The following is a 72089-nucleotide window of genomic DNA, read 5'->3' on the forward strand; positions in this document are numbered from 1 at the left end:
TTAAGTGGTAATTACCTTAAGAAAGGCATGGTGACATTGGTATAAGTTTAAGTTTCTAAGCCTCAAATAGAACTTGGCAAAGGACTCTCCAGACCACTATTCTTAGAAATTCCCTTACTAACCATCTTGGGGGGTCTAATATTTTCATGGGCCCTCAAGTATCGTGGGGGTTGCTTGGGTGGTAGTTATACTATATAAGGTAACTGTCTATACACACAGTGTGGGGTCAATACCACAGATGGAGGAAAGGATTTTGTTGAACATAGCTAGTGTCTATGTGTTGGGGTGGAGATGTGAGAGATACAGGGACTGTTGAGTAAGCTAAGGTAGTTTCAACTGCTAATAGCCATTCCCTTCACACCAGTTAAGTACTCACTTTAGTGAGTCTCTATTTTAAATTTCTGTTGAAATTTGAAAAATAAGACTTACACAATTGTAAGTTATATTGCACACAGTACAACTTTGTAAGATGGAATAGCTATGAGCCAAAAACTTATATTTACATGTCAAGGAAAGAGATGGTTTGAAAAAATGTACTACTTGCTATTCTATCAAAGGATATTAATAGGCAGTTTTCTTTCTTGCTTTTTTTTGGGGGGGGGCAGGGAAGGCAGTTAGAGTTAAGTGACTTGAACAGCTAGTAACGCAGCTAGTAAGTGTTAGGTGTCTGAGGGTGGATTTGAACTCAGGTTCTCCTGATTTCAGAGCTAGTACTTTATCCACTGTGCCATCTAGCTACCCCTAGCAGAAAGTCTTCAAAGGAAGAAATCCAAGCTAGTAAAAATCATATGAAAAATGCTCCAAACCATGAATAATTAGAAAAATGCAAATTAAAATTACTCTGAGGTTCTACCTCATAACCATAAAATTGACATAGATCTTTTTTAAAGGGAAAATGACAAATGTTGGAGAAGCTACAGGAAAACAGGCACATTAATGAACTGGTGGTAAAGATTAAATTTATTACAGTCCTTCTGATAAGCAATATTGAATTATGTCTCCAAAATAATTCAACTGTATATACCCTTTGATTCAGCCCCCAAAAACCTTAAAAAGAAAAAGAAATAACATGTACAAAAATTTTATGTTGACAAAAATATATAAACTAAGGAGTTATCCATCAGTTAGAGATATAATGGTATATGAATATAATAGAATACTATTGTGCTATAAGAAATGACAAAATGATTTCAGAGAAGCCTATGAAGATCTATCTAAACTGAACTAGAGTGAAGAAAGTAGACTAGAATCATTTATACAATAATAACAGTGTAAAAATAAATTTTAAAAATAAAATTACTCTGTGTAATGACTATCCACAACTCCAGAGGATGAATTTTTGGAGCATGCTCTCTACCTTCTAACCAAATGGTGATGGATTCAAGATGCAGAACGAGACAAACTGTTTTAGATATGGTCAGTATGGGAAATTGTTTCAGTTGACTATGGATATTACAAAGATTCTGTTTTTCTTTTTTAGACTCCTAACACATTCATTATACTTCATCAAGTTTCAGTTTTATAAAATGGTTACTGGGTTTCTTGTATTCTTCAAATTATCCTAAGAACCAGATTCTGTAGATATTCTAGGGTCAAATTTCGATAGAGAGTTGAAATTATCTAGTGTTCTAACTCCCTAGCATAGACCTTCATATTTAAGAACTGGTAACTAAAAGACAAGAGTACATTATATTTTGAATATTATTGCATAAATTGCATAAATATAAATATAATATTGCATAAATTGAATACATAGTCTATCTTTTGAATATATTGAATAGTATAATGCAAATGTCTGGTCCTGAAGAGGTCATTAATTGCTCAATGTCAGCTTGAAGGAAAGACTCAAGTGTCAAATCCCAGAGGTTTATTCTTGTCTTTATGCTTTACAATCAGAAGACATGGATTCACATTTTACCTCTAATGATTACTACCTATGTGACCCTGGGTAAATTATAATTTTTCTGGTTCTGTTTCCCCATTTGTAAAAATGAGTGTATTTAATTACATGATTTGGAAAAAAAATAGATTTCTTAAAAAGCAGAGATAGCTGATCAAATGTAAAGATGAAACAAAGCTGGGAGCAATGGCTAAAAAAAACAGATGACAATAGTTAGGAGGGGGAAAATATGCACACATATGTATAGTCATAATTAATCTAATAAAATAGTAGTAGTAGTAGTAGTAGTAGTAGTAGCTAATATTTATGTAATGCCTACTATACGCCATACTTTACAAATATTATCTTATTTGATTCTTACAACAATCCTAGGAGGTAGAGGTTACTACTATCTGCATTTTACAGTCAAGGGAACTGAAGCAATCAGAAGTTAAATGGCTTGCCTAAAGTGACAGTTAATTAGTATTTGAGGTCACATTTGAATTCAAGTGTTCCTGTATTCTATCCACTGTGCCTCTAATAAAATGTAATAGAGGTAATTATAAGGCTTACAACTAGATTAAAAAGTTAATTTCTAGGTATTAGGTATGGGGTCAGGGAAACTTAGCTAAATAATGGTTTATATGAAAAAGACCTGGGAGTTTTAAAAAAATGAAGGCATGTTCAACAATATGGCACTGGCAATAAAAATGTTCCTATAATTACCATTCACAGTACACAGAGTGATGGTTCTGTTGTTTTCTGCCCTGAGAAGATTATATGTGGACTATTCCCTACAATACGTGTTAGAGAAAATATAAAAAGTAAACAACATCCAGGAGAGAAACTAGATTTTTAAGTACCTTGAAACCATGCCATATAAGGGAAGAAAGGAAGTGAAGCTGTTTGGACTAGAGAAGACTTGAGGAATATGGCAACTGTCTTCAAGGATTTGAATGGCTATAAAACAAAAGATGGATTGGACTGAATTTGCTTGGCCCCAGAAGAAATAAGTGGATGAAAGTTACAGAGGCAGATTTAGGCTTGATAAGAACAAACATACAAAAAAAAATCTTCATTGTAATGAGCTGTCAGGAGATCATGAATTTTCTTTTACAAGAAGTCTCTAAATGGACATCAGAAATCAATTTAAAAGAGCTATTGTGGAAGGGATTCCTGGAGAGAACAATATTGTACTAAATTTCCTTTTTATGATTTGTGATTCCGTGTAACTGTATGATTCTGGACTCAGCACTGGTAATACAATTATTATCTGAGACTGGTACCATTTGACTAGGTCTTCTCAACCAAAAACAAACAAACAAAAAACCCCCAATAGATCACAGTATTTGTGGTAGATTGTCATTGTGCTGTTGTTCATCCTTCATTCTCTATATTCGTGCAATGACTTTACAAAAATCATATCTTGACTTGAGAATTGAATTTAAGTGAGACAGGATTGCACAAAGAGATCAACCTCATTCTCTCCTCCAAAGTTATCAAAGTCCAGTATCAAGACAAAAGTCAAGATAACTGGTGATAACCCATATTTTTAATAAGTTGATTCTTAGGGGAGGAAATGTAATCTGGTATACATCCACAGGTATATAAGATAAAGACTGCTTTATTGACTCACTAGAGCAAGGTTTTGCTTTTTGCAACAGTCCACTGTCTTTCAGTAACATCCAAAATCTGCTCAAAGAGTTCTAGAGAGTATATGTAATTATTTAGCAACACTCTACTCTATGGAAACACAGTACTGGAAATTTGGAAAGGACAGATTAGAATCAGTCAACAAAAGTTTTGAGCATCATGGTATAAAGTGATCATGAGTGGTAACATAGTATAGTGAATAGAGGTATAGACTTGGAAACAAAATATCTCTCTCTTAACATTCACTAGTGATGTAACTATGGATATGTCACATGACCTTTTTTAACCTCAATTTCCATACAAACAAAATGAAAATAGAACTTTTAGTACGTTCCTGATAGTAAAATTATAAAACTCAAATGAGAAGTATGGAAACCTCTTTACAAACATTAAAGCAAAATGTAAATGTCAGTAATTAATTAGAGGTTATTAAGAATTATTAACAAATTAAAAATGTGATACTTATGAATAATTTTGCAGTGATGAAAACAATGAGTTTATAATGAAACTTGTTAGAATTTGCTTATTGAGATATTTGAATCTTAAGCTGGACATTATTTCCCATCTCCCTCTTCTTTCAGTGAAGCCTCAACCACCCAAACTATGAAGTTCTTACAGATAAGACATAATGAACCTGTAATTCAATGTAATCAATGCCATTAATTTCAGTGATGAGTCCACCTTGAGAATAGTCACTTGTCTAGAGTAAAATATAATTTTCATAGGTGAGGAGGTGGAGAAGGAAAATTCTCCTAAAATTTTATCTCTGTGAATAAAGGAAAACTTATTAAAATATTTTTAAAAGAAGGGCTTTTTTTTGTTTATAATAGCCAACAGAAATCAATTAAAAAACTGTATTTGCTACAAGGTGGAATTTTACCAGAAACAAAAATAATTTAACTAAAAGGCTTTCTTATGTGTAAATCCAAACCCCAAAAGGAAAATTACTGCCTGGTGATAAAATTGGAAGTTTGGCCTGAAAATGGTTCCTGAATACAAGGCTAAATATTAACCTCAGCGGCAAATTCAACCTTAAAATAGCAATAAGAACAACAATACAATGCTATGAAAAGGACTTCCCTTCACATCTCCCTCAAAAACTCCTGCTTTCTTAAAACATAATCTCTCATCAAAACACTTAGTGAGTAGGAGCTCACTATTTTAATAAGGTATACAATTTCAGTTTTGAACAACTCTTATTTTTAGAAGGCCTTTACTTCTACTGAAATAAAATTTACATCCCTATAATTTCTACCTATTGGTCCTGGTTCCTTTACTATGAAAACTGTAATACAAACCTATGGGGCTAGAACTTTTTCTTCTGTTTTAATTTAATATTCCATGAACAAAAGTGCTTTCTAGGAGAGTCTCCAGCATATGGCATGGATTGTTTATGGAGACCTTCCAGAAAAGCATGAGTAAAAATTGCATAGGATAAGATGGCATAAATGGGTTAGAACATCCCAGTGGAAAGAATAGCTATACAGTAGACACATCCAAGTACTGAACACAAAAATAAGTACCCAAATTAAATGAGACAAAGATAATCTTTATAGGGTTTAGAAGGAGTATGTTGCATCCACAAATAAATATAATATAAAATATACATGATATCAAGAAGTGAGAGAAAATACAAAAGATTAATTTGGGTGGAGAGGGGGATTCTGATTAAGGTTTCATAAAGGAAATGACATTTGAGCTGAAATTCAAAGAATGGTTAAGAAATGGAAGGAAAAAGATATAATTTGCTATTAACAACAACAATAATAATAGCTTAATCAACAAATATTTATTAAGTACTTTGCTCTAGGTAGTATGCAAAAATGAAACACTTTCTGCCCTCAAGGAGTTTACATTCCATCAGAGATACTATACACACATAGAAATATATGAAATATATACAGACTAAGTACAAAATTATTGTATAGGAGGAAGGCACCAGTAGCTGAGAGAATTAGGAAAAGCATGTAGGAGATGGTCCTTTACCTTTACCTGAGAAATACCTGAGTATTCTAGGAGACAGAGGTGAAGAGGGAGTGCAATCCAGGAATAAGGTAAGGCATGTAGCTAAGTGGAGGACTGTATTGAATGTAAAAACAGCAAAGAAGTCAGTTTGGTTGGACCTTAGAGAACTGGGGGTGGGGGGGTGGGGAGTAATATGAAATAATTGAAATAGAAGTTAGGGCCAAGTTGTGAAAGGGTTTGACTGCCAAAAAGGTATTTAGAATAAAGAACTAGTGGAGTTGTTTGATCAGGGAAACGTTTACACGGTGTTTTGTGATTATATTATTTGATTTGATCCTGACAAGGACCCTGTGAACTGGCCTGTTTATCCATTTTAAATGAGAGAATACTGAAAATTAGAGAAGGTAAGTCACCCCATGTCACATGGTTTCTGAGGTAGGATTTGAACTTGGGCCATAATGAATAATACAAATCTGTAACTACTGTGAATGGAAAGGAAAGATGGAGTAAGACTGTAGATAGCAATGAATACTAAGGTTCACTTTATTCAGCAGATAATTAAGAGTTTATTAACAGGTTTTGAGCAAGATTGAGGTCAGGTCTTTGCATAGGGAAGATTAATTAGACAATAGAATGAATAAAGGAAAGGGGAGAGATTCGAGGCTGAAAATTGGTTAGAAGGCTATTGCAATCATCCAGGTAAATGACAGCAAAAGAGCCTGTTACTAGACAGTAAAAGTGGGAATAAAGGTGAGCATGCATGCAAGATGTATTGCAGTTGCATGTTACCTAAGAAATGTGGAAGTTGAAAGTGAGGAAAGAGTTAAAAAAGAATGCTGAGGCTTTAAATATTGGGAGAATGGTGATACAACCATCAGTAAAGTCAAAAGGAAAAAAGTTGAAGGAAAAAAAAAAACCTTTTCTTTGGGCATATTTGTTTAAGGTATTAATGCTACCTTCTCTTCCCATCACTTCCTCAAGCCCACTCAAGGTTAAACAAAATTATCTTGTTTAACCATCTGTGTATATTATGTTTTAATTCTCTGCTGCATGTCCACCCCTATTCCCAGAAAACTGGAAGCTCCTTCAGAACTGGAACTATTTTATTCTTTTGTGTCTATCTTCAGTGTTTAGTACCATGCTACCATAGGAGCTTGACGAAAATTGGTTTAATTTAATGGAATTGACTGTAGTTTAGAGGGTCAAGACTTCTTGAATTTGCCGAATTTAACAGTACAGTACTACTTTATATGACTCATTCCCCAAGGGAAGCAATGGAAGTTAAAGTCATCAAAGTCAAATCCCTATTGATATGTGTGATGGAAATGGGTGGTGATAATACTCCCTCCATCCTCTCTCCCCCTCCAAAAAGTCAACTTTGACTTACAGTCTAGTTCCATGGGAAAGTGCCAAGTCTTCTTGGAAATAGGGCCATGGTATTACCTCTTTAACCCAGATCCGATGAGAGTAGACATTACTAGTCCTCCACTCCCACCTCTTTATCAATTCTTTTCACACCCCATTTTTATTGCTCCATTTTTGCATTTATATGAAAAAATGACAAGTTATTAAAGACATTTCTATATTAGAACCAGGCCTTTTACTATCTTACTCCAGGCAGTCTAACAACTGCTGTTATCTGTAATATACAGTATTCAGTTTAACTGAGTTTCAGTGAGATTTCTTAATTCTATAATTGAAGCCATTAAAAAAAAAAACATTCTAATTTATATGAATGTCTTTATCCAGTGTTTATCAGATATTTATTTTTATGAATTTATGAAATGTTATCCTTGTTAATTTTGTCCTTTAAGGACTATCCAAATTCCTACTCCAGGGTCTTCTTATATCATAGATGTGATTGTGCTTTCTCAAAGGTCATACCAGTGAAGGTAAAAGATTTTCATAAGGGTCACAAATTTAAAATCTCTAAAGGGAAGACAGAAAATTATCAGAAGAAGCTGGCCTGTTACTCCACAATAAAACTACTCAGAAATCATCAACTATCAAACAAACCATATGACTAATTTTTCATCTCTAAAAATCTTTTCAGGATATGATCCAGCACATTCAATGATATCTCTAATAAAAGAGGGACAGGAATGCTTTTGCAGAAATCTCTGTAGCAGATGTCATTGTCATGTCATGGGACTAAAAGTTACAAAGTACAAGATTCTGCATTTGATTCCAAAAAAGTATTTGATTCAGTAAAACCAAAAAGAGACTTCAAGGATCCCCAAGATGTTTTCTGTTTAGATCTTTTCAGACCTGTCTACAGTCTTGCTATTGAGTATTTTAGCTTATCTTACTTTGAGCTTATCTTGATAAATACCATCCATGTCTAACATTTTCCGGTGACTAGGAGGAATAATGCCTCCTTTAAAGAGCTAGATTGTGACATTTCCAAAAGATCTTCTTTGGGGAAGAGTCTATCCCCTGGAATTCTAGGATCTTGTAACCAAGACTTTTTTCAAGGCAAGTAGCCAAGTATTTGTTCTCTTAACATCAGAGTAAGTGTTGACATTTATATCACTAAAATGATTCTCTAAAAATTCTAGTTCATCAGTGTTCTAAAGGTATCAGAGAAGTTAAGATGTGATTATGATTTTGGTTTGCCCCAAAGACATTATACTGGCACACAAATATTGCTTTCTGGTAGCCTCTAGGTATTTATAGAAGCTATGTTGTAGAGGTCCATCTCCAATGTCCAGAGGACCAAGAGTTCCCCAGAATAAGGAAATCCTTGTCATGAGGACTAAGTAATTCTAAAGCACTTGATTCAATACCTAACAAACAGAAAGTACTATGCAAATATTTACTATGATTATAATTTATGATTATCATTAAAGATGGATAAGGAAAGGAGGCTTTATTGGGGAACAAAAAAGAATAATTTCCCCCTGTTCCTCATCCCACTCAGTGTGTTGCACATAGAGCTCTTTTCACTCTTTGCTTCTCCATTTCTCCCAGATAGCACAGGGACCAAAACAGGAAGGTATAGGCATTGGGACAAAACAAACTAGATTAACATCTACAGCTTTTCAAACTATTCTTTAATACAGAGACTAGTTTTCCTAGGCTCTGTGAGAATTACTTAGTTAGCACTAGAGCCCTAAGTGAGACTTGAGAATAGGCAGACTTTCCCCACTCAAGTCATTATTTCTTTTTTCTCCCTTGCTCTCTCCAGGTATCAATCTCTTATACACTGACAGTCATTAATTCAAATTCCCCTCCCCAAATCTGCTCTCATTGCAAACTACATCAATAGTTAATCTTTCTAAACTCTTCCTCCTATCAATTAAAAAAATTATTATATGTAGTAGATTATAAACTCATTGAGACAGATACTACTTTTTTTTTTTTTTTTTTTCCTTTGCCTTCTTGGGAGCTAGCACAGTACTCGGCACAGAGTAATTAATACTTGAATTGAATTAATCTTAATTAGTTTTCCAACCTATTTTTAAAAATGATCTGCCTGTAAGATAAAAATAACTGATTAGCTTACATCCCTTGAAAGTTATTTTAAACTTCCAAAATAGAGCTTTTAAGCAGCCTTTTCTCTCTTCCCAGCCATTATGCTTACCCCTCTCTTCCTTTCCAACAAGGAAAGAAATAAATTACACCATAGATCTAGTTGCATATAGTCCCTTATATCACCATCTCCTACTAGGTGATGCTAGGAAGTGATACTTTATCCTTTGGGCTCAATAAAGCTATGAGCCGGCAATCCATTTTAAAATACCTATTATGCTTTCTGAAGTATAATTTGCTATGTGAGACAGGGAATGCTAGAGCTAGGAGGAACCTTTTTAACAATTCTACTGAGGTCTTCTTTTTACAAATAAAGAGATTGGGATGTGCAAGGAAAATGAATGCCTTGTCCAAAGTCACATGGCAAGTTACTAAAATCTAAGTTTGTTGAGGGAAAGTCCATTGTTCTTTTCGATTACATGGGGCCACTCATTGCCTACACACTTGGGCTCCAAGTCAACATTAATTCTTTACTCTAGTTCCCTACTTAATAACCATAAATAAATCTAAAATGTACTTTTTTTTTCTTCTCTTCCTTCTCACATCTTCCTGAACTGGTGACTATGAGCAAATATGCAAGGCCCCAAATAACAGGGTTGCATTGCCAGGCTAACCTCAGCCATTTACAAGCCAGGAGGGAATTGACAGCCTCCCTTTCACACATCTAGTATTTGTAAGGATCCCATGAAATGACTTCATATAGTCAATTATTTCTGGAATACATTGGCAGAATAAAGTCATAATTAAACAGTTACTCAATGGTAAATTCCATCAAACTAATGGAAACTATTTTTAAAAGAAGGGCTATTTTGCCCAACTGTGTGTTCTAGTTAATTTTATTTTCATGCTTTTTCATAAAAATATAAACTTCATGCCTATTACAATAAAAAATGTGCTTGGAGGGTAGGGCATATTTAGAACTTTAGGGAGTAGAGTAGAGCAAAAGAAGGATTTAAACAGGGAAGAGAATCCTAGCAGTTTGCTAGACCTTCTTAGCTAGGGTGGTTTCAATATTTGAAGCTCTTATGATTTCCCAGATTAGGTACACCCATATTCAAATATAAATAGAAAAACATTCTTGAAGCCAAAATATTATATATTCAACTCTACTATTTATGTGACATTTCACCACTATGTAGATTATCTGTGGCATTTTTATTCTCACATCAGCTTTCCCCAATTGGCCACCCAGCAAGATCTCCAAGTGGTCTGATCAGTGCACACCAGGGAGAAGGACAAACTTGTTCCAATATAGCAAAGATGACTCCAAAGATCATGATTCATTTCAAAAGGCAAACTCATGCAGTTACCTCCTTACAAAAGCACCCACTGAAAACCCTTTCTCTGCCCTTCCAGAGCTGCCAGAAGACTCTATTCTGAACTTATTCTCTCTGTATAATAGCCTCTTAAGCCTCCCCGAGGTTTTAAAATTTTTAAAAGACTATGCTTGTTAATCCAAATGAACCAATTATTGGTGGAATTTCAGGCAACATTAGCAAGGTAATGTCAAAAATATTCTGACAGTTTCCAGAACACATTTTTTGAGTTAAGATGGTACCCTTGACAGGGCTTTTTTTGCCTCCCAGATCAGCTCAGGCAAGTTGTTCTGCACTATTCTTTTCTTCCTTCATTGCCTAATGCCTCAGATTCTCAATTTCTATCTCTCTCTCTCAAATTTAATTATTTTCCTGTTAATCCCTTTATGTGAAATCACCTAGATTCATTAACAAGAAAACAAGTCCTATGGTATCTATGATACTTTGCATTAGATAATGAGTATAGCAATAGAAAAATGACAATCCCTGCCCTTAAGCAGCTGATTTTTACTGGAAGGTGTGAAGAATAAGACATATTCAAAGGCAAGTACACAATACATAGAATCAGGAACATATATACAGAGGAACATGTATACAGAGGAAAAGGCCAAAGTACTCCAGGAAGATATGAAGTAGAAAATTACTGAGGAAGTAAGGGGAACACTGAGGAAGATAACAGAAGATTATATACACAAAGGAAAGAGTAACTAAACTGAATTGTGAAAGGAAAGTATTCTGAAAGGCTGAGCAGACATAAAGAGGGAACACATTCCAGGTATGGATATTGGTTGGCATACATGCCCAGAAACATGAGATGACCTAGCTGAAATACAGGCTTTGGGAGAAGGGATGATGTGAAATAAGGCCACAAAGGTAAACAGAAGCTAGAATGGTCCTTAAATGCCAGCAGTAGGAATATCAACGCAACAAACAAGCACTGGATGAGTAGAGAAAAGAGAGATGAGATTGATGCATTTAGTGGCAGTGCAGAGAGTTGTGAATTCCCTCTGTGTGGTGTTCTCTTCTTTTTTATAATATATGATGGTTCTCTGTGGGAGCAGGTTTCTTGGGGAGGTTTTCTGGAGGCAGCCTTAGTTTCAGTTCAGAGTAATAATCACTTCAAATGCAGCCAGCTAATAAAATCCAAACATTTATTTTCTCCTTCCAAGTCTTGTCTCTTTCCTTGGGCCCAATTAGCATTCTTAGAGGCCTATTTCCTTCCTTGGTTCCAAGAGCTCTTGCAGCTTGTCCTTTGTCGCCTCCAGCTCCCTCTGAATCTTGGTTCTGAATCTTCACAACTGTCTCCTCCACTCACTCCCGCTTCTCAATCTCCCAGAGTGCTCTCTGGCCCTGAGAGCTTCTTGCTTATATGCTCTACCCTGAGTACACACCAATCATTATATCACTGGGAAACCATTATTTGTTGTAGGATTAAATCAATGCTAAACTAGATTTAACCATTGTCTCCTCAATTCCATTTAGTACCTTGTGTCAAGTTCTGTCCCATAACATCTCCTCGGAGGATCAGATCAATCATACTGAACCATGCTAAATTAGATAATTATTGTCTCTAGCAACTCTAATGAGTTAACAGTTTGTAAGGATTCCAACATCTCTGGTTGACGCAGGTCCAATGTAAAAGACTTCACGAACCTGAGAAGTCTGATTGGCAAAAGAGAAATTTATTGTTGGCTGAGAAGCCAGCTTTACTAGGAAGACAGACTTCTTAGTGGCAAGATCCTGTCAGAGAAATAGAGATTATCACTGAGAAGAGGGTCTCTTCACTGTGGGTAAGAGTCCTCATAGGCAGCTATGCCAAGAGGAGAGGTCCCTTGGCAAATCATAATCCTACCTCAGACTTCTTCAAGGATTTGGAATTTAAAATTGTCTTTTTATAAGAAATCTGAGACTGGGGTTTCTATTGAATGAGATTCCTTCAATGTTGTCACTGCCTCCAGGCCTAGATTTCCAGCTGAATGAGACTACTTAAATTCAAGCTAAGTAGGGAGCTATCATGGGCTAATCTTATTGAAACCAATTAACTGCCCTAAAGGGTGGGTCTCTGTCTGAGGAGAGTTTCAGAGTTCACTCCAAAAGTCAAAGAGGACAGTTTCAGAGTTCACCTCCATCAAGATGAATGCAAAACAAATCATTTTTTAAAAATTGAAATCTATATTCAGAGAAATGGGAATCTTGCCCAAGAACAACAAATAAAAAGGTGAATAGAAAGATTAACAGCAAAAATGAAAAAGAAAGCTATGTAATTGGGATGAAGATCAGTTCCAAAGAGAAGACTTTTACCTCCCTTCTTTGCTGAGGTGAGGGATTAGGTGAGGTGGAGGTGTGATAAATTGAATTTACTATCAGATTTGGTCCATGTGCTTAGTTTTGCTCAACTGCTTTTCCCTTCTTTTCCTTTGTCACAAGGGATAGTTTACAGGATAGGGAGGAGAGAGTTACCATGATGTACTCATGCAAATCATACATGCAAATGAATGTGATACAAAAACAAAAGATAAAAATATTAAATTGTATACATATTTCCATGATTATCATACTGCATAAGAAAAATCAGATCAAAAAGGAAAAAAAAGAGAAAGAAAACAAAAAGCAAACAACAATAAAAAAGGGAAAATACTATGTTGTGATCTACAATCAGTCTTCAAAGTCTTCTCTCTGTATGCAGATGGCTCTCTGTCACAAGTTTATTGGAAGTAGCCTGCATAACCTTGTTATTGAAAAGAGCCATGTCCATCACAATTGATCATCATATAATCTTCTTGTTGCCATGTATAATATTCTCTTGGTTCTTCTCACTCTACTTAGCATCAGTTCATGTAAATCTTTCTAAAATCATCCTCTTGATCATTTCTTATAAAACAATAATATTCCATAACATTCATATAACATAACTTATTCAGCCATTCTCCAATTCTTGGGCATCCACTGTTTTCAGTTTCTGGCCACTACAAACAGGGCTGCCACAAACATTTTTGCACATGTGGATCCCTTTCCCTCCTTTAAGATCTCTTTGGGATATAAGCCCAGTAGTAACACTGCTGGGTCAAAGGAAATGCACAGTTTCCAAATTACTCTCCAGAATGGTTCAATCAGTTCACAACTCCACCAACAATATATTAGTGGCCCAGTTTTCGCACATCCCCTCCAACATTATCTTTTCCTGTCATCTTAGTTAATCTGAGAGATGTGTAGTGGCACCTCAGAATTGTCTTTATTTTGCATTTCTTTGATCAATAGTGATAAAAAATTAAATTTTAAAAGTGGAAGAAAAACCAATGCCATTTCAACATTTCTAAGCTGAAGGGTAAAAAGAAAAAAGCTCCTTCTCTTTCTTTCACGTTTACCACAAACCTAATCTCTTCAATTTTTGATACAAGTCTTACTGACCATCTGCAGTGCCTATGTACTAAGGATCAATTCAATATGCAGCTCATCCAACTGCATGTTATTTTGAGGACAATGTACATTTTTATGCACTTAGGGTTTTTTCTAGGGATTAGGAGGAGTTATGAAAGGCAACATGCTTATATGTTATGGATTTGTAGTCAGGAAGGTCTGAGTTAAATCCTGGTTAAAATACTTAACAGCTGTGTGACCATAGGCAAATAACAATCCCTGAGCTAAATCTTAATTTCTTCATCTGCAAAATGAGATGATAGCACCTTTTAAAGCTTTGAGGATCACATTAAAAGCTATTTAAAGCACTTTGAGAACCTTAAAGTATTATGTAAATGTCAGCTAGAATTAGAAAAATATTGAGCTCAAAAAATCAATTGAGTCAGCACAATGTTACCCAAGATGAATCTCTAGAGAATCACACTATCTCCACCCCCCTCACATCTGACATGTGGATTCTGTTTCTACAGAATGTCTGTTTTATGCCTTACTTGATAAGTACACTCAGGATTACTGAACAAAGTTATTTTGCATTTACATATAACAATAATCTTTATTATTGAAAAATGGTAGGAATGGCATAGATAATACTGGAAATATGCATGATAATTTACATAGACATGCTGAGTTTATTTAATATCTTTATGTATATAGGTGGTATAAATGAATAGATCAGAAAAAGGAGTGGAACATGTATTAAAAGCAAGGGATAACACCTGGATAATCTGAGCATTAATTACGTGGTCTTCAAGGAAATCTTAAAAACAGAACAAACAAAAAATTCTACATGGAAGGCAGATGTTTGCTAGCTGGTGTAATGTCTCTTTGGAGAACTTATGGAAATATGGTCAATAATCTTACAGATTCCTAGTAACTGTCAGAGAAAGAAACTGAACTTGGTCTAGTCCAGAAGTCTAGTCTTAACCTTACCTTCCTTATTCTCAAATAACTTCATTATCTAACTTAATCAAGCTCTAGGCATCTGGCAAAAGCTCTTTAACTTAGCCCTTACCTATTTTTCTCTATTCCATATCCTATTCTATCACCTATTCCATCTTCCCTCCTGTTTCAAGAGATGTTCTTTTCCTTTCCAAATTTAGCTTCCATCCACTCCCCAAAAATATGTTCTTAATGTTTCCCTTCAGGACCTTGTTCTAGTCTCGAAGATAACTTTGTTTTCCTCCTTAGCATCTCCTCTTTCTACAAACTTAATCTGTTCTTATAAAACAAACCTCTCCACTTTTTGAACAACTATCAAATTCCTCATCTTTGTACTGACAAAAACGTGTCCTATCACTGCCTTGAATTCCTCAGCCTCAATTTACTCTATAATTCTATGCAGCCTGGCTTCTTCTGTTATTTTCTGGACTCTAATTTATCATTAGTGTCTTAACCTCTAAATCCCAGAGTCTTTTTCTCAGTCTTCATCCTTAATCCTTCTGTGGCATCTGACATGACAAACCACTCTTGAAATTCCTTGAAATAAACTTTCCTAAGTTTCCATGAGAGAACAATCTTTTTTTTTTTCTTCCTGTTAAGGTCTTTGACCATTCCTTTTTCTATTTCTTCTACCTCCTTTTTCCTTTCACAGAATCTCAGAATTGGAAGGGACCTTCGTGAAGATCTAATCCAACTCCAAAATTCCCATTTATTCCCAAAAATAGTCCATCCAACTTTTGGAGAGGTTCAATTGAAGGAAGTTTTTCCTTGCATAAAGCTGATCATCTGCTCCTTGGCAGTTTCATCTTGTTCCTAGTTCTGCTTTCTGGGGTCAAAATAATTTGTCTAATCTCTGTTCTACCTTATAGTCTTCCAAGTACTTTAAGAAAGCTATGTTGCCATCTCCACTACTACAACCACCACTAATCTTCTTTCTCCAGGTTAAATATGTCTAGTTACTTCACACAATCCTCATATGGCATGGACTTAATGCAACATCTTTGCTGTCAATTCTCTCAGGTTTATCCCTTGCCTTTAAAATGTGGTATCCAAGACTGAATTCAGTATTCTAGGTAGGGTCTGACCCAGAAAAAAAAAAAATATAGCAAGTCTACCACACCTCCTTATTCCTGAAAGCTATGCCTCCACAAAGTCCAAGGTTTTGATGGCTCTCTTAGATGCCATACCACTCTACCAATACCTCAGCATTTTTTCCCAGACAAACTTGTATTTATACCTTCTATATTTTGTAATTGTGACATCATTCTGAGTGCGAATATAAAACTTTACATTTATCCCTCTTAGCTTTCATCTTATTATATCCAATTCAACTTCCTAGGCAGGATTCTAATTATCTAGAGTTCTAGCTAGCCTTCTCATCTCTATCATTGGTAAATCTGATAAGCATGCTATCTCTCCTTTTATCCAACTCACTGATAATATTTCAGATACAATTGGAACACTCCTCTGGAGAGGCCTTTCCCAATTTAACATGCAGTCCAACCATTCAACTAATTTCCATGTTCATTTAATTTTACTATTTATTCCACTTCTTTTCATCTTTTCCACAATAGCATGAGAAGATTAAAATATTTTTGCTGAAATCTAGGGAGATTATATTCTAACCTACCACATCAACCCAACATCCCCACACTCTTTACCATCTCTAGCTCTTGGAACAATAATCAAATCAACCTTACCATTCCTGGAAAGGTTTGTTAATCACCCCATTATTTCACTCACCAGATGACCAAATCACCTTTCCATGTCTACCTCTATTGATATGTATTATTTTTCTCATTTAAAATATGAACTTTTGGGAGAAGAGAATGTTTTAATTTTTATATTTCTAGTTCCAGTGCTTACTATAGTGCCTTACACATGGTAAGTGCTTAATACATTTTCATTCATCCATTGTATTTCCCTGAGGCTTCTCCTATTTCTTAAATATAAACATTCCACTTAATGTTCCACCTGGGCTCTGCCTTTCTCCAACCTTTTTGTAGATCTTATCTTATCCTTATATACCTGATTCTGGCTAACAGATCACTACCTGTGTGACCTTGGGCAAACAGGTTACCAAATTCCTCATTTGAAAAAAAATCATGAGCCTGATTAAACTTTTGATAAGATATAGCAGTCTAAGGCAACACTTGCTTAAAGTTAATCAGCTTATTTATAGTGACAAGTTTATGGGCATAACACCTTCACTTGTGAAAGGCAATTGAAAAAATATTTTATTAAGTATTTAAAAACATTCAACATATTTATATGTGTTAATTTACACTTGACAAAAACACTTTCTTCTTTCTCAGGAGCCCTTCAAAATTATCTTTACAGATAAAGCAATTACACTTAAAGCTATATACTGTTTGGATTTAATTTATTTCACCATTCTTATCTCATGAACACATCCATTTCCTATGATATGAATATAATATGGATTCTAAGGACCTAACCAGATTCACAAGATCTTTCGTAGAAAGTATAGGAGGTCATCTAGCCAACCTCTCTGCCCAACTAGGATTTATTTCTACACAACTTAAAGTTTAAGGTCCTATCTCTATGCTTTTACCATTCTGGAGAAAAAGCTGCAGAAATAGAATTAATTCCTAATCACAGTCCATAATTGTTGACATTCCTTACTTCCACAAATGGTTGCATTTCTTATATTTTAGATGGGAAAAAATCATTGATCCCATCAACATTTACTTGTAGCAGGAATCTCTTATGGAATATCCCCAAGCAGCCATCCAGACCAGAGGTCTCAAACACAACCCTTTTGAGTGGGCTGAACCAGATAAAATGAAATTGTGGAATATTTAACAAAAACAAAAACAAAAAAAATCACAATAAAATATAGATAATATTACGTTTTAAAAACTAAGCCAATATATATGTCCTGCATGTTATGAGCCAGAACTTGAAACAAGTCACTAAATGGAATTGAGGAGACAATGGTTAAATCTAGTTTAGCATTGATTTAATCCTACAACAAATAATGGTTTCCTAGAGATATGATTGGTTTGTACTCGGTGTGGGGCTTCTGTAGAAGCTCTCAGGGCCAAAAGGGACAAGCGCACTAGAAGCTCTTGAGTTTGAGACAGATTCATTCCATTGTCCACCTTTGTAGTGGCTGGAGACTGAAGGATGAAGTACAAGCCTTGGACTCAGACAGATTCATCCCATCTCACACCACCTTGGTGGCAGGCTCCCCTCTTTCACTTCTCCACTGAAACCAAGATACAGAAGGCCTCCAGAAAAACTAGCAGAGCCTCAAGCGAAGGAGACAAGACTTTGAAGGAGACAATAAAGGATTTGGACTTTAATCCCTGGCTACTCCTGGGGTGATTACTGAACTGAAAAGAAGGCTGCTTCTAGAGACCCCAAGAAAACCTCAACAGAGAACGTTACATTTTAGAGACATTACACTGCAGGGCTCCATTAGTGTGGATTGACTATTTGAGCTCGATACTACTACTCTAAATGCTGTCTGAAGATTTTCAGTGACATTGGGTACCTTTATCTTCTTAGGAAACTCACTTCACTGTAGCACACTTCTGATATAAAGTTTTCTCTTACATTCACCTTAAACTGGGCTTCTTGAAGTTTTTTCCTGCTGGTGCAAGTTCTACTTTCTGTAGGGAAGGAAACACAGTTTTTCACATACTTGTAAATAGCAAATGTTTTTCTTTTACCACCCTTCTCCTCACCCAAGGGCTTTTCCAAGCTAAATACCTCAATGATACTTGAATGTCATAGTTTTTAGTTCTTCCACAATTCTGTTTGGAGAACATTCTGGTTTTTTAATGTCCTCTCCAATGTAAAAGGCACAGAAATGAACACAATTTCCCCTGGTCTGATCAGGTCTAATTCAATGACACCACTAGCTTTTTCTTTCTATAAGCAATATAGGCTTATCATTGTAGCATATCTAGATCTTTTTGGATCTTGACCTCATCATTTGTTAGTTATTTCTTCCAAATTTGTTAGTACTGAGGATCAAATTCCTGAAATCAATATGTATTTTAATAAATACAAATACAAAGAAATATGATATGCCATAAATGTGGTACAATCAAGCAGTTAGGGAGTTTGAATGACAAATTATTTTTGGAGGGTAAGAGGCAAAATCACAAGGGATTATATAAGAGGTAGCATTTGACCTTGACCTTGAAAAATGATTTTCTATACTTTACTATATACTTGTTGAGCTCTCCATCTATCATAATCTATATAATATGCTTATTTCATTCACTTATTTTTTCTGTGCAGAAAAACTATGTCAAAGTCTTTTGAGTTGGCTCACATTCCACTGAAGAAGTCCTTCAATATTCTGGGATTGGATGAAACTAGCATGTGCCCAGCTATAGTAATCCTCCTTCCACTTGGATTGTGATGGTGTCATGGAAGATATACTATTTAAAAAACTTTTTATTTTGTGTAATTTACTTGAAATTGATACTTGGTACTGGTAAAAATTCTTAGTTTTTCTTGTGAACTTTTAAGGAATTTATGTATCAATAGAAAATGTCTTTTTAGAAGACAGGGTACTATTGAGCAATTTTTTTTTTTTTTTGCTCTATTACTTTTTTTTAATTGAGGTAATCAGAAGATATTGTGGAATATTGTATTCTCTACATCCTTGATTAATATGTTATAGAAAACAATTTTTTGAAGTTTTACCTATTCCCATTATTCACACTAGGAAGAAAACTACAAAGCAAACTCTTAGAATAAGGCTAAGTTTGGGGTTAAAGCTCTGACCTTGTTATTTAAGATGTGAGGTAAGAAAGAAAAGAAAAAGCTAGCTGAATCATTTATTTCACTTGAAAAAAGCAAGTATGTATTCACGTCATACAATATTGTACTTCTGAAGTTAGGATAAATTTTTTTTTTCAGGAAAACTTTTTTATTTTTTCTTTATTTATTTATTTGTTTTATGCTTTTATTTATTTTTTTATTATAATAACTTTTTATTGACAGAACCCATGCCAAGGTAATTTTTTACAACATTATTCCTTGTACTCACTTCTGTTCCGATTTTTCCCCTCTCTCCCTCCATTCCCTCCCTTAGATGGCAAGCAATCCTATATATGTTGAATATGTCGCAGTATATCCTAGATAAAATATATGTGTGCAGAACCGAACAGTTCTCTTGTTGCACAGGGAGAATTGGATTCAGAAGGTAGAAATAACCAGTAAGAAAAACAAAAATGCAAACAATTTACATTCATTTCCTAGTGTTCTTTCTTTGCGTGTAGCTGCTTCTATCCATCATTGATCAATTGAAACTGAGTTAGGTCTCTTTGTCAAAGAAATCCACTTCCATCAGAATACATCTTCATACAGTATCCTTATTGACATATATAATGATCTCCTGGTTCTGCTCGTTTCACTTAGCATCAGTTCATGTAAGTCTCACCAATCCTCTCTGTATTCAGGATAAAATTTTTTATGTGAATTCTATTCTAAATGTACTAACTATTTAAAGAAAATAGACATTAAATTTTAGTGTGGAAAAAAGGGGGAAAAAACCTCCTTCTATAATGACCCTATTTCTTTTTTAAAGTTTGGCTTTTCATGTACCCAGGTTTATGCAGATGTGAAACACATCTAACAAAAGTCCTTTTGGACAAGCCTATGGAATGTAAGTTCTTTGAGGATGTGAAACTTCATTTTTTATTTCTATATGGAGAGTCTATTACATACTTAATGAAAACTTATTTAATTAAATTATTAATAATTTGTTATTTAAAATATATTCCCAAGTTTTTCCAAGAGAGTCTGAGATAGTTTCCAAATTAAAACAACATAAAAACATTTAGAAATAGAAGACCATCCAAAAAAAAAAAAAAACAGTTGTAGAGGTCATCAATTACTTGGGTTGAATTAATAATTTCTGGAGTTGACATTTTTACCAAAATGGTACCAAAATTTTTACCAAAGGAGTTTTACCAAAAACTTTTCCTAATGTTGAATAATGAAGTTCATCAGAATGCTTCCTACATGAAGGACAATGAATGAACAATACCCTGAACTAGTATTTGATAAGGGTGAACAGAATTCTCACACTGACTCAAAAAGTCTAATTTACTAAAAGCTTTGCTATAGGGGATTGGGTTGATAGAGTCAAGCATGTTACTTTAGGAGAAAAAAACAACTCAAGAAATAATATGCCTGGAGAAATAACACATTTCTATACCTCTTTAAGATTTGCAAATCATTTTTCTTATCCCTCATCCATTAAGATAGATAACAAGTATTATCTCAATTCTGCAGCCAAGGAAACTGAAGCTAAGGGAAATAAAATAATGTTACAAAGGTTACATGAGAAAATCACTGAGGATGTGAATTTAAGTTTCCCTGACTCCAAGACCACCACACTTTTTTTTTTTTCCCTACAGAATGCTCCCTCCTGTAGTAACACACAAACTACATAATAAATAACTAACTGCAAGCCTTTCTTTGATAGCTACCCCAATGTCTCCCACTGGATCTAATGTGATCTGTTATAATACAGATTCTCAGATAAATTGTTTCCAAAAGGGTCTATGTTTAAGTTATGAGATGTTTTAATAAACATGAAACAGAAATGGTCAAAGATAAGAACATTCTATTTTCAGACAAAGAAATTAAAGCTATTTCTAGTTATATGAAAAAATGCTCTAAATCACAAAGTTATCAGAGAAATTCAAATTAAGGCAACTCTTGACTACCACTACATATCTCTCAGATTGGTTAAATTGACAGGAAAAGATGAATGTTGGAGGGGATGTGGGAAAACTAGGACACTAACACATTGTTGGTGGAATTGTGAACAAATCCAACCATTCTGGAGAGCAATTTGGAACTATGCTCAAAGAGCTATAAAACTTGCATACCCTTTGATCCATCAGTATCTCTACTGGGCCTGTATATCAAAGAGATCATTAAAAAAAAAAAAAAAAAGGAAAAGGACCTATTTGTGCAAAAATGTTTGTAGCAGCCCCCCTTTTTTTTTGGTGGCAAGGAACTAGAAACTGAGTGAATGCCCATCAGTTAAAAAATGGGAATGAGTTACGGTTATTAATGTAATGGAATATTATTGTGCTAAGAGAAATAACCAGCTGGCTGATTTCAGATTAACCTGGAGAGACTTATATAAACTGATGTTAAGTGAAGTGAGTAGAACAAAGACAACATTGTACATAGCAACAGCAAGATTATGTGATGATCAATTCTGATGGACTTGGCTCTTTAAAAAAAACAAGATGATTCAGGCCAGTTCCAATGATCTTTTTTTTTATTTAATAGCCTTTTATTTACAGGATATATACATGGGTAACTTTACAGCATTAACAATTGCCTCCAATGATCTTTTGATGGAGAGAGCCATCTGAACCCAGAGAAAGAACTGTGGGAACTGAGTGTGGATCACAACATAGTATTTTCCTTTTTTTGTTTGTTTGCTTCCCCACTCCCCGCCTTTTTGGTCTGATTTTTTTTTTTTTTTTTTTTTTTTGCACAAGCATGCTAATTGTGGAAATTAGAAGAACTGCACATGTTTAACCAATATTGGATTACTTGCTAAAAGATGGGGTTGGGAGGAAAGGAGGGAGAACAATTTGGAATACAAGGCTTTGCAAAGAGCAATGTTGAAAACTATTCTTGCATGTATGTTGAAAATAAAAAACTATTATCAAAAAAATATAAATCAGTGCCTTGATAGAGTCAAGCCTTAAAATTAGCTAATTTATCAAATAAAGTCATGTTTTAAAACAAGGAGCATGCAGAGGAAGGAGAACTGAGTAGAGGGAAGAGGAGGTGAGGAAGAAGAGGAGGAGAAGGAAGAAGGGGAAAAGAATGGGAAGGGAGAAGGAAGGAAGGAGAGAGGAGAGGAAGGAAAGAAGAGGAAGAAGGGAGGAAGGAGGGAGAGAGGAGAGGAAGGAAGAAGAGGAAGAAGGGGAAAAGAATGGGGAGGGAAGGAAGGAAGGAAGGGAGGGAGGGAGGAGAGGAAGGAAAGAAGAGGAAGAAGGGGAAAAGAATGGGGAGGGAGAAGGAAAGGAGGGAGGGAGGAGAGGAAGGAAAGAAGAGGAAGAAGGGGAAAAGAATGGGGAGGGAGAAGGAAGGAGGAGGGAGGGAGGGAAGAGGAAGGAAAGAAGGAGAAGGGAAAAGAATGGGGAGGGGAAGGAAGGAAGTAGGGAGGGAGGAGGAGGGAAGGAAGAAGAGGAAGAAGGGGGAAAAGAATGGGGAGGAGGAGGGAGGAAGGAAGGAAGGAGGGAGGGAGAGGAAGGGAAGAGAAGAGGAAGAAGGAAAAGAATGGGGAGGGAGAAGGAAGGAAGGAGGGAGGAGGGAGGAGGAAGGAAGAAAGGAAGAAGGGGAAAAGAATGGGGGAGGAGGAAGGAAGGAGGGAGGGAGGAGAGGAAGGAAAGAAGAGGAAGAAGGGGAAAAGAATGGGGAGGGAGAAGGAAGGAAGGAGGGAGGGAGAGAGGAAGGAAGAAGGGAAGAAGGGGAAAAGAATGGGGAGGGAGAAGGAAGGAAGTAGGGAGGGGGGGAGGAGGAAGGAAAGAAAGGAGGAAGGGAAAAGGAATGGGGAGGGAGGAGGGGAAGGAAGGAGGGAGGAGGAGAGGAAGGAAGAAGAGGAAGAAGGAAAAAGAATGGGGAGGGAAGGAAGGAAGGAAGGAGGAGGAGAGAGGAAGGAAAAAGAGGAAGAAGGGAAAAGTGGGGAGGGAAGGAAGGAAGGAAGGAGGAAGGAGAGGAAAAAGAAGGAAGAGGGAAAAGAATGGGGAGGAAGAAGGAAGGAGGGAGGGAGGAGCGGAAGGAAAGAAGAGGAAGAAGGGAAAAGAATGGGAGGGAGGGAAGGAAGGAAGGAGGAGGGAGGCGGAAGGAAAGAAGGAAGAAGGGGGAAAGAATGGGGGGGAGAAGGAAGGAGGGAGGGAGGAGAGGGAAGGAAGAAGGAAGGGGAAAGAATGGGAGGGAGAAGGAAAAGGGAGGAGGAGGGAGGGAGGAAGGAAGGAAAAGAAAGGAAGAAGGGGAAAAAGGAATGGGGAGGGAGAAGGAAGAGGAGAAGGGAGGAGGAAGGAAAAGGAGAAGGGGAAAAGATGGGAGAAGGAGAAGGAAGAAAGGAGGAGGAAGAGGAAGAAGGGAGGGAGGAAGGGAAGGAAGGGGAAGAGGGGAAGAGGAGGCAGAAGGAGGGGAAAAAAAGAGGGAAGGGCCGCGGAAATCAGAGAAGGAAGAGTAAGAAGGGGGGGAAGAGGGAAATAAGAGGAGGAGGGTATCACTGCGGGACAAGCCCAACAAAGGAACAAAGAGGCACCTGGGAGGAACGCAAGTCCTGTGAGAATGGACACCTACAGCGTCGGTCAACTTGAAGCCCAAGGCAGCTCAGATATTACAAGGCCTGACATCCCGTTTCGGTTCCTTTGTCCCTGCCCTTGGTCCACTTGGTAAAAGCCTGACAAGAACTACAACCTTCTTTTAAAATTCCACGCGACTGTTCATTTTGCGATCGATAACTGCATTCTAAGAGGAAGCGCTGGAGAAAAGCGAAAATGTAAAGGTGGTGGGACATGCTGCCGCTTGAGAAATTCAGTCAGGCACTAGCCCCGCCACCTAAAGGTACCTGCCTCTGACCGAACGGGGATGAGGGGAGGCGTGTCTCTGAATGCGGTGCGCTGATTGGCTGCGCGCGTGACCCCGCCGGCGAAGGGCCGGACGTGCTGGGGTGGTCGCGTTGGCAGCCGCGGATCTTGGAAGGCTCCGGGAGCCCAGGGAAGCCCCGGAGAGGCGCGGGCGGATGGCGCAAGGATGGGCCGGCTTCTCCGAGGAGGAGCTGCGGAGGTTGCGGCAGAACAAAGGTAACGACCGCAAGGTAGCTCCGTCCCGTCGGTCCTGAGGAGAGCAGGGGGCGGGGTCCTGTGGGGGAGAGTGACTGACCCTGGGCCCAGTCCTGTCTGCAGACATTTATTAAGCTCCTACTGTGTGCCGGGCGCTACGGGAGGTACTTACGTGGATAGAGCCTCTCCTAAACTCTTGCGGAAGTCGCCGAGAGTGTGAGGCAAAAGCTAGACGTCCCTGCCCTCAAGCAGCTTACTATCGAATGAAAACGAGTGCAAGTGTAAATAACATTTATTTGAAATAAACAATGGAGGAAACTCCTCGAAATGTTTCAGCCGAGCTTTGTATAAAGTTAGTTATTAAGCTCTTACTGTTTACCAGGCACGAGGAGGTAGGATGGGTAGATAGAGCTTTTATTAAGTGCTTGCTGGAAGCACTGAGTATTCCTGCCCGCAAACAGCTCACTGTCAAATGAAAACATAACCTTCGCGTAAGTAAAAAGTGTATGTGAAATGAACACAAGTGGAGGGAGGGCGCATTTCTAGACATTTTAGCCAAGCTAAGAAGAAATTTAGAGTGAGTTGGCCAGTAAGCACTGGGCAAAGTGCTGGGCGCCCTCAGGATGCTCCCCATCGAACGGAGGCTGTGCAGACAGCTAACCACAAACAAAATATGAATGGGAGAGACGGGAGATGATCTTAGAGGAAAGGCACTAGGATTAAAAATGGGAATAAATGTAAAAAATGGGATTTTAACTGGGATTTAAAGGGAATCTTGCGAGAATTTCAGGCCCCTATATAAGGTCAGAGTAACTGGATCTTTGTGACAGTAAAGTAAAAAAAGTTAAAAAAAAAAATAAAGTAAAAAAAAAAGTAAAGTAAGTAAAAAAGTAAAGTAAAAAAGTAAAGTAAAAAAAAAAGTAAAGTAAAAAAAGTAAAAAAAAAGTAAAGTAAAAAAAGTAAAAAAAAAAGTAAAGTAAAAAAAGTAAAAAAAAGTAAGTAAAAAGTAAAAGTAAAGTAAAAAGTAAAAGTAAAGTAAAAAGTAAAAAAAGTAAAGTAAAAAAAGTAAAAAAAAAGTAAAGTTAAAAAAAAAAGACTAGAAAAGGTAGGAATGGGGCCAGATTAGGAGGGGCTTTTAATTCCAGAGAATTTTATAGTGACTCTTGGATGTCCTTGAAAGCCACTGGATTTTATTGAATGAGAGGATTTCATGATTGGGCTAGATTGGTTTGTTAGCTGAGTGTAGTGTGGACTGAAATAGACATTTGGAGATAAGAAGAGAGTGTATTTTCTCTTTGGGGATGAGGAGAATATGCAAAGGCACCACAGTGGAATGTTGTGTGCGTGAGGAACAAATACACGGGTTTAAGTAGAATAAATCAGTATCAGTCTGTCAATAAGCATTGTGTTTACTATTTGCCAAATCACTTCCCTGCAAATGCAGTGAAAGGCAGATAGATGATAGTTCTTGCATTTGAGATCATGATATAACTTCCATAGTACATATATGTGTGTGATATATACATATATGCATATCTATACATTTGTGTGTATATATATACAAATGTATAGATATGCATATATCTATGTGTGTGTATTTGTGTGTATGTATATATGTATATATTTCTATATGTATGTGTATATATATGTGTATATGTGTTATACATATATGTATATATACATATATAAGTATCTATACGTATCTATATGTGTGTGTGTGTGTGTATATATATATATACATACACACATATAGATATATATATATCTATATCTATATATATATATATACACACATATATATATATCTATATATATATATACACAACCATACATGCACACACATATATGGGATAAATAGGAAATAATTAACAAAAGAAAGGCACTAGAATTGTGATCGATTGTGAAAGGTTTCTCATAGGAGGTAGGATTATTTTAGTTGGACTTAAAGAAGGAAAGCCAGGAGACATAGATGAGAAGGAAGAGAATTCTAGGCATGGGAGACAGACAAAATGCTGGCGCAGAGAAATACAGGTCTTGTTACTAACCAGAAGACCAATGTAACTGGATTGAGGAATATGTGGAAAGGTGGAGAGGACTAGGTTATGAAGGGCTTTGAATGTCAAACAGGATTTTATATTTGATGCCACATCTTGTAGGGAGTCACCGGAGTGCATTTGAGTAAGGGAGTGATGTGGTTACTGAGTGCAATGATCTTGTAAGGATAGTCTAGATACAGATTGTAAAGGGCAGTCTATTGAAGAAGTTACATTCACAAATATGGTTTGGAAGCAAGAAATGAAAGTGACCATGGCATATATATCTCGGCAGCAGCATGCCAGTATTTTGTTTTCTTGTCTTTCTAAGTTGGCATGCACAGTACACAACTACAACATCACATCATAAAAAAAGCTTGCCAAGTAAGCATTTCTATTTTGTTTTAGAAATAATTGAGAGTTATTAGGTCTTGTTGAATAAAGGAGTGATAGGGTCAGATCTCCGCTTTAGGAATAACATCTAGACAGTTGTTTACAGAATTATGAGGGAGAAGATAAGAAACAAGGAGACTGACCAGTTGATAAAGTTGATAGTCAACAAGAACTGGCAGGTTTCTGATACCCTCAATGAAAATAGGGAAGCTAGAGAGAAAAAGTCTGGGGATGATTGTCAATAATGACATATATCTGTCACAGGTCTGTATGTCTAGAACATAAAGGTTCTGAAGTGCAAATGAAAGGGAGGAATTCAACATATTTTTAGTTTTTACCCTTCATAGAATTTTTTTTTTTGGGGGGGGGGGAATTATATGAGCCTCAGGTAAATGCCTGTGATTTTAGTTTAGAGAGATGAAAAATAGAAGGAAGTGGTAGTCATGTTAATTAGATGAATGTGGAATATATGGACTAGTTAAAATTTTGTTTCAAGCAATGTTTTTGCATGTATTTTGAAATGTAAAAGCTATTTGCGCATCTTAAAAGTATTCAGTAAAATTGTATTTGTGATCTGTGTAAATATATGTAACTTCATTTTTTAAATAATATGATTTTTGTACTCCTGTTTTCATCCTAGTGCTCTCTGATTCTCCTTAAAGAAAGAAAAAAAAGATTAAACTGGCCTACAAACTATGGCCCTTTTCAGTTCTTTATTCCAAACCATATTTACTAGCATACTTTTCTAAATATCAAATTTACTGTTTTCCCCATTTCTACTGTCACACTTAATATCAAATATCAAGATATATGTTGGTTTTGTTTGCATTATTTTGTCAACAATCTATAAAATTTCTGCTTGTCAATGCAAGGATTATGAGATTCTAATCAAATAAAACTATGATGGTATTACTAAAGCTTGCCTGATCATTAAATGATATTGGTTTTTGACCATAGAAACTCTTGAAACCCCCTGGATATTTATTTGTAGTTGCCTTATTGGTGTAATTACTCACAGAGATGAAATAACAGATCTTTTTGAACTATGGTTTACAGACAGCTAATCTTCATGTGGTTAAATTTCAGAATTGGTTATATGTGGAATTTTTATTGAGCACCAAAAGTGGGGCATGAGTCCTATTTAATACAGAACCAGAATGTTATTTTTACCAGTGAGTGTGCAGTGTAAAAGATTAAAAGATAGAGATCTAAAATTGGATTGCAAATGAAGTATTAATGCACTCTTTTTTTTTTTCAGTAGAAAGTGATTTATAATCTCCTACTCTCAAATGTAAAATTTTTCCTTATATTATGCATAGATCCATTTGAGCCAGCTGATCGGCCAAAGCGTCACCCTATGAACAAAAGTCGACAACAACTACAGCGGGAAAAGGCCCTTCAGCAACAAAGCCAAAAGCTTGGACTTCAGGATGGTACATCAGTTCTTCCAGAGCAGTTGCTTTCTGCACCAAAACAGAGATCTGACCCATCTCCTGCTCTCTTCATCTCCCCTGGTAATAATGAAAAGCATCAGAGCATTGGAAATCAACAGAAAAAAGCAGGACTTGAGAATTTCTATAATGACGATAAAAAAGACGAGACTGTTACTCCAAAACCAAACTGTAAATTGGAAAAAAAGAAAGTGGAATTGTTAGTAAGTCTATTTAACCATGAAACCATGTTCTCTTTGTTATTTCTTCATAATTGTATTTTTAGGGAAATTTAAGCTTAATGTCTTATATGCTATAATGTGTTCTGAACTAGAAATATATGAAAAGGAGAAGTTATTCTTAGAAATAGAGAGCCCTGCCACTAACAGAGTGGTGTGTCAGTTTTCTGATCTATGTAAAACCATTTACTCTTCAGTTTTCAGAATGGGCTTGCCTAGTATGGGAAAGGAGGGTCTGGGCAGTAGAAAAGGCTTAAGAAAGGGGGAAAGCACAGGGAAGAGAAAGATAGATACTTTTCAAGTATACTGTTTTCACTGTATCTCATAATATAATCTCTGAAACTAAAGTTGCTAATTTAGTATAAATGCAAAGCTTATAGAATTTGCTATTCTTTGACTGAAGTAAGGCTTCTGATCCTCTGGACTCTATGTTATGTTCACTACTTTTGTTTCTTATCTCTTTAATTAATGACTTCCTGAAGACTTGGGATGCCATTCATTTTTCTGTCTCATTCTCTCTTGACTCTGTCCAGATTATTGTTCTCATCAGATCTCTTCATGAGATTTATTCCTTTTATGTAAAAATCCTTTACCAATTGCTTTTTTGCAGGTTTTACTGACTATAAAACCAAGTGCATTAAATGTATTTTATCTTCTAAGAGTTTAATTATTAAGTGTATTACAATAATACAAGTGTATTACAATACACTTAAGAATTTGAGGAAATCTTAAGATCTCAACCTAATTTAACTTCTAGATAAAGTGTGACTACCTTCCAAGTAATCATCCTGGAACTTCATTATAAAGATGACTTGGCATAAGAAATTTGCTACCTTTCAAGGTAGCCCAATCCATATTCGAATAGCTTGAATTGTCATTTTAAAAATAAATTCTTCTGATGTCCTTTTGTTTTGTATCAGTTGTTTATAGGCATAATTATCCACCTCCGAATAGAACCATTCTTTCTCCTAAATGTGAAATAAAAATAACCAAAGTGTGGTTATGTCTATCAGTATATGTAACGGGCCATATCTACTACATCAGGGCTTTGTCCACATTTCCCTGCGTTATTGGGTTTGTCTCTGGATTGGTTTACCTATATTTGTAAATTTTTTTTAAGTCTCTCTCTCCTGAGTTGGACTTCCCTATAGGTGCCAAAACAACCTTCCTAAAGCAAAGGTCTGACCGCATATATCACCACCCTGCTCAAAAACTTTCAGTTTCAGTCTCACCTCCAGGCGCATGCAAAAGCTATGATCTAGGGTTTAAGGTTCAATGTACTTGGATACATCCCTTTCTGGTCTTCTCTCATATTATTCCCCTTTACACAGTAACTCTTTTCCAGCTAAATTAGACTTTTGGTTGTTCACTGAATTCTAAATGGCAACTTCTGTCTCTGCAGATTTGTTTCAGTTGTTATCCTTGGCTGAAAGTTCTGCTTCCAAGAATCTTGATATTTTGATATTCCTTGAAGTCTTAGTTCAATTATTACCTTCCTATGAAGCTTTCCTGATGTCATTCTCTTCATACTCCTATCTTTTTTGTAATGATCTACTCTTTCTTTATTTACCTTACCTTGTCAGTCTCTTTAATAGAAGATGAGCTCATTGAGAGCATATTTCATTTTTTATCTTTGTCCCCAACATTTTGTATATGTTCAGTTGCTTATGAATATAAATTTAATTACTCTCCATCAGAGTGTCTGAACATAAATATGTATGGTCAGAGTAATTGAGTAGAGAAGGAAACCATGATAGCAGTGTTGAAATCCACATGTGGGACTTGGGATAGAAACAATGAGTTTGGTTCTTTTTGAGTAAAGAGTGAGGAATTATCTTTTTTTTCAGCATTCATTTTTGTGATATATAATTAATATCTAATGGCCAACACTTTTAAACATATTTACTTATTTGTCATATTATGCAAGAAAAATCAAACCAAAAGGGGGAAAAAAATCACAAGAAAGAAAATGCAAGCAAACAAACAAATAAGAAAGGTGAAAATACTTTGCTTTCATTCATGTTCAGTCTCTGTAGTTCTCTTTCTGGATGCAGATGGTGTTTTCCACCCAAAGTCTAATGGAATTATCTTGGATAATGGCATTGCTTAGAAGAGCTAAATATATCGTAGTTGATCCTCACATAGTCTTGTTACTGTGAACAGCATTTTGGTTCTTCCCTTTTCACTCAGCATTAGTTCATGTAAGTCTTTCCACACTTTTCTGAAATCAGCCTGCTCATCATTTCTTATAGAGCAATAATATTCCATTACATTCATATGTCAGAATTTATTCAGCCATTCCCCATGGGCATCCACTCAATTTCCAGTTACTTGCCACTATAGTAAAAGCTGCTACAAACATTTTTGCACATGTGGATTTTTTTCCGCTTTTTTATGATCTCTTTAGTTTACAGACCCAATAGAAACACTGCTGGATCAAAGTGCATGCACAGTTTGGTATCCCTTTGGCCATAGTTCCAAATTGCTCTCCAAAATGGTTGGGTCATTTCATAACTCCACCAACAATACATTAGAGTCCCAGTTTTCCCATATCTCATTATCTTTTCCTGTCATCTTAGCCAATCAGATAGGTGAAAAGTGCTACCCCATAGTTGTTTTAATTTAATTTAATAATCAATAATGATTTAGAACATTTTTTCACTAGCTTTAATTTTTTCATCTCAAAATTGTCTGTTTGTGTCTTTTGACCATTTATCAATTGGGGAATGACTTGTATTCTTATAAATTTGAGTCAGTTCTCTATATGTTTTAGAAATGAGGTTTTTAGCAGAAACATTGGATATAAAAATTGTTTCCCAGCTTTCTGCTTCCCTTCTAATCTTGATTGTATTGGTTTTGTATGTGCAAAAACTTTTTAATTTGATGTGATTAGAATGATCCATTTTGAATTTCATAATATTCTCTAAATCTTCTTTGGCCATAAGTAAGGAATTATCTTAAGATCTAACCATCTTATGGTTGTAGGGTTAGAGGGGAAAGCATAACTTTGGAGTTGTTCAGATGTGCTAGGCCTGGGAAATTAACAACTTGGGAGGTGGAAACCATTTCAGGGTTTTTTTCCCTAGAGAGTTTATGTAGTGGTATGCATTTTGATAATGAAAAAGAGGTTTCTTGGTGGAATTAAAAACAAAAACCCAGCTCTTGTCTTTGCTACAGATTCTTTCATTTTTCTTTCATCCAGCCTTTGGTCCTTAGTTAGTTGAATTTTGTGCTGTAGAAATATTTTTGAAAGTGGGTAAGTTTGAAAAATCACAGAATTTAGAAGTTGGAAGGAGTTTCAGCAGCTATCTAGTGTAACCTACTAAAACATGTCTGACTTGGTCTTCCAAGGTCTGTTTTGAAGGTGTTCAAAGAGGGAGAATTGTTTTCTTTGAGGCATCTAATTTTGAGAAAGTTTGCCTGATCTGGAGCCTACATTTTGTTTTTTCTGCAGCATCTCCCTCTTGCTCTTGCTTCTACACTTGAAGACTAAACAGAGCAAGTGTACTTCCTCCCCAGTATGACAGTTCTTTCAATACATAGCGAAATAATTGTCCTCCCTATGTATTCTGTTCTGCAGGCTAGCTCCTGTCAAGTTCCATGTGGCATGGCTTCAAGCTCCTGCATCAGTTCTGGTTACTCTCCTCTCTACAGTCTCTAGCTCATCAGCTTCCTTCAGTGAGAATGCCCAGACTTAGGCAGTATAACAATAGAATAACTGGAACTCTTTTATTCTGGGAAGTTATGCCTTCCACTGCAGCCCCAGATGACTTTAGCTTTTTGGGTTGGGTCGTCACATGCTGACTCAATGAGTTCCCAATCCACTCGATTCCTAGGTCTTCTTTCAGATTGCTAACTATATCTCCCTAGTCTTGCATTCCCGAGGTTCATTTTATGTCCAAATGAAAAACTTTATATTAATCTTTTGAATTTCATCTTACTAGATTCAGTCAGTGCTGTAAATTGATAGGCTCTTTGGGTTATCGGCAGATTTGCTAACTATCCCACCTGTGTCTTTATCCAAGTGATTGATAAATATGTTAAGCTGTAAACAGCAAACAAGCTGCTGGTTGCAGCTTAATATGAGGTTCCAAATCACCAAGAGTCCAGCTATTTAATCACTTAGATTTCATCTGGTTCTGTAATTGTCTGGTCTACACTTCTTCTGCAGAGGAAAAATATAATGTACTCATATCAGAAGCTTTGCTAAGATATAAGTAATCTACATAGCAGTATTCTTATTTACCAGTTCAGCAAACCTGTCAGGAAGGAGAAGAGGCTGGTGTGTGCTAGGATCTGAGTCTGGATGTGGCCACAACAGATCTTGGGGATCATGTTTCTTGTTCCAAATGTTCACTGACCAATCATTGCTTAATAAATATTAAGATAGCCAGAACCTTCTGTGATTGGGGACTTTATAACAGTTGAAAAAGCCTAGTGAGAAACATCTTCTTCAAATTATTTTATTGGATTCCTTTTGCACCAGTTATCTTATGCCATATATTAGTGTCTCTACAAATGAACTACTATACTCTGGCATCAGTTGCTTGATTACACATATATTAGAAACTTAATGGCCCAATTAATTTAAACCTTTGCTTCTGATCAGCCTCTTTATTACTATCAGAATAAAATAACTTGCTACAGATGTATTCTTGAAAACTCTTAATAGATTTCTTTAAGGGACATTTACATGACCAATTCGTTGCTTTTGGAAGAGGGAAAGGGAATTGGGGAGATAGGACTCTTTTATGTAAACCCAATTTTATTCTTGGTTACTGACCAGGCAGGAAAAATCTCATTGGGAAATCCTCCAGGAAGAGCAACGACTCATGGAAGAGAAAAATAAACGAAAAAAAGCATTTTTGGCCAAAGCTATTGCAGAAAGGTAAGAAATATACCAAAGAATGATATTTGTAACCATGTAGACCTTTCTGATGGTCTTCTTGCCTGCTTTACTGTATTTTCTTCATAACTGTCACTTTAGGGGCCAGCAGTATGATTTTGTTTCCTGAATGGAGTCCTGTCTTGGATACATTCTCACTTGCTAACTGTTAACAATGAGCAAATCATTTAACTTCTATTTTCCCCACAACTCCCTAGGATTTAGTTGTGACCCAATGAGATCACATTGTAACATACTTTGCAAACCTTAAAGTGCTGTACAAAGACTAGCTATTTTATTTCAGTCAGTACTTTAAAGAAATTAATTCAGATTATTCATTGGAAGGACAAATACTGAAGCTGGAGCTTAAATACTTTGTCCATATCATGAGAAGATGGAACTCATTGGAAAAAGACCCTAATGTTGTGAGAGATTGAAGGCAAGAAGGAAAAGAGATGATAGAGGAGAAGATGGATAGTGTCCTGGAAATAATGAACATAAGCTTGGACAGACTTTGGGAGACAGTGGAGGACAGAATAGCCTGGAAAACTGTGGTCCTTGGGAGTTCTGAAGAGTCAGACATGACTGAACGATTAAACAATAACAAATTACTTTTATTAAGTATTCAGTTTTCCTCAGTGGAGAAGTTTCTACACAAGGAATTCCCTATACTAGTGAAATGTCAGATCTGAGCCAAAACTACCCTTACTGGCAGATTCTTGCCTGAGAGCTTTTCAAGCATAAATGAAGCTAGACAAGTGATGACTAGAACCAAGAAAGAAGATTAGCACTAAGAATAATGGATTTGTTCATGCCACATTCATTTGCTTGAAATGTCACCTGTTTTGAAATTCTGAAGTGAACATCTTTGTCAGATGTACATTATAAACATTGAGAGCTAATGTAGTTATCACCATAGTTCACCAGAATCAAAATTTTAATTTATCAGTTGTTAGAAATCTTTCTAAAATGTATTATGTGATCAAAGGTGCAAATTAAAACAACTTTTAGGTATCACATTCATGAAACTGGAAAAAAATATTTAAGAAATGATAAAACACTGCTGGTAGGTTCTAGAGAAACGTTTATTTTGAGGGGTTTGTGCATTTATACTATGTCTGGCAGGATGCAGTAAAAGTTAATGAATCATAGCCTTGACACAGTAGTTTGGGGGGAACACATCTTAAAAGAATAATGGGAAAACAACCCAGAAACAGTTAGCTACTCAAAAGATGTACATCATGGCATTTTTGGAATTCTTAAAAAAAAAAAAAAAAAATTGAAGCAACGTAAATGTCCCAAAAAGGGGAATGGTTAAATGAATTCTTATTCGTTCGTGTAATGACATACCATAATGCAATGAAGACTGAGAATGAGAATTATAAAGAAATCTGGAACAAAATTGTGAATAACATAAGTGAAAAAATTAGACTCAGAGGTAGAGAATGCCTTAGACTCTGTCAACACTGGACAAGCAGAGTTCCGATAATGGACAAAAAGTAGATTTTTATGTGGAAATTAATTTAACTGTAAATAGTCAAAAAAGTTTAATGTGTTGCTTTCATGTTCATTATTTTGTTCAAGATAAATCATTTAACTATAGAAAGGCTTATACAATTCCAAGGATATTAATAACAATTTAAGTTTTTCATGATGACTTAGAATCATCTTGATGATGCCCATTAGAGTATATGCAAAATGCATATACTCTACTTTTTAGGGTTTTTTTGGTGCCTTCCATCAGTATATATGTGCTTTATTATAGCTAATACACATGCACCTTCCACCTTTATCACTCTTTCTGTCTTGCTGCTCCTGAGTTGTGAGATGGGTGACCAGCTTACTGAGCTTGTTAAGATCTATATTTGAATTAAGATGTAAGTGAGGGCAATCCGAATGAAGTACAAGGTCTTTGGTACATAATTAAGATTTTTTTTTTTAATTTTAGAATTTTGGTTGTGAGAGATTGAGATTATAGAAAGTCTGATCCACATGAAAGCCCCAAACAGTGGAAACTCTTCATCTTTTTATGACATATAAAGGGGCATGATTTTTTTGTTATATCTCAGAAAAAGAAATAGACATTTTTTGTCTTTATCCTCTTTACTCCAAATGAGTAAATAAAACAGTATTTACAAAGATACACAACTGTGTGGGACTTTGTGCTAGACTCATCTAAAAATTGTCTAATTCAATATACACAATGAATATGACTTTCAATAATTAGTAAATAAGGACAAGAGAAAACTGAGTTGTGAATAGGAAGGAGAATTTTGGTTGCAAATTGAGATATTTTTGACTTGTAAATAAAAATATAGAATCAATCATCTTGAGGAAATTAGGAATTAGGACTTTATGAAAAAGGAATGTACTTGCATGGATATGCCATACAATTTGCCCTGAGCCTGTGATGTATAATGACAGGGAGAAACCCCTGATGCATTTGTAGCCAGGAGAACTATGTCCAAATGCTGGTTCTCATTCCACTTATAGGTCCCTTCCTGGTGTGAACATTCACTTCCTCTCTGTATCACAGGTGGTCACAGGGCTTACTCTTCTTCTTTCTTCAACTAGAAAGCATCATACAAATGTGCTTTGCTAGATTACTATGAGTATGTTATCCAGAATTAACTTTCTGTTTCTCATTGCTTAGATCCAAGAGGACTCAGGCAGAAACCATAAAACTCCAGCGGATTCAGAAGGAGCTACAGGCTTTAGATGACATGGTGTCAGCTGATATTGGAATCTTAAGGAATCGAATTGATCAGGCAAGCTTGGATTATTCCTATGCTCGGTAAGCACTAACTCTTTGGGGAAATTTGTATTGAAAAAAAAAAAAAGCATTGAAACGTATTTTTATTGATGGAGCTGGTCCCTATGTGTGTTTTTTTTGTTTTGGTTTGGTTTGGTTTTTTGAGGCAGTCAGGGTGAAGTGACTTGAATCAGGGTCACACAGCTAATAAGTGTCCTCTTGATCCCAGGGCCAATGCTCTATTTACTGTACCCTGCACCGTCTGCTTTTCTCTCCCCTCTTTTTTGGGTGGGATGGGGAAGAATCTTATTTTCATTTTTTTAATATGCGCTTTTTCTTAAAATATATGTATTTTTCTCTTGGAAATCTGATACTGAAACGTTTTCTCCCAAAACAGTTTTACTCTTTTCTTCAGTCTATACTACATAAATTGTTTTGATATCATCATGTTCCTTGGTTTCAGACGTTGGGATTTTTTTTTGTTGTTTTGTTTTGTCTTTTAAAGAAAGAAAATATTGTAGTATAATTATAAAATGAACATAACACATGTAAAAAATTACATGGACTTTGCAAACAGATAAAAGAGTATAAAATTAAATTCAATTTTGGGGGTCTTCCATTCGTTTCAGCATTGCTTTAATCATTCTGGTTTGTCTCTTTTCACAAGGGAGTTCTGTGCAAATGATTCAGTTGTGCATCATTCTCTGTAACACTAGAAATCAATCAGAATGCCTCATTAGTCCAGGGTAAACCACAGCATCAGAATGTTTATATAACAATTTAATAAAGCGGAAATACTTGGTTGTGGTTTTCAATTCACTGTTCAGTGTTTAAGAAAGAGGCTTGTGGTTCTCCCTTTGACTTTTTTGTTTGCTTACTACGTGCCATTGGATGTCTTGAGTTGACTTTGTTAATTAACTTCTTCAGGGAATATCAGTAAGATAAGTAGAGATTAAAAATTCAGTGCAACAAACATTTATTAAGTGCCTACTAGGTGCTAGACACTGAGAATACAAAGATCAAAATAAAAGTGTCTGCCCTCAAGGAGCTTACAATTACTTGGATAGAAGCAACAGGCACACTGATAAATTATACGTAAGGTACATAAATTATATTGGATGGAGAGGATCAGGTCAGTCTCATGTAGGCAATAGCTCTTGAGCTGAGTCTTCAAGGATGAGATGTATTCTGCCAGGAGGGAGCGCACGAAGCGTGCAGGTGGGAGACAGCCTATCTAAAGGCTTGGGAGTATGAGTGGCTACAGAGGGGCCAGAAGGAGAGCATATGAGGAGTACACTGCGCACTTGGAGCCGACTGGGGAAGGACTTGCTCCAAACAGCAGTCTGTTTTTTATCCTCGAGGCCAGAGGAGGCCCCTCAGACTTGGCGGGGGGAAGAAGGGGGAAACAAGAGGGAGGGGTCAGTGTCACTGTGGCAGCTGCGTGGGAACGGTCTGCAGCCAGGGGAGGCTGTGGTGGGCACCGGCTCCGGGCATCATGGGGGCCCTGACTCCAACTTCTGCAGTGGAAGGGCCGCAGGTGATGCCCCCGGAGCATGGCGGAGGAAAAGGTCTGGCAGGAAAAGATAGTGAGTTCTGTTCTGGTGCCTCCAAATCATGGAGCTGGAAATAGCTAGGAGGCATTTGATAGTAAAGGACTTGGCCATAAGCTCCCAAGTCTTCTGCTTGAAGGTGATGGTAGAACCTGTGAGAAGTCGCTGAGAGTGGGGAAGGAGAGCCTTGAGGTAAACACACTTAGGAGGGGGCCTCAGATCAGGGAGCAAGTGAAGTTAGAAGGGACAGTCAGCCAGGGAGGAGGAGAACCTTCAAATGAGCAGTGTCACAAAAACCCAGGGAGGAGAATGTCCAATAGATAGGTGTGTTGTCTGAAGCACTTGGCAAATCTTAGCATATCTTAGAACACAGATCATGAATATCTTTATCAAAGAACAGGAAAGGGCAGATATTTTAACTGAAAAAAGACCATAGTCCTAGAGGAAATGACTTCAGCAAAACCCAAATTTCAAGGAAATGAGAAGAGAGGAGTGCAGAAGGAGATTCAGCGAGTGCTGATAGCTTTTTATTCCCCTAGGAATTTGGCTGTGGAAAGGATAAGAGAAAACTAGAAAGGCAGTTTGAAGAGGTAGTAATGTCATTGAAGGTATTTTTTATTTTATTTTTTTTTAAGAGTGGAAGAACTTTTTGCATGCTTGTAGGCAGAAGAGAAGGAGCCAGTGGATTGGAAAAGACTGAAAATTAGAAAGTGGATGTTTGTCAGGCAAGCTTATAGAAAGGAATGGGGGTTGATGAGTTCAGGTCATAACTAGAAGTATTGATGGTCACAAATCTCTGTTAAAAGACGATAGAGAAGGAAGCCAATATTGCTTCACAAAGTGACTCTAAGCCTTATCATTTTGTACTTTGAAGCTAATAAGTCTGCCAAATTTTTGCATGTGATTATAGCCTTTATATAAATATTTCAATTTACTTATTCATTTGAACTGGACCTATGATTTAATCGATGGAGGAAATTTCCATTGCAAACTGTCCTGCAACTTATGGTCTTGGACGGTTGCCTGGGGTCACTAAAAGGTTAACTGATTCTCGGGCTCAGAAGTGGGACTTGAATTCAACACTCCTTGAGTTTGAGACCAGTTCTTTATATTCTATGCTATGCTGCAAAATATTGTCATATTTTTAGATGTAATTAGTTATTGTATCACCAAAAAACATTCTAAATTTTGCTTTAATCCCTTCTTCTGAAAACTGTATGTGAAAAGAATGTCATGCATGTTTAACATTAACAGTGTAGAAATTTCATAGTTCTAGCTTTTGGGCAAATCACAATGAAAGACAGGCAATGTTCCCATAAGTGTTCTTTAAAAAACATTCCTAATTTCTGTATTGCTAGTTGATTTTGCCATGAAGTAAAATACTGAAGGCACAAACAAGGAATTCCTATTCAAGTGCCTGCTATTTGTAAACGAATGAGGGTGGTAAGGGGCATCAACATTTTTATTGCCAGGGTGTACATAGTACTTTTTACAAATATTATGTCACTTGAGGCAAATAAGTGACTTCCAATAAAATTTATGAATCAGGTCTTCCTGACTCCTGGTCTAATGCTTTATCCACTGAACTGTCTAATTGAGAGGATGTATGAGCATATGGAAGGAGAGGTTCATTTTATTTTGTTTTGTTTTATTTATATTTGTGATAAATGTACAAGAAAAGTATAAATACTATAAAAATTCAGAGGGGAGACATCTCTTAATTCTAGGAGGTAATATTTGAAGAGGTCTTTGAAGGATACATTTTATAGATTTAATAGAGGAAAGAGAGGAGAGAAAATTCCAGGCTTAAAGGGTCCATCTAATAAATTTGTAGTATGTAGACTTTAAACTTTATAGAATATTTTGCATATATTATTACATTTGAATTTCATAACTTTCTTGTAAAGTGTTGATATCTTCATTTTACAAATAAGAAAATTGAGGCTGAAAGAGATTGTGACTTGACCATGGGCACAAAGCTAACAGATGTTGGAGATGGATTTAGATTTTTGTGTTTTTGTTTTGTTTTGTTTTTTAATTTTTAATTTTTCATTCAGGAAAAATCTCCCTTCCTTCTGTCTCCTCTCTTCACCGCTTCTCCAAATGAGGGCAGAAGAACTCCTTCTGTAAGCACGTGTAGTCAAGCAGAGCAGATGTCTACGTTGGCCATTTTCCCTCTGCTTCCTTTTCCCCAGCATGTTTCATTTTGCACTGAGTCACCTCTCTTTCAGGTTGTAGGTGACATCTTTTATCATTAATCCTCCAAAATCGTAGTTGGTGTTATGCTGATCTGAAGTCCAAAGACTTTCAAAGTTGTTCAACTTTTTACAATATTGTCTTGATATAAATCATTCATCTGGTTCTTCTCACTTCATTTTTCATCAATTCATGCAAGTCTTCTCAGGTTTTTCTGAAACCATCCTTTTCATCATTTCTTAAAGCTCAGCGATATTCTGTCATATTCATATATCATAAGTCGTTCAGCCATTTTCCTCTGCAGGATTATATTCGGTTTTGCTGGTAAATAAACAGGGAAGGGCAAAGTTGCATCTAAATGTTGTTGGGAGGCAGAAAGAAAAGGGAGTTGATAGTTTGGGCAGTGCTCTCTCTGGGAAAAGACTGAGTGAGTGAGAGAGACTGAGAGAGTGGAAGTGGAGAGAAAGTTTTGGTGGCTGATTGCCATGTAAGGCCTCTTCAAATACTTGCCCAGTAAAGGGCAGGAGCAAGAGTTGAGGGTGGAGAGGGGAATATTTCTCATGTGTACCTTTACTGCACAATACCTACAAATAATAATCCTGGTAGACAGAAAGATGGAATGAACTGTTTTGTTGACTCTTTCCTAGGGCAACTGGGGAAGGGGAATTTTGTAATATTGGTAATCCAGGAAAGAGAACATTGTAGAATACTTTGGATGAAGTATATGCTTTGCCTACAATAGGAAGTCAGCAGACTGAAAGCCAGTAGCTCCTTTTTTGTACTACTTATGAACCAAGAATGTATTGGGGTTTGTTTTTTGTTTTGTTTTGTTTTGTTTTTACATTTTAAATAGAATTTTATATTAAAATGTAAAAACCATGCTTATCTTTGGGACCTTCTATGACCAGGAAGTGGGGTGAATTAATGTGCATCTCTTCTTCTCCCATTGACCAAGTGAAAGGGAAAAATTCCAAGATAAGGAAACTTTAAGCCTGGGTGACTGAATTTACTGGCATTGAAGGTATTTTTTATTTTATTTTTTTTAAGAGTGGAAGAACTTTTTGCATGCTTGTAGGCAGAAGAGAAGGAGCCAGTGGATTGGAAAAGATTGAAAGCTGGATCTGTTATTGAGAAATAATATATTTCTTGTATCACATTATTCAAGTTTACTTCATGCTTTATTTATCAGAATCCTCCCAGTTCTTCTGTGGGAAGCCTTGTTTCATCACCACAGCTAGAAGGGATGTCCCCCTAGAGGGAGGAGAGTATGACCAGCTCATATTAGGCCTTTTCTGCATCTGACCTTCCAGAGGGCAGTGCCTACCCTTTGTTAATGACCTCTCCAGGACCCTCAGAACATCCTCAGATGGTTGCATGGTTATTCTTTGGTTTATCAGGCAGATTAAAAAAGTGGCTTTTATGAACAATCATCTATTTCTCCTTTTTATACATGGCATTTTGCCGAGTTTTTTCTTCCACTAAGGAAGCTCTTAGCTTTTGTAATACAGAAGTGTAATGTCATATATGAACTAGGATCCATAAACCCATAGTTGTTTTTCTCCAGTCATTGTACTCAGTTTGAGAGGTTTCCTAAGACAGCCTGGCAGCATCTTAATAACTTGTGTTACTAAAGGTAATAGAATAGATGATTTCTAAAAAGGAAGTCCTGGTAGTCTCTGATTAGGACATCATTTAACATGGATTTCCCTTTGCAATAATAAAACCATGGTATTATGATTTTTTGTAGTTTAGGAAAAATAACATACTTAAAAATTAAAATTTTAATATTAATCAGTGAGTTCACAGGTATTTTTTAAGCCAAGTACTGGTAATACAAGTATAAATAAGGAACCAATATACACTTATCTTCTAATTCTTTGTTGTACCTAAAATGATTTACAATGTCTTCATTTATTTTATTTCAGCTTGGGCTGTTACTTGGTAAAAGAGAAAACCAGGAGAATTAACTTTTTCAGTCTCACACAATAGTTATTTTTCTAAAGGACTGTGTGGATATTTCATTTTACACACACACACACATCCTGATTATGAATATTCTCTTCATGAAGTACAAAAGCTTTGAGAGCATTCTCTGTAGCCCTGTGTAGTTCTCAAGGTCCCTTTACCTCTACTTCTTTGTGAGCCTGTGACATCTGTCAGCCAAAGACAGTATATAGAGATTTACTAGTTGTGCTTATGAATCCTATATGTATAGTAATGTTCCCAAATAGCTTCATATTCTGTAGGTAAATCAGTGAAATATTTGTATATAGTTTATTTTAAAACCAGACACATAGTTCTTATATAGACACTAAGTGTTATTTTGCTATTCCCTGGATCAGTTAAGCAATACCAAAGCAGTGTGATGGCTTACTTGAGAGAAAAGGCATACAAACAGTATGAAAAACATAGTGAGTAAAATTGAACTGAAGGTACAACTATTGAATTAGTTTAGATGAGCTTTGAAATCATTTAAGAGGATGAATTACTTTGAAAAATTAATGCTAGAATCTGCAGCATTATTTTGGCATTCATGGAGCTTGGGTTTTTTTTTTTATCTTTTAGTAATCATTAGTAATCATTTAGAAATCATTTAGTAATCAAAATACATTTTACATGTAATATTTATAAATCTTATATGATAGCTTCATGTAATGTCATCTACCAGAAATGACTTGGAGTCTGGAAACCTTCAGTTTTGGTGCCAGTTCTACTACTGCCAAGGCCTATGCCTCTAGGCATGACTTGGCTGTGTCTTAATTTCTTCAACTATTAAAAAAAAATTGGATTTGATAGTGCATCTTACACTTATGTCATGGGAAAGTTATTAGGAGAACAAGTGAGATAAGTTTTTTTATGTTTTATCTCATTTGGATAGAAAATATGATAGCATGATAGTGTAGTAACCCTGCATATTAAGTTTTTGGAATGTTTTAGATTGTTTTTAAAAAATGTATTGGCCTCTGAAAACTTACTGGGTTGATAGAGTCGGGAGGAGTCGGTAGGCGTTATGTCTCCTGTCTCCTCACGGGTACCTCTTCCTGTTCTCTGTGGCCTCTGGCCCTTATTAAAACCCTTCCTAATCTAGATACAGATATCTACCCTTTTTATGTCTTTTATTCATCATTCACAAACAGTCCCCATACTTACATTCAGGAACCCTGAAAAAGTCTTCACAAATTGTGACAACAGAGAAATACTGTAACAACACCAACAGAAGGAGGAAGGAAGATGGAGGTACAGGAAGATTCCATTAATAATATATTAATTCTGGTGCTTTTTGCATCTCATAGACCCATTTGTTTACCATTTAGTTTTTCCCCCACTCCCTCCTAGGCAGAGTAGCTTTAATGCTGGGGCTCAGAGTATCTCTGATACCTGTGGTTGTTGTTCATTCTCATTCCATTTTGAGTTGATTATGTTGATTTCAGGATCTTCCCCCACTCCACTAGAGAGCTCATCAGCTCATCTTTGTCCATGTGCTTGCAGGAAACGATTTGACAAGGCAGAAGCTGAGTATGTGGCTGCAAAGCTGGACCTCCAGCGGAAGACAGAGATCAAAGAGCACCTCACGGAACACCTCTGCACCATCATTCAGCAGAACGAGCTCCGCAAGGCCCGCAAGTTGGAGGCGCTGATGCAGCAGCTGGAAGTGGAAGCTGATGAGGAGAGTCTGGAGCTGGAGATTGAGGTGGAGAAGCTGCTGCAGCAGCAAGAAGAAGAAGGGAGAAAGCAGACAGTCCTTGCAGAGGAGGCACTGAAGCCATCTAGGAATGGTATCTCCCTAGGAATGGCGGACGAGGGCAACCAGGCTGCAGAAACAGCTGTTGGGCCACGGGTAGAGGGCCAGGACACAAAGGCAGAATCCAGGGCCTGTTCAGACTCAGGCAGAACAGAGCAGGAAGGGAGAGCTGCTATAGACACACTCCCCAACAGTCAGGCCTCCTGAAGGGCCCCAGGTTGTGTCCTGACTCCCTGGAATTCCTAGTAAAAACCCACATTAAGCCAGGCTGGTATAATTTTGAGTCCACTTGTGAAGTGCCAAGTAATACTAATTGCATTTTTATTGTGAAGCATGAATGTACTTAGTCGTGTCCTTTGTCTGGGCCATATGCTTGGGCCTGAATTTAGTCATCTTCAGTCTACTTTGTGCTACTGCTGCTGCCCACAAGAGACCATGCAGTGGAGCAGTTTAGCCACTTGGCTCAGTTGCCCCAGGGACCATGTTTTCTCACCTTCATCCAGGCCATTTTCTGCAGGTGCTCACCCTCCCCGAGTCCACCTGATTTTTACCTCTTTGTCAGAGAACTATAATTAAAGCACTACCATTAGTATATCTGAGGTGTATTACTGAGATGCTCTATTGTTCCCCTGACTCTCTTTGTGACTTTCCTGAGCATAACCAGCTTCCCAGGCTCCCCAATACATGTTATTTCCCTTATTAAAATATAAGCTCTTTGAACCTTTCACTAGAATGTTTGGCAGTATAGTAAATGCTCTTCATTCATTCATCATTCATTTACTTCACCATCTCAAAAGGCTGATGCAAGAAAACAAACTATGTTGTTAGAAATTTTAACTTTACTGATCTTAAAATTATTTTTCTGATGCCTATTAAAAAACTAAATAAACTTAGAAATAATTTTCAGTGTAGTATCTTACCTGAACTGTGTTAAATTTTGCTGGGAAAATTTGGTGGTAGTTCTTCATTGACATCGGGTTTTTATTTGTTTGGGAGGGAGTGATATGTTAAGAAAGCATCTGTTTCTCTTTTTTACCATTGTGTTCCCTCTTCTAAATAGGCTCATTGTTGAATGCCTCATATGGACTACAGCAAATTTTTTAAACGCTCCTCAAGAGGTGCATATTTGAGTTATTATACTGTTGACTTACATTCATTTTATAAATCACAATGGATAAATCACATGAGTTTAGGGCATTGGGTTGTTACCCCATAAAATTATTTGAAGACTTTGAGGAAAAGTACTGTCTACAAAGCAGTAGGTTTCTCTTGTTAATGTTAACATTGCTTCAGTTGTGCAAATTCAGAAGAACACTTAGCTGTCTTATAAGAATGAAAATGCCATTTAGTAAGATGTATCAGGGAATAACTCAGTACATTATTGCTGTTTATGATCAAAAATTTTTGTTAATTTTTTTCTCAATTTACTTTGTGTGTTGGGAGTAAATTAATTTACATGATAAAACAAAATTTTAAATTCTATGGCTAATATTGATTTGCTATTACTTTAATAGTTTTTCCATTACTTACTGCTAATTTGTTTGGCCAATATGTTTTTACTTTGTAAAACTTTCATCCAAATAAATGCTATAGTCTCATCGGAATACTTAAACTAGGGTTTGGATTTAATTATGATCTATATGTCACATACCCTAAGAAGTGTAAAAATTTCTAAACAATTAATTTCAAATGGGGAAAGAAAATGTGCAATATTAATAACTTCTCAGAAAAACTTAGGAATATCTTATTTAATGTATGAACTTATGGACTGAAGTGTCGTTTTACTGTCACTTTCTACTCCTGTGTATGGAGCTATATGTTTGTATATTATTCAGTGTGATTGGGAAAACCAGTATTGTTACTGTCAATCTTCAAAATTTCAAACATCTTAGTAAACAGTTGCATTTAAGTTTATGAATTGTATACATAAAATTGAAATCTTCAGTGTCCAAGTTAATCATATTTTTCTAAGAAATAAACAAATCAGATGAATTTATTCCATTATTTCTTGTCTGCATTGGAAAGCTTATTTGAAAATATGTGTTGGGTAAGTAACTCATAAGGAGTGTGCCCCCATAGTACCCTGCCTTAATGTGTGGTACAGGTAATCATCACTTGCTCTTCCTTTACTTACTACTGGAAAAGAGAACTCATTTTACTGAGACTAGAATGTTGGCTTCACAGTTACAAGCTAGCTAAAAACCAATAAGGAACACAAGAGGAAAAAAAAAAGGAATAGTTACCTCTAGCCTGTGTTGTATAGTGAACTTAGTGCTGGCTCTGTAATCTTAGGTTAAGTCTTTTATTTTTTTTTTTTAAACAATTTCTCTTTCCTCATCTGTAGGGTGGGGATAATGATGCTAACACTGCCTACTTCAGTTGTTGATAACTACAACAGGCTGTCTGGCTTTAAATCTGAAGTGTTGATTACTGTTCCTGATGTGAAATGGCCAGAAGTTCAGGCAGTAAAATTCACTACTTTCCTTTAAGCTGATTTTTACGGTGTGTGGTGACTTTTCGGAAGTTTCTTATGAACTGCTTTCTGATATGACTGCAAAAGGACAAATTATATTGTATTGAAGCTTGTACTTTTGAAATAATTCCTTCTTGATTTTCCCTAAAAGGAACATTATAATGTTTAGAAGAATTGCACCTGTTTAGCCTATATTTAGCTGTTTGGGGTAGAGGGGGGAGGAAGGGAGAAAAATTTGGAAAACAATTTTGCAAGGGTAAATATTGAAAACTATGCATGTATTTTGAAAATAAAAAGCTATTGATTTTTTTTTAAATAAAGACTTATAGTTAGGCTTAAGATCTGATAACTATATATAGGGGCTAAAGGAAACTTGAAAAGTCATCTAGTTCAGTCCTTTTATCTTTAGAAAAGGAGACATACAAAGGCCCAAAGACACAGCAGAAGCAGAACCAGAATTTGAACCTACGATTTAGGACTTAAGTTTAGCTGTCTTTCTACCCTAGTATATTGCTGGTAATACATGCAGTCAAATCCTACTGCCATCAAATTTTTGCAATGTTGGTTGTTATGGGTCTAATCTTTTGGAGAAACAAGAATAGAGAGAAATGGGTCCAGATAAGGAACTTTAAAGCTCCTACCTCTTTACTCATGCTAATGTAATGGCTAAAACTTTATACCATCATGGTGCTCAAATTTGATTTTCGTTTCAGCCCTGTGACCTTGTATTTATTCTGTGTCTGCCCCAATTTGTCCATTTTTTAAAAAAAAGTAATTCCTATGACAGGTGCCTAAGAATAGTTTCCAAACTAAGTCAGAGTTGTCTCTTCTAAGAGACAACTTGTACCCACTTCTCTCATAGGTTTGCTATTAAGGTCAAATCCTCAGTCCCTCTGTATTGTCATTTGACTCATTTTCATACCTGAGCTTTAGAGAAGAATCTGAATATTTTAAAGCAAGATTGTACTATTTATAAGAAAAGGTCAGTTGTGTCTTTTTTAAGGTACTTTTTCTAAGTCTGAATTACGGGACTTAAAGGCTGTAAATTGCACTCCTTGCTGATAATGGATAGCTGTTAAATGCTTTATTCTAGGTTCAGACGTTAAAGTCACTGACTGAACTCCCATGGAGCATATTTCACTGCTAAGTTACATTTGAACTATAGGACACTCAACTCTAGAGTAATCTACCTCATTTTCTTTTTAAATTTTGTAATATAGCATATTCAGGTTCAAGGATTTCCTCTTGTATTTCTTTTTTTTTTTCCTACCAAATTCCTTTTTTTTTTTTTAATTATAGCTTTTTATTTACAAGTTATATGCATGAGTAATTTTACATCATTTACAATTGTCAAACCTTTTGTTCCAATTTTTCCCCTCCTTTCTCCCCTCCCCTTCCCCAGATGGCAGGTTGACCAATATATGTTAAATATGTTAAAGTATAAATTAAATACAAATAAGTATACATGTCCAAACAGTTATTTTGCTGCACAAAAAGAATTGGACTTCGAAATAGTGTACAATTAACCTGTGAAGGAAATCAAAAATGCAGGCGAACAAAAATAGAGGGATTGAGAATTCTATGTAGTGGTTCTTACTCATCTCCCAGAGTTCTTTTGCTGGGTGTAGCTGGTTCAATTCATTACTGCTCTATTGGAACTGATTTGGTTCATTTCATTGCTGGAGATGGCCATCCTCTTGTATTTTATTGGCAAAAATCAACTCAAGTAAGAACCCAAACTCATTCCTTATGGGACCTATGCGAATAGAGCTGGCAGTCTGTATTTCTGAGCAAATTGAATGATGTGGTTTAAAAAAAAAATCTGCTAGATATGATCTGATATCCCACACTGGAGAAGATGATTGGATAGCAAATATGAACCAGTCAATCAGTGCTGTTTAGTCAAGTTATTGCCTTTACTTTTATGTCAGGAATTCACTGAACTTCTGCTATGTGTCCAGAACGGTTGAGATAGTGTTAGTAATAAGAATAGCTAACACAGTACTTTTCAATGCACTTTTCAAGTGTTCTCTCTCATTTGAGCTTCCACAGCATATGAGATGGGTTCCACATTTAATGTTACTATTTCATACATGAAAAAAAAACAAAAACTAAGGCTTGATTTCTCCAAGGAGAAGTTGATTTCTAAGGAGTTGATTTCTCCAAGATTAATTTGTAAGTTTTGGGGGGGAGGATTTAGATTTGGGTCTTGCTAAGTCCATTTGCAGCATTTTATCCATTATGAAGTACATGATATACTTATCTTTAAAAAAAAAGTCTAGTTACATAATAACTTTATTATGTATTTAAAAGGAATAGTAAGTTTTACATAACAGATTTGCAATTTCATGTGCAATTTTTTTTCCTATTCCATGTTATGGGAATGCTTGTTTTAGTTCTTAAAATTCAAAATACCTACAAAATGTACAAGGAAAATACAAGGTTGGCTATAAAGGGTTTTTTTTTTTTTATAATTTATGGGAAATGAGAAAAGGGGAAAGGTCATGATCATCATTAATGAAAATGTAGGAAAGTGACTGGTTCAATTTCATCTGAAGAATTGAGGCTAGTATCTAATACCTTATAGGATTATGTTGAAGAGGTAAAATATGTTTATAAACAACTGTGTGTATGTGTGTGTGTGAGAAGGTAGAGGGTATTTTGAGGGATAACTACAGTAACCATAACTGTAATCAGCATTATTCATCTTATTAATTTTTTATCTCTTAGGGTTCAAAAGTAGTCTAGTAAATATACTCTGGAATAAACTCAGAAATTACTAAAACACTTTCTTTAAATAACTCAGCTCCTATTTCTGAGTAATCCTAGGAAATCTTTTCTCCCCTAGGCTAGCACCCCTCACTCAATCTCAAAACCAGAAGTCATAGTCTTAGATAATTACTATGTGGTTTAATCTTGGCAATTAACAATTAACGTACTGGTCATAGTAACTTGTTAGCATTAATAATATATGGTGACTGACATTTAAATAAGACACAGAAGGCTGCCCAGAGGCTCACTGCTAAATGGAAAGTCTTGCTAACTTGAATCCTCTTGCCATCTACCACAATGGCAGCTATTTTTAAACCAAATCTCAGCTCAAGTCCATTCCCATTATGAGCTTGTCTTCTCCGCACTCACCTTTTTGGCCAGGAGCTCATCTGCTTGTGTGTTGCTCTCACTAAACTTCCTTTCATGTCTGTCACTCCAAAATTGTAGTGAAAATCACTTCCTCAAAAAACACCAGAACTAAAACATAAATTCAACCTGCCAACATCTCAGGACTCTTCAGATTCTCTGTTTTGGAAAAATTTCCTCCATAGCATCTATGATCCTGAGATGGTCATCTAGTATTTGTGATCCTAATGAGATCAAAGTTTCTGTGATCCCGAGTCTCAGTAACCCAGTGCTACAAATGGCAAATACTACTAAACCTTGAATCATTATATTATTGTTCAGGCATTTTTCAGTCATATCCAACTCCTTGTGAGCCCATTTGGGATTTTCATGGCAAAGATACAAGAGTGGTTTGCCATTTCCTTCTGTAGCTCATTTTACATATTAGGAAACTGAGGCAAACTGCTCAAGATCACGAAGATAGCAAGTTTTTATATTAATCATCATATAGATATCAGCTATAGCATTAATAGATCCAACACAGGCAGCATGATCGATGATTGCCCAATATGTTGTTAAAGGAGTTCTTTCAGGTATAGGTTAGACTATGTGGCTACTGAAGTTGCATCCAACTTTGAGATTCTGTAAAACCCCTTACAACTATCAAAAAAAAAATCATATCACAGAGCATTCCTTACTGCAGAAGCTTCAATTAAGGGATCACAAACAGTAATTGAAAAAAATAACACCTACAGAGCATTTTAACTGATATGTGTTATTTGATCATCACAAGCACCCTGTTAGGTGGGTGCTAATATTATTCCCATTTTACAAATGAGGAAACTGATCCTTACAGAAATGATGTGACCTTCCCAGAGTTATCTTTCCTTCTCCAAGTCCAGCCTTCTATGCCTTTTGCCACCTAACTGCCTGACAATTACTTCTCAAATACAGAATAATAATACTATATAACCCACCAGTGAAGCCAAGAATGGAATCAACATAGAGCCATGGGCAAGTATCTCGAGGGAAAGAGAGAGCTTTCTGAGCTCCATCTCATTGTTGGAGCCAAAGCTTCCACTAAAAGAGAACCATAATTAAATGCTAATGCGTGACAGGGAGCACATTTTTCAGTGATTATAGCATGCCTTGGGGGAATAGTACTGGGCCAAAAATTCAGAAGAAAAATGAAATAATGACCCTGCAGCATATCATTTCACTATTGTTGTAAGAAAGAATGATGAACAAAGGGGAAGTACCCTGCCATCCCATGAACAAACCAAATGTCAAAGGTCTGTGGTAAAAGTGGCCATCAGCTGTCTTCTCAGTCCATCAGTATTAACACCAGACTCTTTAGTTAAATTTGAATCTTGTGTCAGGAGACATTTTTTTTCTTTCAATTTTTTGAACCAGATAATTACCCAATAATAGAAAATCTTGAAACTTATAACAAATCCACAACCATCTACAGTCTGATAGAATCAGAAAGTTGCTTAGAACCTGCTACTGAAAATTAAAAAGTATTCAAGAAACCAGATAATGAAATACTACATCTACTTTCTTTTTAAATTTTTCTGCTTATTTATCGTACCAGTCTTTCCCCCAGAATGAAAGAATGAATGACTTTAGTGTTAATACTCTGTGTTCCTGGTATCATATTTGCTCCAGCAACACCAGTTTTTGAATTAGAAGGTATCTTACAGGTCATCTTCTCCAACACTTTAATTTTTCATATGAGAAAACAGACCCCAGAGAGTTTAAGTTAGCCAAAGTCTCTTAAGTATTCAATGACAAAGGAGGGACTTGAACCCAGGCTCTCTGACTTCATTGCTCAGAGTAGGCCCTCCTCCAACCATCATCCTGGGGACAGCGAGGCAAGGAGGATTACAAGGACAAGTTCTTGTGTTTGTGGCCAACTGAACTCCACATTATCTTTTGTGGGGGAAGGAACAATGTAATTAAGTGACTTGTTTAAAGTCATACAAATGTGTCTGAGGCCATATTTGAACTCAGATTCCCCTGAACAATCTGGTTGCCCCCTCCACAATATCTTAAAGACATCGTACCCCTTGTCAGATCAAGTCAACTGGTGTTGCCTTCAAACTATAGGGTAAAGTCTTAGGGATTGTAATAGAGAGTTTGATCACTATCCTAACATCCCTTTTTGAACATGGTATCATCCATTTTATTCTTATATTTGCTATCTTTTTTTTTTTTTTTTTTGGTTTCTTTATTTTATTTATTTACTCATTCATTCATTTATTTGCCTAACATTTTCTCTCAGTTATATTTAAAACAACTTCTACATGTTTTTTTTTAATTTTTGAGTTCCAGATTCTCTCCCTTATCCCCACCCCAGCCCCCATTAAAAAACCACATGTGAAGTTATGCAAAACATTTCCATAAAAGTCATATTGTGAAAGAAAACATAGATTTTCCACCCTAAAAAACCCTCAAGAAAATAAAGTAAGAAAAATGAGTGAGAGAGAAAGAAAGAAAGAGAGAGAGAGAGAGAGGGAGAGAGGGAGGGAGAGAAGGAAGGAAGGAAGGAAGGAAAGAAGGAAGGAAGGGAGGAGGGGAGGAAGGGAGGAAGGGAGGAAGGAAGGAAGAAATAAGAAAAGGGAGAGAGAGAGAGAGAGAGAATGTTTCAATCTATATTCAAATAGACAGTTCCTTCTCTGGGTATGGATAGAAATTTTCATAAATCCTTCAGAGTAGTTGTCAAATCTTTGTACTTCTGAGAATAGCAAAGTCATTTACAGCTGGTCACCCTAGAATTTAGTACACTTTGTATACAGTACATTTTATTTTGCTTGAGTTCATGGAGGAGATTTTCTCTGAAAGTTGTTCATCTATATTATCTTTGAAGGCAATAAGCTGTGGTGGATAGAGCACACATTAAGACTGAGAAAAAGTTCAGTGTTGATGTAACTCGTGTAGTAGAAGCAATATCCTAACCTCCATCGCCATGTAAGTTAGACTCATTTTTTACTTAGAAGGTATTGAGACCATCCTTGAGACTTGGTTGGCTCAGGAGACCAAAGGCTCAGGTGGCTGACATAGCCAGCTACAAAAACAGTCACAAGGAACTCCAGGTTTTCTGATGCTTTTAGACTTGTAGACTACAATGAGCAATTTGAGGGAAGAAGCTTCATTCAGCTGAATCAAGTTGAGAGACCTTAAGTGGCTTTCCTAGATGAATACCCTCCCACTTTGCTAACTCGGGAGGATCTCTTGCTTTGATATCCAACTTCAGTGACTAGGAGAGTGGCCTGAAATCAGGATCCACCCCCAACTGCTACTAAGGGTCAGAAGCAAACCTTCAGACTCAACAAGTCTTCCCAGAATCCCGGGTTAGGGCTCCATCCAGTAGACACATTGCTTCCTAGTCATCCATTCTAGTACTGACTCCTCCCAGGTGGCTTCCGTGGCTGCTCCCACTTATCTGACCATTCACTTTTCTATGTAGTGTCCCATCAGGAGGCCTTTAATGTACTGAGTTTTATTATATTCATTTGCCCGTGTTTGACTATTAGAAAAGTTTTCTTTTTGTTGCTACTGGCAGGTGACAATGTCTTATTGTCTCAGTTCTCTTAGCAGCTGTCAGAGGACAGAGCCAATTCTTCTAAAAACAAGAAGCAGAACCTAACTTCATGCTTTGCATAGAGCAGGCTCTCTTGGACAAGACTTTTCATCTTATTCTAAAGTAGCCAGATATCATCGTGGATAAAATGCTGAGCTTGTAGTCCAGTCTAAGTTCAAATCCAGCCTCAGATACTAACTAGCCTGGGCAAGTCATTAAACTTCCGTCTGCCTCAATTTTCTCATCTGTAAAATGACAATGATTATAGTAGTAACTACCTCCCAGGGTTAACTTCTTTTGTACTCCCTCTCTCCTTCTCTCCCTTCCTTCCTTCCTTCCTTCCTTCCTTCCTTCCTTCCTTCCTTCCTTCCTTCCTTCCTTCCTTCCTTCCTTCCTTCCTTCCTTCCTTCCTTCCTTCCTTCCTTCCTTCCCTCCTTCCTTCCCTCCTTCCTTCCCTCCTTCCTTCCTTCTTTCCTTTTCAGTTTATTTACTCTTCAATGAGAGAAAAATACCTTTTCTACTTCTTGGGGATCCACTAACAACAACTGGGTCAATATATACTATGTGTTGGAAATGAGATTTTTCTTTTGGTGAAATCTAGTCCCCTTCACAAACACATTGTTTCTTGCATCTCCTGTAGGCAGAGAAAGGGTTAACTTGTTTTGCACAGAATGCTCATGTGTTCTTGACATGATATAAAACACTACAATTGTGGCTTTTCCATTTTAGCTGACATAGTTTAAGTTGATGAATATTTTGATTGGTGCCAGTCTCAGGCAGTTTTAAATGATAGCCCTGCAGGAGTCAAGAAGTCCAGTCATAATCATAACAATATGCCTGTCACTCAAAAACACCGGAAGAGAGTTTAGGTGCAAAGAAAGCATTTTCCCCTGAAAGGAAACGAGGCAATTGAAATCACCTCCTTTTCAAAGCATTGAAGTCAAAACTGTTACCAGGTTCATGGTGTGAAAATTCAGGTCCCAGTCACTCCTTGGTCAGGCTCCAGCATATCCTGGGGCTATCCAGACAAGTACAAGTTAGAGACTAGATCTCCAAAGAAATTAAACCCAAGGAAAAGTACAGCCATCAAGGCTGATTTCCCACTTATTATTTGCTGACTGCTATTTCTTTGGGGAATATATAATGAATTCCCTTCTAACCCAGCTTTGAATGCACCTTGGGCCAGGTCTGCATAGCCAAACTAAGGCCAATTACCTAAGTAATTCAGGCAGAAGGAAGTAGTTTCCCCCCAACTCAAAAAGTATGGCAGTAGACCTAGCCTAAGGGCTAGAACAGAGAGTAAATTAACTTGTTTACATTATAATTACCAATTTTTTTTTTTATGTGAAAGTTAAACCAGAGGGGGATGGAATGAAAAGTTGATTGGATGAAGGCTGGTGGGGGGGGGCAGGAGGTGGGGAATCCCTCTGGTTTTAGTCTAGGAGTGAAGTAAGTGAGTGAAGGGAATAAAGCTACTGGCTATTCTGAAGACTCTTTTTTTTTTTTTTTTTACTGACTTCTTAGGGAAATAAAGATAGTGGTTATAAGATCATAGTCTCATGTTCTTTCACTTTAAAGATTAAAAATGGGAACCCAGAGACTTTTCCAGTGTTACAAAAATAGTGTAATAGCAGAGCCAAGGCTTGAACTCATGCCCCATGTCTTCAAGTTTAATCCTCCAAATTCATTGCTCTTTCAATATATAGGGTGGAGAGCCCTGATCTTGAAGTCAGAAGACCTGAGCCTTTGGTGCTTACCAACTGTTGGTCCTGAATCGGTCCCGTCATAGTTCTGTACTTCTATTTATTTTCCTGCAAAATGGCAACAATAATACTTCTACTCCCTATTTCATTGGGTTGCTGTGAGAAAAGCACTTGTAAACCCCACAGAAGTGTGCACCACAATCATAGCACTGACAGTTGACTTCATAAAATCCCACTTCTCTCCATATGTCCATGGGGACATATCCCTACCACATGTAACAATGGAAAGAACTTTAGACTGGAGAGTTTGGACTGAAAATTACAGAAAAAAACTGAAAGTGCCTTAGAGGTCAAATAGCCCGATCATTTTACAGATGAAGAAACTGAGCTCCAGAAAAGTTAACTGACTTCCCCTGTAAGGTGGCGTAAAGGACACAGCTGGAGCTAAAACCCAGGTCTCCAAGTCATTATTCTTTTCTTGACACCAGGCTTACAACATCCAGGAAAGTGAATTGGTTAAATGAAAAGTTATTAGGCTGGAACTTGTACCTTTCACCCCCAAAGAATCCCACTCAGTCTATGCTGATTTAAAGAGAAATTCCTCATGGGAAAGAGGCGCATCTGCTATTTCAGGGTCCACTGGGAATTTCAGAAAAATGAAATGATGTCATGTGGTCAATAAATGGTTGGAATTCTTCAACAAGCTTTATTGGCTTGATGTTTCTGTTTGCCATTGCAGGATCATAAAGCCTCCCCCACATGCAATATCCACAAGTGGACTCCATTCAGAACGTGGAGAACAGAAACACGGTCCTGGGATTCCATTGCTAACACTATCCCATGCTTGACCAATAAATTGTAGGGCTGAAAAGGCTGAAGGATGTCATTTAGTGTAAATGTGTAAAACTCAAAAATAAATGGAGTCAAACAAACTATAGATAAGAATCTCTTTGGACAATATATTGACTTGGAAAAAGTACATTTTTACATATTTCTTAGTAATATATCAACACATTAAAATCTGATAGAACTACATTTTCATCTGGTTTGACCAAACTCTAGACTTTTGTGACTAGGACTTTGTAGTGTGCTTTTTAGAGCCCCATATTGGGATGCCAAAATGTACCAACCGGACTAGTTATCTGGAGGATTTCAGGACCAGCATGAGTCCTTGGTCTTATAGGAGGAGTGATGAGGTAAGGACCCATGTGGATGGTCAAACATGGAGTCCGTTTATTTCAAGTTCTCTCAGCCTTAAATACCTTAGTACAATTACATCACCACAGCACACTGAGCATGTGCTAACTATTGCACCCTTTTATTATTATGTAAATGCCTTTTTACTGCAAGTATCTCTACTGCAAGTAGAACACTGGTTGTCATGCCCCCTGACATCTCAGGAAGGTTAAGACACCCCCAAGGGGAAATGAGCCAAACCAGACATTGTCAGCAGTTTCCCTTTGGGCTGAAGGGTCTTCTACCTCACTAAGAGTTCTCTCACTGTCTGTGGCACTCCACAAGCCTTGTGTTTGAATCCTCTGATATAGTCCAAGCCACTCATTTTCAAAATGGAGGTCCACAAAAATGAAGTGCCAAGGGTCACAGAGGGATAGATAGTAAGAATTTGATTGAACTCAGGTCCTAAAACGAATTATTTGTCCACTACACACACATTGCTTGCTAGTTGGTCCCAGATTAATTATAAATATGGCAAACATCATCGTTAATTTTACACATAAAGAAATCAAGATCTTAAAATTTTTAAATTATTTGATAATATGTTAACAGAATTACATTTTATATTGCTTTGTCTATCTTGCCTTACCTTCTTCAAGTGACTGTCCATTGATAACGAGATAAATTCCATATACCTGGGTCTGACATTCAAAGCTCTCTGAAATATGACTTGCCCCAGAGGACATAGTGTGACACATTGAGTGCAGAATGCTAGATTTGGAGTCAGAGACCCAAATCTTGAGTCCTGAACTTGCCAATGAGCGCTTTATTTACTCAGGTCTTAGTTTTCCTCTTTGTCAAATATGAGGAATAATTATTAAGGTCCCTTTCAGTGTTGAATCTATGAACCTTACCTGTGGCAAGGATTTGAAACAAAAATCAAGTTTGCCAACTTTTACAAAATGTTCTTCCCCCTACCCAAACTCCTCCATCCCTTGTCGCTCCTCTGATTACTAAATCTTTTCCAACCTTTTCTGAGAAATAGGATGGCATAGTAAAATGCTAATTTTACAACCTTTGATACAAGCCATGCATATTATTTCTTTCCTCTAAGATTTAGACAGCAATCCAAGATCTACTCTTGTCCTTCCTTGACTGATAAAGCACTGAATTCTCTAGTCTTTAGAGACCCAGAAATTTAACAAAATCTCCATTGGCACATCTTCCAAGTTTGGACTTATGTCTCATAGCACCAACAACTTTTCACTGCACACTCCAGCAACAGAAATCAGATCTGAGAAATCCTGATGGATCCTTTCTGATCAAAACCCTAGAATGTCTATGGATTCTTTGAGCAGTTTTTCCAAAACTGTAATATCATATGTCCACAAAATTGTTTCTTCTAAGGTTGACTTTCTTTTGGCATAATAGAAAACATATGCTTGGTTGAACATCTTTTCCAATTTGCCCACTCCCTATCCCATTTTGTGCTTCTAATATGCCCAATGATCTAGGCTTGTGTTCTTTTGAAGATGATTGAGGCATATTCTGATTTATGTCTTGGCCCTGGTCTTCTCCAAAAAGGTTGGAAAAGATTTAGTAATCAGAGGAGCGACAAGGGGTGGAGGAGTTTGAGTAGAGGGAAGAAAATTTTATAAAAGTTGGCAAACTTAACTTTTGCTTTAAATCCTTGCCACAGGCAGTCTACTTATAACAGGGCTTAAATCAGTTACAAGTTTAAATCAGATAGAAAGTGAAAGGTTCTGTAGTCTTATGAATTAGGGACTGAATTGCGAAGGTAAAGGTATTTTTTAAATTGGCAAAACATAAATCAGTGGTAATGAGGCACCTGTGAGCACTAAGCAGGCTTAATGGTTCCCTCATCACCTTCCCAACCTCATTCCACTCATTAGAGTACAGCATAACACACACACACACACACACACACACACACACACACACACACACACACACACACACACACACACACTTCATTCCTACCTATTGCTCTATAAAATCATCAATTATTTAGTTTTCCCATGTTTTCTTTTTCTTTTCCCAGTACACATCAAATTCTAAGATTTCCACCTGGATGCTGGTGAGGGGGAGGAGAAATCAGTGGGTAAAAGATATGTACCCAGTATTTAAAACAAATCTAAACTAATTTGTGTGACATTCATTGAGAGACATCAAGTGGTGCAGAGTATGGAAACAGAAGAAAGGAACACCTGAGTTCCAGTCTTCACCAGTCTTGTGACTATAGCAAAGTCAATTTAGCTTCTCTGAACTTTAGTCGGGAGAACTAATAGACATGATAAAAACCTATGTCATCTATCTCATAGGGCTATTGTATGCTTTTTAAATTTGATGCTTTGTACAAATGAATGCTTTGTAAAATTTGAAATTCTAAATAAATTCCAACTAATCTTATTAAAAGCTTAAGGCTGTGATGAAAGGAAACCCAAGTCAACAAGCATTTATTAAGTATTTTCTCTCTGTCAGGCACCATGGTAAGTATTGGAGATACAAATAGATCAAAGGTTATTGATCACGGAAGAAGTATATATTAAGTGCTTACTATGTGCAGGCATTGTACCAAATGCTAGGGATACAAAGAGAAACAAAAAATCCCTGTCCTCCAGGAGCTCCTATTCTAATGGGACCACTTGAGCAAAGAAGGAAATTCAGAGTAGAAGGGAAGGTACCTCAGAAAGGAGAGCATTGGCAGTTCAGAAAGCAAGATTTGAGCTGAAGAAACTGTAGCAGAACTAAGGAGGGAGAGAATTCCAAGTATGTGGGACAGCTAGTGCAAAGAAACAGAAATGAAGGATGAAGGATCATGTATGAGGAACAGATGAGATCACACAGTAGAATGGAATAAAGAATAAGTAATTGGAAAAGTAGAAAGAGACAAGGTAATGCAAAGCTTTGCATGCCAAACAGAGGGCTTTCTGTTTGATTCTGCGAGTAAGAGTTACACGGGAGATTTTTAGCTTAGAAAAGTGATGTCACCTATACCTTAGAAAAGTTATTTTGATGCTGAATGTAGGATAGATTGAATTTTTATGGAGCTTTGAGATAAGGGATAACTGTCCAAAGACTGTTTCAGTAGTCCAGGTAGAAATAATATGGTATGGACCTGAACAAAAGTGATGGCTGTGTGAGTGGAGAAAAGGGGACATATATGAGAAATATTCTGAATGTAAAAAAGACAAGATTTGGCAACAGAGAAAATACATGAAGTGACTGAGAAAAAGAAGCTGAATATGACACCAAGGTTGGGAGCCCACTGAAATACAGTAATCCAGAAGGAAATTGGCAATATGGGATTATAGCTCAGGAATGAGAATAGGATTGGTTATATAGATCTTAAGATCTATAGAAAATCATCATTGGATAAAGAAAAGAGAAGAATGCTCAGGACCTTGGTAGTTACTAGAATTTAGTGTATATAAAAAAATAGTGTACTTCAAAAAATAGCAGAGAAAGCTGAGAAGGATCAAACATATAGGAAGAGAACAAGAAGAAAACAGTATAGAAATTCAGAGGACAGAGTATACAAAAGAAGATGATCCAAAGTATGAAATAATACAGAGGGTCAAGAAGATGGAGAATTAAACATCTCTCACCAGATTTGACAGTTAAGAGATAGTTGGTAACTTTACAGAGAAGAGTTTGTTACAGGATGAGTTCAGAAGGCAAATTGCAAAAGCTTTAGAAGTGAAAAGAAGTAAAGATATGAAGGGTACATACCTTCCTTGAGTTGCTTAGCCAAGATGTTTAGAAGAAATATAGGAAACTAGTTGGTGGGGATTATTTGATCTACTGAAGATCTTTTTAAGGATAAAAGAGAAATGGACATGTTTGTAAACATCTGAGAAACAGCTAGTTCAACAGCTAGTTCACAGGGATACATTCAAGTTTAATAAGAGGATTTCTGGGGATGGAACCAAAAAGTATCTTTTTTTAAAAAAGGTTTATTTCTCTTTGGAACCATTCTGGAATCTCGTACTCTTGTTCTATAATGTCTTGTAAATTTGTGGAATTCTTTGTTTTGGTTCATTTTTCTTCATGGTATAACATTTCATTACATTATGGGCTAGTTTTTTTTAAAATTATCACTCATTTTCCCTCTCTCTATATCTCAGTTTTAGATTATCTGCTGGTGAGATGAGCTGATACACAACCTTTCTTTTTTGAATTATTCTCATGTTCTTATCTTGTATTTGATTTCTCGCCTTACTCTTTGGCTCCCTTTTTCCCACTGCTATAGCATAACATAAGACTCATGAGGGTTGGAAGTCTTAAAGCTTAGAAGTGTAAGAATTTTAGTCCTTACCCAGAGTAGATCAATGTTGAAATAACTGACCTCAGCTTGGTTGCAGTCCCCTTTCCTTTGGATATAGAAGCCTCCTCTAACCAGCTCTGCATTGTTAAAATTTTTACTCTGCTTCATATTTATGTTTCTTTTCTTTCACTTGGCTGGGTAGAATCCATTTTTTTGTGGGATTGGAGATAGCAGATAGGATAGAGATTGATCCACTGAGGTGGAGGGACCAGACAGAGACCACCCAGGTCAGATGGAAACATAAGCTGCTTGTGTGGCTGTTCCTGATGTGTAGGGTAGTCTTTGAATAGAGAAGACAGAGAGACAGAGAATGGTGGATTTCTTGGTCAAGAGCAGAAGGTGAGCATGGAGCCATGAAAATAGTGCCATGTTTGGAGTTAGATGACCCAAATTGTAATCCCAGGTCTACTGCCTGTGTCACTTAACCATTTAAAAAATGAAGGAGATGACCCTTGAGATTTTACATATATATATATATATATATATATATATATATATATATATATACACACACACACACACACACACATATATGTGAATGCATGTGTTAAATTGACTCATTTTTAAACACCTTTAAGAGACAGACAAAAGAAATGCTTGTAGGCAAAAACATTCTCCCCATCCCTCCACCCCTAAGCCAGTGTCCCCCAAGGGATGGGATCATTTCACTCCAGTGGAAGAATGAAGAGTGGTTTTTGTTTGTTTGTCATATTGTTTTGGTTTGAAGTCCTCAATGGTTAGAACTAAAGACATTTTATGCTTTTCCATTCTAGCTTTACCATGGTCTGGCAAGGATTCTGATTTAATTTTAATGTTTGGAGAAAATGATCTTCCTGTTTCATATTCAAAGATAAAAATACCTCCCAGCTGAAGTGATTGTGAATGCCAGCCCAGGTTCCCTTTCAGGAATTTCCTCTCTGAACTTGGCCTCCAACTTCCGAACTAACAGTTGTTTTTCTGCTTTTCTTAAATCAAAATATTTACCAACAGGGTTTGGTTTTACAACCTCCCATCTCATCCTCAGGTCTGCTGGGATATTTACATCAGCCTGGCTGACACTGAGCAGGGAAGCAGCCAAGTGAAAGCCTGTCTGTTCAAAGAGGGTGGCTAAGAGGGAGGGAGGGAGAGGGCAAAGCAAGGAAACCTGTCTTGGTTATTTGACGTGCACATCAGAATTTCAAAACAGGCCACAAGGCCAAATAACCAAACAGAGAAGAAATGTGTATCAAATAAAACACTGACACTTTGAGCTGATTTAGAATGTTTTCCCCTGTGGCAGGATCCGTACAGAGACTGTTGTACTTTTGACATTCAAAGAAGTAACAACAAATGGCTGGAGAATCATGGAATCTTCCTGGTGGAAATTATTGTTTAATCCAGCCTTGAACTCCAGGCAGGAATCCCCTCAACAGAATCTCTGAGAAGTGGGTCAGCAAACTTCTCAGTGAACACTCCCTGTGTTGGGAAGCCCACTGTCTCATACTGAAGCATGTTCCCAAAGAATTTGGGGAACTGTTAGATAGTTATACTGAGCCAAAATCTTCTTCTTAAGAGGTCATCCACAGAATACATAAAATCTTTCTTTTCTGTGTCATTCACATATTTGACTCCATTAAATCTCAGTTGAAAGAGAAGTTAGAATTCTTCTAGTCCAACTTAATTCGGAGCAGAAATCCCCTCAGCATTCCCCTCCAAGTCGTTATTTAGTGTCTACTTAAAGACTTTCAAGGATGAGAAATGAAAAGTTTAGGGGACCATTCCTGTGATTTGATTATCACCTGTTCTACAGGTTTTAGAGAGAGATGCCCAGGGAATCCAAAAGTTAAGTTAATCAGAGAGCATCACACAACTAGTTTATAGCAAGGTAGATCTCAAACCAGGTCTGGCCAAGACCAACTATTTATCAACTATACATGTCCCTCTATTCACTGTTTAAGTCACTGTTAAATTCAACTAGCATTTATTAAATGCAGATTACTATCTCCCAAAACAACTCTGTCCACTTGGAGATAACTCTTAACTATAAGGATGTATGCTGTAATATGAGCGAAAACTGTACCCCTTCTATCACCATCTTTATTGCTTTCCTTTATACATATGCCAGCTTGTCAATAACTTTTCAAAAATAAGACATCCAGAACTAAAGGCGATACTTCATAATTGGCCTGACAAAGGAAGAGAACAGTGGGACTATCATTATTCTCCTTGATTTCGACACTTCCATTTAAGTAGAAGATCTAATTATTTTGTCTTATTTTATCATCTTATTTTAACTTTTTATTTATTTAAATATTCATTCATTTATTTATCTATTGCCTATCTTTTTATTTAAGTTTTTGCTTTACATCTTGTTGTCCCTTGATTTTCTCTGAGTTTTCTGTCCATTGTATTATCCAGGTATTTTTTGAATGCAATTTTTTCCAGTCATGCCAGTATGGTACAGGGAAAGGGTCTGAGCATCTGGGTTTAAAACTTGTCTCTAACACTCACTAGTTATGTAACTTTGGACAAGCCATTTAATCTCTATGAGCCTCATTTTTCTCATCTCTAAATTGAGAGAGTTTGATTTGATAGCCTATGAAGAGTCTTCCAGCTCAAGATCTTTGTATTTCTCCCACACTGTGCTTATGAAGTTTTTCTCACAGGAACTCCCGTGGCTTTCTTCACTATTAAAACTTTCAGTTTCTTCACCCATCCTCCTTTTAAAAATAATTCATTTCCCTCTTTGCTCCTTTCTGTCTCTTGAATATTTTGCTTTTCCCTTTCCCATAAATCATCAGATCTCCATTATCTAAAGAAAAACCTTTCTTCAGTTTAGCAATCTTCTTGCAAAAGCTTCCCCTTGGAACTGATGTGCTTCTCATGAGTTATCAGGTGCTACTATTATATATGAATTGCCTTAGCTTCTTCCTAAACTGTAAACCTCATAAAGGCAGGAGTATTTTATCTTTCCCAATGCAGAGGAAGGTGATGTGCACAGTTTAGAGACTTAATAAACCCAGGATCTGAAGTTCTTCCCAAGCAAAACTATTTCAATTGTACTTCAATTCAATTTCAACACTGGTACCACATCCTTTTCTCCATGATTCAATCAACAAATTGCCTATTGTGTGTAGTTCAGTGTTTATACTGAACAACGATTCTGTCTCTACTGAGTCTTCTCTAAGTTAAATATTCTCAGTTTCTTCAGAAATCTTTAGAGGATGTAGTTTAAAACAATTCACCATCCTGACCATATTCCCATAAATCTGACTGCATAACAAAGCCAAGGTTCATCCATGTCACCTTGCTACTCAAGCAGTGGCTCCCTATTATTTTAGGGTCAAATATAAAATCCTCAGTTTGGCATTTAGTATTTTTATAGTTTGACCTTTTCTTATCTTTTTAGTGTTTTTATGTTTTATTGGCTAAACAATTTATGGTATATGAATGTATGGTATTGAATGGTGTATGAATGAATATAATATTTTTGTGGCTTGAGAAATGTAGTGAATAATGTCAAAGGCAATTGGGAGCTAATGCTGGGCAAAGTAAGCGGAAATGGAACAATTTATATGACAACATTGTGGAGAAAAATTTGACTTTAAGAGACTTTAGAACTCAGATCAATGTAAATCATAATCCAGAAGGCTGAAGATAAAAGATACCATCTACCTCCTGTCAGAGAGAAGACAGACCTGAAAGGTTGAGAGAGAAATACATTTGAGGGGGTCTCACCAATGTGGGAATTTGTTTTTATGGAGCTATGCATGCCTCAACGAAAATTTTATTTATTCTTTTGTTGTTCAATGGGAGGAGTAATGAAAGAGATAGATGAGAGAGAGAGAAAAAGAGAGAGAGAGAGACAGAGAGACAGAGACAGAGACAGAGACAGACAGACAGAGACAGAGAGACGGAGACAGAGAGAGAGGGAGAGAGAGAGAGAGAGAGAGAGAGAGAGAGAGAGAGAGAGAGAGAAGAAAGGAAAGAGAGACAGAGAATAGAGAATTGGGGATTCTGGGATGGATAAAGTGCTGAACAGCTCCAAGTTAAATCAGGGAGTGACAGAACAAAAAAGGACTAAAAATGTTCCCTTGAGGACAATCCTAGTAGTCACTGGAAGGGAAGAAAAGGTCACATGTACAAGATTCAAAAGAGTGGAGTAGAGACTGATGATAATTGATCTGGCTTTTAGTGATATGACTAACAGTGAAAGTTTTAGGAAGTTTTGTAAGTTAAAGTGGGACAAAAGGGATAAGTGGGTAAAATAAGTGAAAATTCTAGATCTAGGAGTAAAGTAAATAATAATGTTATTAATAAGTGGCTTTACAGTGTCTCCACTGGGTCTTTATCCCAAAGAGATCACAAAAAAGGGAAAATGACTCACATACACAAAAATTTTTGTAGCAACTCTTTTTGTAATGGAAAGGAAAAGGAAAATGAGTGGATGCTCATCAGTTGGGGAATAGTTGAATAAGTTATGGTATATGAATGTAAAGGAATATTATTGTTCTATAAAAATGATCAGCAGGATGATTTCAAAAAGACCTGGAGAGACTTACATGAACTGATACTAATTAAAGTAAGTAGAACCAAGAGAACTTTGTACACAGCAAAAATAAGACTATATAATGATCAACTGTGGTGGACATGGCTCTTTTCAACAATGAGGTGGTTTAGGCCAATTCCAATAGACTTGTTTTTTTAATTAATTAATTAATTTAACATTTTTCTCCAGTTCCATTCAAAACAATTTTTCACATTTGTTTTTAAGATTTTTGAGTTCTAAGTTCTCTCCCTTATTCCCACGCCCAATTAAGAAATAACATGTGAAGTTATGCAAAAAAAATGTCCAGGTTGTGAAAGAAAACATAGATCTTCCACCCTAATGAAAATAAAAACCTCAAGAAAAATTAAGTTAAAAATAAAGAAAGAAATAGAGAATGCTTTGATCTATATACAGACTTGATCAGTTCCTTCTCTGGGTATGGACAGGATTTTTATCATAAGTTATTCAGAATAGACGTGGATGATTGTACTACTGAGAATAAAAAAGTCATTTACACCTGGTCATCCCAGAACATTGCAATTACTTTGTATACAGTATATTTCACTTTGTTCATGAAGGACTTTCCAGATTTTTTTTTAATTCCTGAGAGCATCCTGCTCATTATTTTCCAGGGAACAATAATATTTCATCAGAGAAAATTGCTTTGAAAACTTTTTTTTTTTACAATTACTATTGCTAATTGTATTTTCCCCCATTTATTGTCTCTCTCTCCTTTCACCCTGTCCCTCTTCAAAAGCATTTTGCTACTATCCACTCCCTCCCTCAATATGCCCTCTCTTTTATCACTCTTACCCCTTTCCTATATCCCATTTCCTTCCTATTTTCCTGCAGAACAAGATAGATTTCTGTACCCCTATTAAGAATGTATATTATTTCCTATTTGGCCAAATCTGATGAAAGTAAGGTTTATTCTTTTATTCTCTACTTCCCCTCTTCTCCTTCACTATAAAAGCTTTTTCTTAGCTCTTTTTTATGGCATATAATTCGCACCATTCCACTTCTCCCTTTTACTTTCTCCTGTAGATTCCTCTCTCACTCCTTAATTTCATTAATTTTTTTTTTACAAAAAGATATTATACTTTCAAATTCACATCTATACCCTCTGTCTATACATACTCCTTCTAACTTCCATAATAATGTTCTAGTGAATTACAGTATCATTTTCCCATGTAGGAATGTAAACAGATAAATCTTATTAAGTCCCTTATAAAATCATTTTCCTGATTTCCTCTTTATGCTTCTCCAGAGTCCTGTATTTGAAAATCAAATTTTCCACTTAGCCCTGGTCTTTTTATCATAAACACCTGAAAATCCTCTGTTTCATTGACTGACTGACTACCCTTTTCCACTGAAGGATTATGCTCAGTTTTGCTGGGTAGGTGATTCTTGATTGTAATTCTAGTCCATTGCTCTCCAGAATGTAATATTTCAAGTCTTTAATGTAGAAGTTGCTAAACCTTGTGGCTCCTCTATACTTGAATTGTTTCTGGATGCTTGCAATATTTTCTTCTTGATCTGGGAATTCTGGAATTTGGCTATAATATTCCTGGGAGTTTTTATTTTGGGATCTCTTTCAGGAGATGATTGGTGGAATCTTTCAATTTCTGTTTTATCTTCTGGTTCTAGAATATCAGGGCAGTTTTCCTTGATAATTTCTTGAAAGATGATGTCCAAGCTATTTTTTTGATCATGACTTTCTAGTAGACCAATAATTTTAAATTTTCTCTCCTGGATCTATTTTCCAAGTCGGTTGTTTTTCCAGTGGGATATTTCACTTTTTTTTCTAGTTTTCCACTTTTTGGTTTTGCTTATATCTTGATTAGTTATTAGCTTCCATTTGTTCAATTCTATTTTGTAAGGAATTATTTTCCTCAGTAAGTTTTTGTACCTCCTTTCTCAATTAGCCAATTTTGCTTTTTAAGTCATTCTTCTCCTTGTTAGTATTTTTTATATTTCCTTTTGCACCTCTCTCAATTCTTTCTCTACATTTTCCTCAATCTCTCTTACTTGATTGTCAAAGTCTTTTTGGAGATCTTCCTTGTTCTGGACCCAATTATTATTTTTCTTGGAGGTTTTGAATATGGGAGCTTTGGCTTTGTTATCATCTTCCAAGTCTATGTTTTGATCTTCTTTGTCCTCATAATAACTTTCAATGGTCAGAAATCATTTCTGTTCATTTTCCTAGTCTATTACTTGGATTTTAACTTTTTGTTAAAATAGGGCTCTGTTTGCAGGGTAAAGGGAGTGCTATCCCAAGCTTCAGGATTTTTGTGCAGCTATTTTCAGAAATCCTTCTAGGAATCTGATCCCACACACTCTTTTCTGCCCTGGAGCTGTTAGGTATGTCTCTGCCCCACTGTAGCTGTAAGATCTAGTGTGCTGGCTGGAGCTCTGCTGACCCAGATTGTGCTGGGACTACACACCAGACTCCTATCCTGGTACCACAGAAACTCTCCATTGACCTGAGTCCTGCCTGGTGTCCTGGGCTGAGAGGTCCAGAAGGTTCAGTCACTGCTGCTGATTCAGAGGTCCCATCTTGCCGACACCAGGGTCTGGGCTGGAACTGGAGCCAGACTTACACTGGCATTGTGCACTGGGATCCCATTCTGGTTTCATAGACCTTTTCTGCTGATCTTCCAGGTCCTCTTTGGTATCTCTGGCTTGAGAGGTTTGGAAGCCCTACCAGTGATTCAGAGGTTGGGCCAGGTGGGGCTGGGTCTGTATCTGGGGCTGAATCAGGATGTCCTGTTCCAGGATTCCCACCCTGATGACACGGATCTTTTCTGCTGGAATATGTCTTACTCCATCTTTGTGGGTGTTCTGATGCTCTAAAAATTTTTTAGAATCATTATTTAAAGGAATTTGGGATAGTTTGGGGGAGAGATTGGATTGTCTTTCCTCCACCATCTTGACCCTGCTTCTAATTCTAATAGATTTTGGATGGAGAGAGCAGTCTACATCTAGGAAGATGAATGTGGATCATAACATTGTATTTTTTACCTTTTTTGTTGTTGCTTGCTTGCCTTTTTCTTATTTTTTTCCTTTTTGATCTGATTTTTCTTGAGTAGAATGATAAGTATGAAAATATATATAAAAGAATTGCATGTGTTTAACATACATTGGATTACATGCTGTCTAGGGGAGAATGGTGGGGAAAAGGAAGGGAGAAAAATTTGGAACACAAGGTTTTGCAAAAGTGAATTTTGAAAATTATCTTTGCATGTATTTTGAAAGTAAAAAGTTATTATAAAAAAAGAAATAGTTTTAGTTAAGGCATCTTTGCTTCTGTTAACAAAACCTGAAATTGCATCATCTTTTTTTGGCAGTCTTTTATATCATTTATTGGCTTATATTAAGTCTGCAGTCAACTTGAAAGCCCCTGAGTTTGTTTGTTTTCCTATGTGATAATTAAGCTGTGTTTCCCTGGACTTTGTATAGTTGCTCTTATTAGCCTAAGTTCAGGGATTTATATTTAAGCTTCTTAAATTTCATTTTAGATTTGCACCCTGTTTTTCCTCCTTCTGAATGGTCCCAGACCAATAACTACCCTAGGAGATCTGGAGACAGCCCAGAATGACAAAAAAGATCTTAGGGCCAGCTAAAGTCCTGTCCAGGTGTTGATCAACATCAGCCTGTGTGGAAAGGTCCTTCAGGTTAGGAACAAGGTCTGGCTGTCCTCCTAGAATCTGGGCATGTAGATTTTCCAAGGAACTGGCCAATGGAACAATAGGACCATTCCAAAATACACAGGTAGTGTGAGTCCTGTGGCACAGTGACTGAAATGCCAAACTTATTCCATGCCATTATCCATTAGTATCCATTACAATGAGTCTACCTTGGCCCCAGAATTGTGTCCATCAAGCCCTTAACTTTTTCTCCCCTTTTCGACCTATTCATGGAAAGGCAAGAAATTTTCTGGTGATAGATAACCAGAACTTCTAGAGTAATTAGCTTGCATCCAGTGTTGGTAGGATTTGGTTGGCTATGATCCCAATAAAAGAATATGAAAAAGAACTTGACCACAATCTATACGCCTCAGAATTTGTAGAAATCTTTCACCAATAGCATCATACTAAATGAAGACTTCTCCCTTCTTATGTCTCCTAGCTTGCAGACTTGTCAGCTCAAATCAAATTTTCTCCAGTCAGTAACTTAATCAACAAGAATTCATTGAGCGTTTTCTTTGTATTAGGCACTATGCAAAGTTCTAGAGATACAAAGAGACAAAAACTTGGTACTTTTTTTCAAGGGAGTTCACATTCTCAAGGTAAAGACATCATGCATATTCTATAAATATAAGATATATACAAAGCAAATGGGAGATAATTTCAAAGGGAAGGTCCTAGCAGGTGGCTGGGAGGTGTATAAAATTAGGATTAGGTATTCACTAAATTCTACTGGTTCTCTTTTACCTCCAGAATCCTTTGAATAATGAAGGAAGGAAAGCAGGAGGGAAAGAAGGAAGGAGCGAAAGAAGGAGGGAGAGAGATAAGGGAGGAAGGGAAGGAAGGAAGAGAGAGAGGGAAGAAGAAAAGAAAGGTGAAAGAAAATAAGGAAGAAAGGAAGAAACATTGAAAAAAGGAAGGAAGGAAGAATCAGTAATGCGGGATTAGTGAAGGACTAAGCAGAGCAAAGTTAGGAGGTGCAAAAACAAGAGAGGAAAACCAGCACTGACCTTACCTAGAGATAAGATTCTCTTTTTGGCATTTAGAACACCTCACAACCTGGTCCCTTCTTACATTTCTAGTCTTAACTTTCGCCCCTCAAGAATGCTACAGTCCATTTACATTGACCTACTAGCAGTTCCTCACCCAAGATGCTTCATTTTCTGACTTAGACCTGAAGTAATTATGTGCCCATTAGTACTGTGTCCCACCTGGTTTATGCTTAAGGTAGGACTGGGGATAGAGCAGGGCTAGAGGTCTAGAGCCTCTAAGGGCTTAGCAGAGATTTGCCTCCACCTACCCCTATTGAAATAAGCAAAGAGAGTGTTGGAGATAAAAAAGGAAATAGCAATGAGGCAAACAAAAAGGTGTCTGGAATATTATCCAAGGCACAAAACTAGATTCATTAGTCAAATAAAATAGCTAGATCACCAGTGTGGCAAAAAGACTCCATAGAGGGAGCCCTTGATGGGAAGGGTATTATTTGGGGTCTTCCTTCAGTACTATCTTTCAACCTGAGTAGCTGCCCTGATCCGCATGCCCCTCTTTCCTCCTCCAAGAACTGTTTTTTCCTTTGTGGTTCATATACATTTTCTCCTCTCAGGTAGTCAACAAGCATTTATTAAGTGATTTTTTGTTTATATTTATTTATTTATAATATTATTTTTACATGATTTATTACTAAATGACCAAGTTTGGCACCATGCACTATGCTAAGTCCTGGGGACACAAAAAAATTTATTCAAGTTAGTACAGGTGGACAGAGTTGAGACTTAAATCATGGTCTTATGATGCCAAATCTACTGTTCTTTTCACTGTTCCGTACTTCATTCAATACAAATCAACAAGTTTTAAATGCTTTCAATGTTCCTGGCACCAGGGTTTAAAGACCAAAAAAAAAAAAAAAAACTTAAAAAAACAAAAACAAAACAAAAAAAAAAAAAAAAAAAAAAAAACAGAAAACCCAGTAAGGAGCTTATGTTCTATTTATAATTCTACACAATATAACTAACTTAGTGTGATGAAGTCTTTAATTTAGAAGTTGTTTACTCTAAAGCAATAGTCTTTTTCCAGTTAAAAGGAAACTGTAACCTTTGCAAGAAAAAAGGAAACGAAGAAAGGGAAAAATGAAGGAAGAGAGGAAGAAATGAAGGGAGGGAGGAAGAAAGAAAGGGGGAAAAAGAATGAAAGGAGGTAGGAAGGAAGGAAGGAAGGAAGGAAGGAACGAAGGAAAGAAGGAAAGAAGGGAGGGAGGGAGGAAGGAAAGAAGAAAGGAAGGGAGGGAGGGAGGGAGGAAGGAAAGAAGGAAGGAAGGGAGGGAGGGAGGGAGGGAGGAAAGGAAGGAAGTCAGACTTTCATATTCTTGGCCACATGTACTACTTGTCCTCTGCCTTAACTGGAGTATTCTTAAATTCAAGACTCCCAATTAGGAATTATTTATTACTTATTCAGTCTGACCTATCACTACTTTGAGTCTTAAGAAGATCAAGTGCAGGTTGTCTCCCTTTTCTCCCATCCTGCAGTGATTATTTTGGTTTAAACCTAACTATGCTTCAGAACAATTTGTTTGTGTTCCACAAAAGGAACAATTTCAAGTATGTCCATGTGAGGATTCAGAGAGCTGCTTTCACCTCAAACATCCTAGTTTGTAAATTAAAGTCTTGGAAACTGTGAGGGAATTTAGAAGGAGGGGGGCAGTGGGAAACCAAATTTCCCCTGCCATGACTCAGACTCTTGTTTTTGCCCCCCCAAATCTCCCAGCCCCCCAGCTTCCCTTTGCCTTCCCATCAGAAAGGTTAAAGGAACCGTGGCCTTTTGTTTCATGGGATAGATTAAAAATTGCTGGATTGCACGGAGGGAGTGAGGACTTTCTCATGCTGTAACATGCTGGAAGTGTTGAGAGAGAGTGGTTATGTAACACCATATTTTTTAATACAACTGACAGTCTGTCTTGAGATTTAAGTGTTTTTTGACAGTTTTTATGCACCTGTTAATTCAAAGCTCTTAACATATGCCAGTTAAAAAGAGCCAGGCACTAAAACACTGAACTTTAGAGGCTAAATATGGCTCAGCTGTAAACCTAGGCAGGCAGGCAGACAAGCAAACAGGCAGGCTGATGGGAATGATTCCTTCACCTAAGATGGAAATCAGTTGTAGTCTCTTATCTCAAACCTTAGCACATATTTCTTGATGGGTTGTGGAAAATTTCCATCTGATGTCTTAGGGAATGTTATCAGGGTCAAGTTCAGTCTTGACTAGCTCTTATTGATATAGTAATAGAGACCACCTTGCTTTAGAATGATAGATAAATTTACAATGGATGTTCAAATGAACTGGCCCACTGTAAGGTCACTTCTCTTTTTAGCTCAGAGTTTCACCCACCACAGAGGAGCCAAGCTCAAAGCAAGTTGATTATTCTGAATTTGGATATAGAAATTACACTGTGTACAAAGGGCAGAGGTAATCCACAGTCTTAGCTAATATTGATGTAACAAGATTTAGGTTGAATGCAATGAAGTGATGTTTTAACAGTGACAGTGGGATTTAGGGATTTCTTGCCTGAAGACTACAGGGATTTTTTTAAAATTGGATGTCAATGGTAGTCTTGGTTGACACGTAAGGGGAAAAAAGGGTGTGTGTCAATTTTTTTCTGTGCTTTCCTTCCAGCTCTCTGCCAGAGTGACACCGTTCTATTTCTCTGACACTCTATATTTATTTCTTTTCCTCTTCTTTTCTCT

General features: G+C 36.7%; 1 protein-coding gene across 4 annotated transcripts; it reads left to right on the forward strand.

The window, feature by feature from the left end:
* The first annotated feature begins 24356 nt into the window (after positions 1 to 24356).
* GORAB (golgin, RAB6 interacting) lies at positions 24357 to 45730 on the forward strand. Of its 4 annotated transcripts, none has more exons than XM_031936865.1 (5): positions 24357 to 24539; positions 28264 to 28598; positions 33395 to 33501; positions 36152 to 36292; positions 43486 to 45730. In XM_031936865.1, the coding sequence occupies exons 1-5, from the start codon at positions 24479 to 24481 to the stop codon at positions 43943 to 43945; spliced, it is 1104 nt and encodes a 367-aa protein (XP_031792725.1). In that variant the 5' UTR covers positions 24357 to 24478; the 3' UTR covers positions 43946 to 45730. The 4 variants fall into 4 exon arrangements, with proteins under 4 accessions (XP_031792725.1, XP_003767480.1, XP_031792727.1 ...); XM_003767432.4 differs by having other exon boundaries at positions 28264 to 28594; positions 33400 to 33501; XM_031936867.1 differs by lacking the exon at positions 43486 to 45730 and having other exon boundaries at positions 28264 to 28594; positions 33400 to 33501; positions 36152 to 36296.
* The last annotated feature ends 26359 nt before the right edge of the window (positions 45731 to 72089 follow it).

This window comes from Sarcophilus harrisii, chromosome 4 (assembly GCF_902635505.1).
Source record: "Sarcophilus harrisii chromosome 4, mSarHar1.11, whole genome shotgun sequence".
NCBI lineage: Eukaryota > Metazoa > Chordata > Mammalia > Dasyuromorphia > Dasyuridae > Sarcophilus > Sarcophilus harrisii.

Coding starts and splice junctions, on each gene's coding strand:
- GORAB (XM_031936865.1), top strand. CDS start 24,479: ATGGCGCAAGGATGGGCCGGCTTCTCCGAGGAGGAGCTGCGGAGGTTG. Junction 28,599..33,394: donor AAAAGAAAGTGGAATTGTTA/GTAAGTCTATTT, acceptor TCTTGGTTACTG/ACCAGGCAGGAAAAATCTCA. Junction 33,502..36,151: donor GCCAAAGCTATTGCAGAAAG/GTAAGAAATATA, acceptor CTCATTGCTTAG/ATCCAAGAGGACTCAGGCAG.